Below are 72,089 nucleotides of genomic sequence, written 5' to 3' on the forward strand. Positions count from 1 at the left end.
TAAATACTTAATAATCATACACTTATACAATTTATTTTAATTCCACATGTATTTCAGTATTACCACAGACTTGTCACCTTATGGTCTAATTCCTATTTTAGTCCCTTAGCTTTTCTTTAGTCTATAACTAGACTTTTACTCTTTATGCAATCTAGTCCTTTCTCCTAATTAATCTTAATTCAAACTAATTCACTAAATTAAACTCTAATTAGTCACTCAACTATCATCCGTAAATATTTCTAATAAATATTTACGAATTCGTTTTACGAAAATAATAACTTAAACCTTCAGTTTTCGGTGACCATAATTGTCGGGTCATTACAAATTTTACAATAATAATTGAATTTCTATTCAATTTATACCCTAATTCCAATTTAATCCTAATTAACTCATTTATTTTTCTAACTTAATTCATACTTTATTTCTATTCAATTTCCTTCCATATTCTACTTAATTATCTAATGTTCATAATAAAACCCTAATTTAAAACTTCTTTTAATTTAATCCCTACAACATAAAACTTATAGCCTAATTTATAATTTAATCTTTTAATCAATTCTAACTTAAAATTCATTCAATTAAATCCCTAATTCATTATTTTGCTCAACATGAACTATGTTCAAAAACCTAAAAACTTCCAAAACCTCAACTTAATTTCAACAAAAATTTGTTCTAAAGCTTCTAAAACATCAAAATTAAGAGAAAGGGACTTAATTGACTTACCAATTAAAATTTTAAGCTTCCAAACCCTAGTTTTTCCTTTAATTTTTCTTTTCTTCTTCCTTCCTGTAGCTTTCGAATGCTTCTCTGCTTTCTTTCCTTTTTCTTTTGTTTTGTTTCTATTTATTTTAGGCTTTATTTCTTTTTACTTTATTTAATTTATATTATATTTAATTAATAAATATCTATTTAATAGCAAATATATATATATATATAACAATTGTACACACACATGTTTTACATTTGTCCAGTATCATCACCCTACATTTGTCACAATTTTATTTAATTATCACATAAAATGTTATTTTATAATTATTTAATTAATAAATATCTCTTAATTTTAATAATAATAAATAATAAATATCTACCAATTTAAATAAAATATTACAATTGTATAAATATTATCATTACATATGTATATTTTTATCACCTTACACTTGTCATAATCATACTTTATTTAACATATAAAAATCTTATGATATAATTATCTTAAATTAATTAATATAATTTTATAATTAAAATAATTTATTTACATAATTATATTCCAACAAAAAATCTTAGATTTTTGTTTAATCTTTACTACCTCTCCTTTTACTTATGGCATAATTTCCATTTCGATCCTTTATATTTTCTTTTAATCTATAATTCAACTTTTACCCCTTATTCAGTTTAACGCTTTTCATTAATTACTCTAAATTAAGCTAATTTTACATAATTAAAGCCTAATTAAACACACTACTAGACTCACAAATATTCCTAATAATTATTTACGAACTCGGTTTACTAAAACGGAGATCCTATAACTCACTTTTTCGGTGCTCGTGAATTTTGGGTCATTACAAAACACTTCCATGTGGTCCTCAATATGTTGTTCCAAAGTATTGCTCTTTACTAACATATCATCAATGTAGAGACCAATCTACTCCCTGAAAATCTTATTCACTAAATGCTGGTAAGTCACCCCTGATTCTTCAACCCAAAAGGTATGACTCGATAGTAAAAAAGACCCACATCTATTATAAAAGTATTTTTTTGTTGATCTTCCTTTGCCAAAAAAATCTGGTTATAGCCAGAAAATGCATCCATGAAACTCATAAACTTATGCCCTGATGACGCATCTACTAATTTGTCAATCTTAGTAGAGGAAAATTGTCCTTAAGACATGCCTTATTGAGTTTAGTAAAGTTAATGTTCATTCTCCACTTGTTGTTAGATTTTTTCACCATGACTACATTCAAAAGCCATGCAAGGTACTTTACTTCTCCGATAAATCTTGATAACAACAACTTGTCCACCTCTTGCCTTATAGCTCCTAACACTGGTAAAAAGAACTTTATCTTTTCTATGGACAATGACCTTAGGATCCACTCTTGGCATATCTTTCGCAGACCATGCGAAGGTATCTAAGTTTCTTTATAAACACCTTCCTAAACTTTCCTTTTCCTTTCTCATTAACACCTCCAATATTCTAGCAAACTTTCAACATCATCATATAACAAGTGAAGAGTCTCCATGGCTTCTATCGTCTCCAGTTTGCAAGAAGCTTTGCAATTTCTTGTATCCAAATCCTCTAACCCCATCACCTAGTCAGCTTCATTGCATTGTTGCGAACCTTGACCTCTTGATTTTTGTTTGTGGGTCTATTTCATAGACATGTGGCATTGTTTGGCCAAATGCTTATCAGACTTCATGAATCTCACCCCCATCCTGGTAGGAAATTTAATATTTATGCAGAAAGTAACGATCATCAATTTAGTCGTCCTCATAATAGGACGACCAAAAATAGTATTATAAGCTATAGGATAGTCTATTACGAAAAACTAAACACACTCTAGGGTAACAAGCAAAGTAATACATCCTTTAACATCCATCGGATAATTGGTGAAGCAATACAAAGGGCTCGCCCTCTTTAAAGCCTATTCTTTCAACCCCATCTTTTGATAGGCTTCCCAAGTCAAAACTTCAACGACACCTTACTACCCACCAAATTATTTTTAACCTCGAAACTTGCAATCTTTATTATAAACATCACAAACTAAATCTTTATCTTTTATGCTGAATTCTACCTACCATTTTTCCTGTTGATGTGACTTCTTGACTATTCCAATAGACATTATGCTTCTCAAATGAGCTTTTTTTTTTCATATTAGATGTAGCCTATTCTTCATCAATACCAATAATGGCATATATTGTGCCATTAATCTACTATTTTCCCTTATCTTAACATCATGAACCTTATCCGAACACTGAAGCATCATGTGCTATAAATTCCTTTAACTCACCATTCCAAAGAGCCTCCTCAATAGCACCATTCAAAGAAAAGTAGTCTTCCATTTTGTGCCTTTTATCGTTATGGAAATTGCACCTATCCTTCAAATTATTTCTCATTTGACTAGGTTGTATAGGCGCGGGAGGGGGGTTGACAAGATGCCCAAATTCTTAAACTGACTAAGGATATAAACACAAGGAGATATAAGTTTTGAATCTACCTTGGGGAATCTATCTTCTCATATATTTCGCTTGTACCATCTAAAAACCTCTACGAGATCCTCATTAAGAATAACTTTTATGTTATCCCTCACCTTGGACTAGCAAGCCCTGTGGGTCAGAACCCTACTAACTGTAAACATTTTGATGACCTTTATATTGCCTATCCTCTTTTTGAAAAGTATTATGAGCTACTCTTTTTATCTCCTCAGCTTTGGTGAACTTGTGTGCTATCCCATATAAATCCACCAGGCTTTACGAGCTATTGTTTATGAATCAGTACTAGACATACTCATTTTGGACCCCCATGATGAAGGAGGCATCAATGGCCCACTGATCCTCTAAATTTTTCATGTTTAAATTCGCTGCATGAAATTGCTTTACATTGTCCTATAAGGACTCCCCTTCCCTCTACTTCACTGACATTAATTCTATTGATGTGTTCATTATCATTCTGTGAGCACGAAATCTTCCCAAAAAAATTTGACCCAATTGTGTGAAACTTCTAATAGAATTTTGTGGCAAAGACAATTACCAATCCTTCGCTCTTCCCTTGAGAGTCATCGAAAAAGCTTTGCACTTCATTACATCTGAAGCTCCCAACACATTTATGTAATTGGTGTATTGCATGAGATGTTGCCATGGGTCCATTCTTCCTTCAAACATCTCCTCCGGTACCTTGAACTCTGATGGCAATCCCACAGCTGCAACCTCCAGAGCCAAGGGATTGTTAGAGCAAAAAAGCAAGTCTATATCTTGGACATCAGGATGTAATGCTTGCACATCCCTACATAAACCAACCTTCTTTTGTTACCACGGCCTTGCATACATTCCAAAATCTTCCTCCTGTAGAGGCATGACATTACCCTAGAGATCGGAATGATCTAACTATAGTTTCCTCCTCATCTCCTTATTTTTCCTCAGCAACTCCTAATGATATAATTGTTGTTGCTCAAGCCTTATATTTTGATGCGACATCTTCTCCTTCATTAGTCGTATCTATTTCTGCAAACTTACTAGTTGTTATTGTAGTGCCTCCTGATCAGAAAGAAAATTAAAATAAAAAAATTAGAGGTACCTCAATATCTTGAGCTACCTAAGTTCTCTAGTTGGTCTGCAAACCATCTAGCAAAAAGATCCATCTCTTGGGGTTGACTACCAACGTCAAATATTCAACCTCAGTTTGACGATAAATTGGTCGGTAAATTCTCATTTAGGTGAGCCATTTTCATTTTTTGGTTTTTCTGATGGTCGAAAGTATGTCCACACCTACTGCACTAAATTATTGAGTGTTTATTTTCTTGTGTCCATTTTAGAGTAGCTTAATTGAATAATATATAAGACACGGTTCTATGATGTGATGTGCTAGGGGTAGCTAGGTGCCATGCATGGTGACAATTACCCCTTTAGGGGTTACACGTATTCCAGATGCCCCAAAGGATATAAGCGAATAGTGTAAAACCATGTAAGTGGCGAACACTCGTACCCCAAAAGATATGGACGAGTAAGATAGAACTATGTAACTGGTGAGCTATAACACATGACGTGTTCTGTATTCATTGTATAACAAATATATTACTTTTTTTCACCATTAAAATATATTACTTTTGATCATCTATAACATCAGTCATAAATTTTTTAAAAAGTTTTTTTATGTAACACGTAATTAAAAGGTGTAATCATTTTTAACATATCAAGTCAATCTATGTCTTAACTAGTTATTATTGATGTAACACCCTTTAACTAGTTATTCTTGATGTAACACCCCTAACCCATATCTGTCATCGGAATAGAGTTACAGGAATGCTACATCAAATTAACAGAAATAAACAAGTAAAATCATAATCATTACATTATAATTTCCCAAATACCATAAAGTAATTGAATTACTATGATAACTTACATCCGTGAGGCTTAAATCGAGCTTTAAGGACTAATTTGAGACAAATCAAGAAATTTCAAGAAAATATGAAAAATTTCAAAAACAAGGGACACACGACCATATCCCAGCCCGTGTCTCTACCCGTGTAACTCACTGAGTTGGGTCACACGATCGTGTCGCAGGCCGTGTGCCAGACCGTGTAACTCTCTAACTTGTGACACACGGCTGTGTTGCAGGCTATGTGCTGGGTCGTTTAACACACTAACATAATACACACGATTGTGTCTCCAATCGTGTGTGGCACACGATCGTGTGGCAGCCCGTGGTCCAAGCCGTGTGCACCTAAATGAACCTTAAACATCAAGTTTATCATTTCAAGATTTCTTGGACACTAAGTAACCTATTTACCAGCCATTGGACATATTCAAAATGCCATTAAACAAAGTCAAATCATGCTAATTCAATCAACTTAAGTGCCTAACCTATATACCATCAATGGTACCACAAGTATACATACTTATACAACAATACAAATAATCAACCAAAACATGTCAGTTCACACAACTTAAACTTCTAACCACTCTGCCTATCATAGGCACCTTAATTCACAACAATTCAATATAATCTATTAGTCATACATATGCTAAAAATTTGTACCAAATACATCTTCCATCATTCAGAACTCATCATAAGTTATCAACTAAACATTTACCAAATGAACATCAAGATCATTACAGTGGTGTTCATGTTATCAACTTGCACTTAAGCACACTATTTATATTTACATACCAAAACAAAAGTAATGACATAACAAGCCTATTACATGCCATATAATCCAAAACAAACATTCAAAAACTACCGAAAACGGATGGATAGTGTGACTCGATTGATGATCCGATTGTCCAACCTTCAAAAGTATCTACAAGAAATAGAAATTAACACAAGTAAACTTATTGAAGCTTAGTAAGTTCAATGGACAGAAACAATAAATCTTATCGAAGAAAATATAACAATTTAACCAATATAATACAAACAACAAATGTTTCTTGTCATCCATAATACATACAGATGACTTACATATTTCAATTCAAAGCTCAAATAATAATCTCTGGGAAAACATACATGTCTACAATAGTGTCAATTCAATATGTCAAGTACATGTCATGCCTTTCAAAGTTATTAAACAAGTTATAATACCATAGTAGTCCAACCGAAACATGTCAAATGCTTATAAGAGCTAATCCAACCGATAACACGCCAAACGCTCCTAAGAGCTAATCCAACCGATAACACGCCTCAACAATAAGTGCCTAGCCTATAGGCTATACATCCTCCTCCATAACACGCCATAATAGGATAGTATAACACAAGGGTTTGCAAAAATTGTTGAACCTCATTATACTCTGGAAAAATATATAATAAGCACACCACATCAATCTCCAATCCAATCCCCGCATTACACGCTGTCATTCAATTGTACTCTATCTCGCGTTCATTCGGCCTAAATATCGAAATTTAATAACATTTTCCCAAACAACTTTACATCATCAATTGAACAATTAATATCCACTATTTCATATCATATCATCATACAATTCATATAAATATTAAATTACAAACCGAATGAACTTACCTGGACTAAGTTGTAATAGTTGCAAAAGTTCAGGGACTATTCCGTAATTTTTTCTTTTCCATGTAAGTCAACAGGGTCTTGATCTAAAATGTAAGATTTCTCAATTATTAGTTTACATTTCATATTTCAATTGATTCTATATATTATACCCTTTTATTTTTAAAATTTACACAATTACCCTAAACTTTTATAATTAATGTAATTTAGTCTCTTAACCCAAAAATCATCAAATTAACCCTTTCTAAAGACTCAGCATACTAGCGAAATGTTCAAAACTTCCAAACATTCCATAAAACACCTTTTATTCACCAATTAACTATGTGATTTTAACATTTTAATCCTTTAATTAAAACCAACTAAAATAACTTTATAAAACAACCAAAAATCACATCAAAGCTTCAAACACATAGTTATCATCAAGAAATTCAAGATTCATCAATGGAAACTTCTAAAAATTTTAACAGGTTTGAAAACAGAGGTACGGAGTAGCTGGACCTAATTGCAACGATCTCAAAAACATAAAATTTATTAAAAATAGGCTCAAAAAATTATTGGGAGTGAACTAGCGGAACCTCCAAACTTAACCTTTCATGATTGCTTTTTGAAAAACTATGAAAAATGAATAAGATGATGACATTTTCTTCAATCATGTTTTGTTTTAATTTTAACTTATTTACAAAATTGACATTTCAACATATTTTACTCAATTTTAGTTCTAATTACCATCCATTATCAATTAATAAAGGTATAATTGCTTTATAAACCCTCCTTCCTTTATTAATTAATCTAATAAATCACCTAATTCCAATAATTGTTAAATTTTGTACCTTTTACAAATTAGTCCTTTTCTTTAACTATTTATCTAAACGTTAAAATTTTTAACAAAATTTTAATAAGACCCTAATGACTCTATAAATATTCTATAAATAATATTTACGAGCAGTCACAACAAAAAATTTTGGTTCTGAAACTACTATTCCGTCACCACTGAAAAACGGGTTATTACACTTGAAATTAGTTATGCACTCATAATCAATTTCAATTTGAAATATTGAAATTATTATGTTATATAAGTAATTCTCATAAACAAATCTCATTTAGCAATTGGCAGGCCCGACCCTAGGGTCGTCTAGAGGTAGGGGTGAGTATTCGATCGAGTCGAGTCGAATCGAGTCAAAAATTTTCGAGTTAGTCGAGTTGACAAATCCTATTTTAGCAACCGAACTCAATTTGAAATTTTTTCGAATCAAATCAAATCGAGTCAAAAAATTTCGAGTCAAATCAAGTCGAGTTAACGAATCCTATTATTTATACTTAATGTTCTGTTTAGATGGATAGATTATTTAACTAGTAGATGAAGTACAAGATTATTTAACTACATGAATAATATAATAATTTAGTCTTTTAACTTAATGAGTAAACATTTATCAAAACGACGTAGTTTTACCTTTTAACTTAATTATTTTGAATTTTAACTTTTAATAAAGTAAACATTTATCAAAACTATGTAGTTTTGTCTTTTCTTATTCGGATTTTCGGATAACTCGAATTGTGTAATTTATATTCGAGTTAAACCGAAAAATTTAATTTTTTATTCGAGTTGATCCGAATAACTTGATTAACTCAAATAACTCGAACTATTTAATTCAAAATTTGAATTTTTTATCGAGTTTTTCGAATCGAATCGGATTTTGCTCACCCCTATCTAGAGGTGCGGCTGCCCAGGGCCCAAGGTTGAAAGGAGTCTAAAGTATTATTTCCTAGTTTTTAAGGGGCCTAAAAACTTTTTTGAACTTTTAAATTAAAAAAAAAATTTTACCAACTTTTAAGGGGTCAAAAATTTTTTTATACCAACTTTTAAGGAATTTAAAATCCCATTTTATTGTTTTACCTAGGACCCAAAAATATCAAGAACCGAACTGTCAATTGGACACGTCAAAAATTCTTTTTTTAGGTTGGTAGAGTTGTTTGTTAATCAAATTAGTGGCTGGTAATACATTTCATATATATATTCTAAAACAATTAATAAATAAGCACAATAAAATATATATTCGAAAAAATCGGGCAATTTACTAAAAAAAGCCCTTTTATTTTGTTATTTATCGAAATGGTCTGACTTTTTCATTATTTACAGGAAAGGACTATTTTCCCTAAAAGCACGTCCACGTTAGCGCGAAGTCAGGGTAACGCTTCCCTAAGGGAACGTTTTGCCCCTTTTTTTAGGGTTAGGTTTTTTTATTATTTTAGGGTTGGGTTTAGTGGTTTAGGGTTTTAATGGTTTAGGGTTTTAGCATTTTTAAGGGGAAAATTAATTTAATTAGAGTCGAGGGTTAATTAATTAAATTAACTATGAAATTAAAAAAATCAATTAAATTAGGGTTTAAGGTTTTTTAAGGTTAGGGTTTTTGATTATTTTAGGATTAGGATTTTAGTGGTTTAAGGTTTTAATGTTTTAATGTTTTTAAGGAAAAATTAATTTAATTAGAGGTGAGGGTTAGTTAATTAAATTAAATATGAAATTAAAAAATCAATTAAATTAGGGTTTAGGGTTTTTAAGGTTAGGGTTTTTGATTATTTTAAGAGTAGGGTTTTAATGGTTTAGGATTTTAGTATTTTTTAATGGAAAAATTAATTTAATTAGAGTTGAGGGTTAATTAATTAAATTAACTATGAAATTAAAAAATCAATTAAATTAGGGTTTAAAGTTTTTTAGGGTTGAGGTTTTTGATTATTTTAGGATTAGGGTTTTAGTGGTTTAAGGTTTTAGTATTTTTAAGGAAAAATTAATTTAATTAAAGTTGAGGGTTAATTAATTAAATTAACTATGAAATTAAAAAAATCAATTAAATTAGGTTTTAGGTTTTTTAGGGTTAGGGTTTTTGATTATTTTAGGGTTAAGGTTTAGTGTTTTTCCAATTGCGTTTGCAATAACACCGGGAGAGTCAGCTGATGACTGGGATTTCTTTCTTTCTAGATTAAGGAGGCATGTCTGCCCCCAACCTGATATATGCGTTATATCGGATCGTGGCACTAGAATACTAGCCACAATTGAGCGACAAGGAAGCCAATGGCATCGCACACACCATCAGTATTGCCTAAGGCATGTTGCGTCCAACTACTATGGACAATATCGATCTACAACTGAACGACAACAAGTGACCAACATGGGTATTTAATCTCTATTAATATAATTTCATTTGTAATATTCAATTTATTCTGAATGGATAAGTGGTATGTAATTTTCGTTATCAACTTATATTGGCTGGATATGAGATAAGTAATGACTGTTTTCATGAGATGTTAGTGGTTTTGCGTTCAGTTAACGAATAAGGCGCAGACTACCTTTGTAACATACCTTTTGAACAGTGGACACAAGCATACAACGGCAGCCTATGATATGGTCATATGACCTCAAACCTGGCTGAATGTATAAATTTTGTTCTAAAAGGAAAGCGTCATTTGCCAATAACAATTTTTGTACGAAAGACATATTTTCATTTAGCGACACTATTTCCAAAGCGAGCAGCCAGTTATAAAGGCCAAATGCAGGAGGCCATGTATGGTGCGCGAAGGTATTGCGAGAGATTAACAAGGCGAAGGCACGAGCCAACACTATGCACACAGTGTGTCATGATCGCGACAACCTATTGTTTCGTGTAACGGAGTTTGACAGACCGAACCAAGGTATTATTGGCAGGCAATATCATGTACACTTGAGAAATAGGACATGCGACTATGGGGTGTTTGACGCACTACCTTATCCATGCGCTCATGTAATTGCATCTTGTTAGAATCTTCGTCTGAATCCCATGACGTATGTCGACCAAGTGTACAAAATAGAATACATGTACAACGGAGACACGTATTCCCACCGATCCCAGATGAACGTAAGTGGCCGTCTGTATCACTTGCTCCGTTTAAGCTGTTACCGGATAGAGAATTACGTCGCAAACCAAAGCGTCAACCTTTCTCGACTAGAATACGTAACAATATGAATATACGAGAAAGAACGAACCAACAGAGGTTGTGCAGATGGTGTAGGAACCCAGGTCATATAACTCGATCATGTCCAAATCGGAATAGCTGATAGTTGTCGTAATAAAATTATGTTGTATTATTTATATTTTATTAAAAATATTGCCGTAGTCAAAATAACATTTATTTTAATAAAAATTCTTGGCTAATTTAAAAGAACATTTATTGTATTAAAATTAAAAAAGTAAAGTACAATTAAAATATTAAAACAACTTTTATTTTATTATATGAAACTATATAAAAAAAAGTTTCTATAAATATATTAAAAAAATCAATGTTGGTGCCGGTCGAAATCTGTGCCACATGGGGGTCGTCGACAGTTACGCTCTCGATTTCTCCTTGGTTCAGCTTCCGGCGAGGGTTGTAGTTGCTCTAGTGAGGATTGTGGTTCCTCCGGAAGGGGATCTGGTTGTGGGTGTTGGGGGGATGACCCACCTTGATAGAATAATGAATACGGAGGTGTTTGCATCACCCATGGTGGAGGTGTTTGAATCTCATAAGGTGATGGGGAATGGTAAAAAGTGAATCTCATAAGGTGATGGGGAATGGTAAAAAAAAGAGCTCCCCGACGACGCCTCGTGCGATCCCTCATGCGACGGTGGCCTATTGATCAGCGGTTGACTTGGAGTAATTAGGAACGGAGATGAACCGGACCATGCATTCCAACCTGCTATAAGACTGGGAAAAGGAAACATAAAAGGGTTAGGATACATATAAGGGTTAGGATACGCACCTGGCATAATCTGAAAAGGCTGTGATATGGGTGTCGTCAGTTGAAGTGTTGGCCTAGGTGGCTGTGTGGGCACTGTTGATGGGCCCGCGCCGTCATCCCTTCTTCTTGGATTTAAAAGGCCCCGCCGTTCCCTTTGCACACGAATTTGTCATCGCCTCTCCTCTTCCAACAGTAAATATGGCTTGCCATAGATCCTAAATCATGGCATGTATTCTAGCACGCATGCTAACTCAGGAACAATGATCGGTTCCTGAGTAGGTATATAGTCATAACGATTTTCCCACATTTCGATATATTCTGACCAGTGTCTTGGCCAATCCGTATTCAATAGCCGTAATTTGACTTTGTGCTCATCATTGAGCACCTCAGGTTCCACGGGAATCGGTTGTCGGAATCCAAATTACCGCAATACCCTATCTGACTAGTGCATCTCCACGATAGCATAGTTTACCAATGGGACTTTCACATGCCAAATGTTCGGATTTTGAAAAAAATCATCCGGATTTACTGCCCGAATTGTCGGATCCTCGTATGTTGTCCATTGAAACTATATGAACATGATAAAAATATTAGTTATATAGGTAATACTAAATAATAAATACTAAATACGAAACGATTATTTTATTATGTATATATATTTTATTTAATACTTATTTGTGCTTCCAACTGTTGGTCTAATAGAACCCGTATATCTTCAAAAGATGTGGGTATTCCAACATAACTCGCTGAATGGTTCCTCCTAATTAAATAATTTTTTAGCATACAATTATATTTTAAATCTACGTAATAATTGTAAAATCTAATATAAAATTTACCTCGTTATTAGTGGGAATGTATATGGGTGGTTCACCCGAGGACGTAAAAATGGAAAGCGAAACCGTGCCCATGATTGCAGTAGTGATAGACATCCTCCGATTTTGGCTTTATTCGGTCGCATCGCCCCGCACATCTCCCTATACAGTATTGCTAACACGACAGACCCCCAACTTAATTCACATGTTGCTCTAAAATCAATAAGTTTCAGCAGCCATCTCATATGTACGCGGTTTTGTGACAAGTCTGGCATCAAATAATCTCCAATCATCTCAAGAATATATGCCCGAGCATATCGTATTCTTTATAATTTAGTCAAATCATTATCCGGCTCCAGAAATGTGTCTTGTAACTAGCCCATCTTGATCCGACCTCCGTTAATATTATCCGGAATAGCACCCAAAAGCTTGTAGCATACGGCCCCCCAATCAGCAGATTGAGAGGACCCGGTGACTGCGTACCCATCTACCGGCAACCCCAATTGCAATTGCACGTCTTCTGGAGTGATAGTACACTCTCTGCATGGAAGATGGAAAGTGTGCGTCTCGGGTCTCCACCTCTCTATCAATGCACTAATTAGTTTCGGGTCCAACTTGCACCCCCGACCTATCGTGGCCACGTGCCAAAAACCCGCTTCTCACAGGTAATTCTCTATCAATGGCAATGGAGGACCAGACATATTACAGATATAGCATTGCAACACCTGATCTACAGACTGTTATAAAAAGATTATAAAATAAATATTAATTAAAATTGCATAAATGAAAAAAAATTAAATACTATTCAACAATTAAATAAACTTGTCACTTACAGTTGTCATTTGATCGACGGAGATGTGTTTCGTATCGAGACAAATTAATTATCCGGCCATTACTAACACGATCGAATATTTTTGTAATTTAAAAAATAAAACTAATTCAAAAAAAATTAAACACAGTTTTTTTTTACAAAAATTAGAGACAACTTTGACAAAAATTGAGAGAAGTTTGAGAGAATTTTGAAAGAATTTAGAGAGAATTGTGAGAGAACTATTGTGTGAAAAAATGAAAGGGGGAGGGGCCTTTTATAGTTTTTTTTTTTTACCGTTGGAGTTCAAACGGTCATATGACCGTTTGGGGCAAAACACTCCCCTAAGGAAGCGTTTTGCTGACACGTACCCTGACTTCGTCTTGACGTGGACGCTCTTTCAGAGAAAATGGTCATTTCCTATAAATAATGAAAAAGTCGGACCATTTCCATAAAAAACAAAATAAAAGGGCTTTTTTAGTAAATTACCCAAAAAAATCTCTTAAAAAGTAAAAGGCAAAAGCGTGGTTTCTTTGAAATAAAAAATAAAAAATAAAAATAAAAATAAAAACCGAAAGCAAGAGATGGAGACGATGAAAATATATATGTGTGTGTGTGTGTTGATTGGCGGTCGGTGTAGTTTTACTGTCCTTATACATAACAAGAGAACTGAGAGAGAAAGAGAAGGCAGGAAATGTTGAAGCTCGTTCCGGGTCTAACAGTCGCTCTAATATTTATCAAGAAGGTGTGGGAGCGTTGGAATATCGTAGGGGCTCTTCTCTTTAGCCTCATGTTGCAGAGCTTCCTCACATTGGTGGCCCCATTCAGAAGATCCACAAGGGACAGAGGCTTGATTCTGATCATCTGGTGTGCTTACTTGATCGCTGATGCAACTGCTAATTTTGCTATCGGTCTCATAAGCAACAACGTACGCAGCCCATGTGATTCTTCCGGTAAGGAAGAAAATGATCTTTTGGCATTTTGGGCTCCATTTCTCTTACTGCACCTTGGCTGTCCTGATCCCATCACAGCCTTTTCTCTTGAAGATAATGAACTCTGGCAAAGGCACATGCTTAGCCTCATTCTCCAAGCCGTAGCTTCTACCTATGTCTTCTTTCAATCCCTTTCCCACAACAAGCTGCAGTTGCCCACATTCCTCATGTTTATTGCCGGAGTCATCAAGTATTCTGAGCGGATTTGGGCTTTGTACCGGGCAAGCACCGACAGCTTCCGCAACTCCTTGCTCCAAAAAGAAGATCCGGGCCCCGATTATGCACTGCTTATGGACAAATTTGCTTGTATGAGGGATGGCCACCTTCCCACGAAAACCATAACACTAGAACAGCCTGAGAAAGAAGCCGAAGATGTGAAGCAAGACAACTTGAGTGATTTAGAAGTGTTGCATTACGCTTATCACTTTTTTGAAACCTTCAAGGGCCTTGTTGTGGATCTCATGTTTAGCATACACGCGCGGAAAGAGAGCCGAGAATTCTTCGAGGTGAGGACTCTGGAAGATGCACTAAGAGTCATAGAGGTTGAACTCAACTTCTTGTATGGGGTTTTCTATACCAAGATGATGATAATGCATTCCAGGGTAGGCTATGTTTTCCGAATCATAGCCTGTGGGTCAATTTTAGTGGCTCTTGCGCTCTTCCATTTCCATACCAACCAAAGTAAATACGACCCATTTAATGTGAAAATCACCTACAGCTTGCTCCTGGGTGCCCTTGCCATGGAATTTGTAGCCTTCCTAATGCTCTTTTTCTCTGATTGGACTTTTGCTTCCCCTGTTCATCCTGCTTTAAAGCCTTCGGAGCTTATCTACCGCTGCTTTCTTGCTCTCACCAAGTCTAGTTGGTACAGGAGTCCAGGAAATGAAGTATTAGTCTTGGCTACACCCTTGTTTCGCAGATGGTCTGGGTCTGTCTCAGGACACAATTTCTTAAGGTATTGCCGGAAAAGTAGTCCAACCACAATGCTGAAATTCACCAGTTGGTGGGACCCAATTTCGGACTTGAAGGTAGTGCGAGGGCTGCCTGAATCTAGTTGCCAACTTGGTGGGAAAGCTGAAGCTAATACTCTTGCCCCTCTCTTTTGTCAGCAAACTTTGCCACATTCCAGAACCCATCGCTAAAAAGATGGGCTTTCAGGAGTTTTTGGATGAAATGGCTTATGTGTCACATGAGCCGCTCGCTAAAGATTTATGGGACATCATCTTTAAGGAGATCAAAGAAAAATCTAAAGAAGCACTACTTTCTAAACATGTTGCTAAGCGAATATCTTCAAGTAGAGGGGAACGGGTTCTAATGTCAGGTGAGTACAGCCACATTGACTGGAGTGAATTTATGAGCCATGAGGCAGAACTCGATGAGAGGATTATTTTGTGGCACATTGCCACTGACCTTTGCTACCACAATGACTCGCCATCACAATCAGCATCATCGTCACCGTCATCGTCATTGCCATCGCCATCGTCACCGGCACCGCATAAGATCACTAGTAAGCTTCTGTCAGATTACATGTTATATCTTCTGGTCATGCGCCCATCTATGATGCCCACCGTGGTAGGTCTTGCCAAAATAAGATTCCAAGACACTCTTGCTGAGGCTCACAGGTTGTTTGAAAGAAACGAGTTAGGAGCAGGAGAAAATGATAAAAGGGCCTGTGAAATAATTTATGGCGTGAACACAGACATTAAACCTGTGCATCTCAAGGGAGATCGAAGTAAGTCGGTGCTGTTTGATGCATGCAGACTGGCCAGAGAGCTGGATAAATTTGAAAACGGAAAGTGGCTGTTAATAAGCAAGGTATGGGTGGATTTACTCTCCTATGCTGCAACCCAATGCAGACCAAGTGCACACGTTGAGCAAATAGGTAAAGGTGGGGAGCTTATTACCTTTGTTTGGTTACTCGTCGCTCACTTTGGTCTCGGCCATTGCTTCCAAACCACTACCATCGCCAAACTCATTGCCGGAAAGTAATTTAACTCTTTTTTTTTTAAATTTAAATATATAAATAAATTTAATACTTGAGGCAGTATTTGTATTCACCTTCTTCTTAATTTGTACAATTTACTAATCTTATCAATGTTTTAGATATTGTACCTTCCGTTGCCGTCATAAAATAAATGGGTTTATTTGAATTTTTGTATTTATCCATATTAACATTTTTTTTTAAAATGTTTATTTAATTTCACCTGATGGTTCATAAAGTTTTGTCCAAAGTGTAGACTGCTGTTACCAAAACTGTAAACACATTTGATAAAATCTCAAGTGACAAATTTGTTGTAACAAAGTAAAAATAGTTAAAAAGGGTTATAACCACAGCTAACTATCATATATATCACAGTTGTACATCAACTGCTTTAATATGGCAATCCAGCAATACGAAGTTGAGTGGTGTTACCATGTTACCATAATAAATGCAACAATCATCAAGGACAGTCTGGAAACCAAATAAAGAGCTATAAATTTAAATGATTAATCAACAACCAAAACACTGAAATAGCCCCCGCTACCAATATTGAAAAAAATGAAAACAAAATCAATTAGGTTGGATTTTACAAATAAAGAAAGAGGAAAACTTAGGTTTTGTTCTCTGCCTGGTTTCCTCACAATCCTTTCTTTGGGTTTTTCCGATGCTAGGAAGGCGAGTTTAGTCAGAGAATAGGGACCGATAAAAGACATAACTAGTCCCCGCATGACGCAACTTGCGGAGTTCGCTAAATCGGATTATAACAAGGTGCTTTCGCCATCAGGTTTGAAGTTAAGGAGAGTGATGACGGGCGAGTTGAAGGTAGTTCATGGAGTAAAGTACAAGCTTGATTGTAACAAAATTGTTTGTCCCATGCCTAGCGCAATGGTCCTTCAAATCAACTGGTTGAGAGAGATCATGACTCTCAGCTGTAAGTCTCAGAACAAATTTTATACATGCTCTATTGCTCATTTTTCTCCCATGCCATGCGAGCACCAGCCCTGCTGGAACTCATAGGAAGAGGATATTCCGATACATAATGGTGCAACATGAGGATTGCCAATCACCAGCATCCCCCACTTGTACCACTCTTCGAACGCCCGGCAAAGGCACCCTGGAAAAATCAAAAAGTTTTTTTTCCATCAAGATATTCTTCTTCTCACGTCTGGCTTCCAAAACGATCGGTCCCTTTGCTTTCTTAGGACCAGAGGGTTTGTTCTCAGGCTGCTTTGGCCTTAGAAGCTTCGATACAATTTGATTTGAACCCTTCATAGAAGGCTTCTGTTTCCTCATCTTTGCGGCATATTTGAGTTTTGTTGCATAGAACTTGAACCAGGTTCGGATGTGGAGTTGTAATTATAAAACCAAGAAAAAGCTAAAAAGAAGGATGATCCAACATCAGCTCCAGCCATCATGTTTTCACTGCAGCATAATATCAACAAAAACAAATTCCTAATTGGCATTAAAATTCCTGGTACATGAACATTTTCTATATCCGTCAATTTATCTTGAGATACTAAATGGTTTTCGAGCATTCAAGAAGCGAAAAATCCAAGTACTTATTAGGTCTGTCACACTTAGTAGTAGAAAGATAAAAAGAAAGAAGAAAACAGTTATTACCAACAAGTTTATGCTTAGGACAATATTTGAGAGGAAAACGAAAGAAGAAACTAGAAATGCGTTAATTGAATTACTACATATAAGATTTCCAGATTATTTCTATATTAAAAACAGATTATGATTCAAGGCTTTCTGGCTGTAAGATAAATCAATCTTGTAGGACAAATTTAGAGTTGTGCCCCACGTGCAAATGTACAGAACTGTTACAAACTGATTGTGTCAGCCGACAACAATGAGCAAGCTTTGCCTGCTTGCAGGGGATGAGTGAAAAAATTCAGCCAAATATACAACGCTGCCTGTTCCAATCTATGGGCACGGGAAAAAACAAGACTAAAGAACTAGTTTTAACAAAGAATGCATAATCAAGATTGGGAACAATATAAAGAGTATGAAAATTGAGAATTTTGAGAGGCAAAACACAAATGCATAATCAGGCATAGTAATACTGGTCAGCTTTTACGGAATTCATAAATCCTGTTGAAGACGTACATACCTTGATGCAGTAGCTATTCCTCAGGCTAATAGGATCACAAAAAAGTAATTTTTTCAATGTCCCGCACAAAATTTGCACTACTCAGAACCAGTCACTACAACTGCAGCAGCTGTGAGGGATGAATAGGCACATACAAGCAATATAGACAAGCTCTCATACACAGCATGAAACTGAAATTAGTCGAAATGATATATTCAGGTATCAAACGAAACATCATCACCATTTTTGTCCTATGAACAGATTGAGGACATTGCTAAACCACATTAAAAATGGTGAACGATCAAAATTCATTGAAAAGTGTGACCCATCAATAACAGCCATGAGACTTGACCCATCAATAATAGCTATCAGACTTTTAAGCTCAAAGATTTGATTGGTTTCTGCAGATGTATGTGTTGCACGAAGTTCTCAAACTTCAGAAGTCCATTCAAGGTTTCCTTAGCTACTGATATGGAAATATACGGCAATTTTACATAATAATTTCTTTATATAGAGAGGGACTGCATGATTTGAAGAGCTGAATTAAGACAATTTTAACTAACTTGAACTTAAAAATAATGACAAAGACAAGGTAGCAAAAAGTATCTTATACATGATGCTGAAATCCCACATAGGTCTTTTGGACCCTATGAACCATTAAACTGTACTATCCCTTCAAGACTAATACAAGTAGCTGCAGATTGCTGCTGTTTACCTAGACAAACAGAATTATAATTGTCTTTGTAGCTGAATGTCCTACCTTGTCAGAATTAAATCTGCGAAAAAATCAGCTCTACCAGAACAAAAATCTTAAAGTCTAGAACTTATGAAACTCTTAAGTTCTTTTCGAAGAATTTTTCCTGCAGCAGACTTTGGAATTGATTCTGTAAACACCACCCTTCTTACTTTCTTATAAGGTGCAACCTAATATAAATAAAGATGAAAGTATAAGATAAGTGCTTGATAAACAGGACAGTAAAAGAGCTTCGAAGAGTATTAGGCTTGTATTATGTTGGGTATGATTTGTAAATGTAAATACTTGAAAGGAAGGGATATTATATGACATCCAAAAACGGCAAGAACTTATGCACCTGATTAGCCACGAAGTCTATGACAGCTCCTTTGGTCAGTGTACAACCGTGCCTCCTCACCACAAATGCCACAGGAATCTCACCGCATACTTCATCAGCGGCTCTAAAGCACCCAAAAAAAATGGATGCTGTTTAATTCTATTTTTCATCGCTAAAAGTGAATAAAGGCTAAAAAGAAGCATTACCAAGCTCAGAGGTTTTGTGATGTTGTGATGGCTGCAAATTGCAATTACTCATTCCATAGACAATTTAATTGACCTTGATCTATAATATAACATTCACCTAGGTTTTAGTCTTGAACTTTGGACTTCATAGTTTATTGTTCCTCGTACACATAGTGGTCTAATGGCTTCATTGTCTTTTGAGAAATCAGATGCATATGCTTGCAATTTGAGATTCATTTTAGGAAGGAGGACAACAAACAATTCTCTCCAGAACATGTCAATGTCGGATAAAAATGTGAAAGTTAATACTTACGAAGTTACAGCAGCATCTAGTATCTCGGGATGGGAAATCAATACAGCCTCTAAATCAGCAGGGGCGATCTGGTACAACAATAACATTATAAATATCATGTTAAATTGATTTCAGAGCACTAGCTTATATTTGTTCATCAAGTATATTAAATTGAAAGGGAAAAGAAGTTATGCCTGATAGCCCTTGTATTTTATAATCTCTTTCAAGCGGTCAGATAAATACAAATACCCGTCTTCATCAAAACAAACAATGTCACCAGTACGCAGCCAACCATCTTTGTCAATTGTCATATTGGTGGCCTCAACATTATTTATGTATCCTGGAAAATCAAGAGAAGCCTAATAAATAAGCTACCCAAGAATTTGTTTGGAAGTTTCTAGCTTTTATATCATTAAGTGAACAAATTGCCTTTTCCTGCAACATGGACTGCTTTAAACAAAATGCAGGCATATTTGCATCGTTTTATGACTGACTGGACCACTGATCATGTAGAAAACATAAAGGTGAGAATAAGAATACAAGAATAGAAAGAACCGGTTTTATGTCATTCTCATATTAAAACAAATAGGACAAACCATATTCAAAGATGGGCTAATTAATTACGTTGCATAATTGCAGGTCCTCTTAGCCAAAGCTCGCCATGAAAGCCAGGAGGCAAAGAAGAATCAGAATTCCAATCTACCACTTTAGCTTGCATGTTTGGTGCTAGAAGTCCTATTGAAGAATAATTGTGATGTTTTTCATTGTTGAAGCCACGAGTTCCTACTGCAGTTGATTCAGTCATGCCATAGCCCTATAAAGAGACAAAATTGAAGCAAGCTAAGTAATTTAACCTCCCAAATATTAGTTACAAATTGTAAGAGCATGACAACTTAAGAGGGATGTATTAAACTTAAGCCTTAGTACCTGAACGAAATCAACATGAGGAAGAGCCTGAACAAAGTCCAATATGGTTTTCCTGCTCAAAGGAGCAGCACCACAGGAAACCTGTTTTAAACTCTGCAAGCTATTTTCACAAACATGCTTGGCTCTCATTGTCAATGTTGTCAGTATAGGTGGAACAACTGGAAAGTGAGTAACTCCATAGTCATCAATTACTTTCACCAGTTCACTGGCATCAAATCTCCTCATGATAACAATGCTAGAACCCAATGACAATAATCCAACCACGAAAAGTGATAATCCATATATATGGAACATTGGAAGAACAGCTAAATACACATTCTTTGAACTTGAATATTCGTACTGTGAAGCTTCAAATCTTACAAAAAGCTCAGTCATTGCTATAAAATTCCCATGTGTTAATACAACTCCCTTGCTAACGCCTGTAGTACCTGATGAATACATTATTGCCGCCGTGTCCTGCTGCCTAATCACAGGCCTTGGCGCCTTACCAAATTGGCCCCCAATAAGCTTACGAAAAGATAAAAAACCAGTCTTTTCTGAATCCAGGTCCATGTTTTCTGGTACCCCAATTGCATGAACACCCAATTTCTGAAGTTTGTCAACATTTTCAAGTAGAGTAAATGCAAAACGCACACCACAATCAACAATTTGTTTCTTGACCTCCATCATATTACTTAGTGGATTCATGGTGGTAACAATTGCACCCAAATATAAAACGCTGAAGAAAATAATGGGGAAATGAACAGAATTTGGCAACAAAAGCAAGACCACATCCCCTTGGGAAACACCGAGGTGGTGGAGACCTGAGGCCATTGATTGGACCAAAGGTAATAGCTTTGAGTAAGATATTGAATACCCAGATGAGGAATCAATCAAAGCAGTAACCCCATCATGTTGGTGAGAGAAAATGAAGGAAACAACGTCAAGAAATGGATCAGTTGGGAGAGATATAGAGGAATACGTGCTGGAATAGATTCTTGTTTCTGGTGAATACCAGTCAGGAAGATGAGTAGTTTTGGGTTCTGAGGTCTCGGGGAAGAAGTTCAAGCTTGTTGCCATTGATGCAGGGTGTAACAGAAAAAAAAAAAAAAAAGAAAGAAAGAATAGAGGCAGAACAGAGGAGAGAAGAAAAATGGTATTGCAGCTTAGTTTGCACTTTTAGGTCCGGTGCAGCGAAAGCACCGTATTATAGTTTGGCAAGAAATTGAAAAAAAGGACAAAACCCCTAAACCCATAAAAAAATGATACGATTATATACGGTTTCTTTTTATGAAAATAATATAAAAATAAATTAATTAGTAGACGGTGGGTTGAAAATTATTTATGAAAATAGTACAATTGTTATAGTAAGTCATGATGTATCGTTACTCTGTTGTCACACTATCTTAAAAAAATTTGACATTATAAATAAATGTTATAGTGTCCCACTAAATTAAATCTACACCAAAATTATATCATATTTTCTCATAATTTTTCAAATCGTATATGACCAAAACGGTAAAGTGATATCGTTGCATTGTAACACGACACCACTTTTATATTATATCAAGATTTGAAGAGAAAATATAGAGAATTAAGGAAAATCAAGAAGTAATGACAAAAGTTAATTCCCTATTTTATTTATTTTTTTCCCCTAATTCTCACCATTTTTTTATATTTTCTCCTCCAATTCCTGACATGCTGTAGAAAATGGTGTAGCAACACCACTTTATCGTATTAACTATATATAATTTTAAAAATTACCAAAAAATATAGTATAATTTTAATGTTGTAGGTGATGCCATGGCATAGTAACATAACACCGTGAGTTATATAACAAATATACTATTTTTGTAAATATCCTTCCACTCATACTACTTAATTTATTTTTATATTATTTTCATTAAAAGAAAAACCCACTATATACGTTAAACTTGCTTATAAACTTAACTTTATTTTTGGTTATGGCTGAATTCAGCCCCTTTTTCCATCTGCGTAAACATGCTTGTTATTTCAGAAATGCTTGCGCCGACCTATGATTTTGAAACTTTCACGCATACCTTTTCTTTTAAAATTTATTTCAAGATTTCATTAATCAAAGAAGTAATTAGGTTGACCTTGTAAATTGTTTCTTTATAGTAGCCAAGATTGAATAGCAGATTTCTCGGCCACCCTAATCGATGACAGACATTTTATTTTTCCATATGTACTAAAAGATTGAATTTTTGTTATTGAAATTAAAAATTCATCATCATTTTACCAGCAAGTTACGTTGATCATAATTCAGAACACATCAATCATGTCTTCTCGAGTGCAATGTTCTAAAAGAGGAAAATTCTAGTATTCAACATTACGACGTGTGGAAAATTTCAGTCTAAGTTCTAAAATTCAAGCCTTTCAAGATTTTTAGATTAATGTGCTATTTGATACTTTAATTTAACTTTAAAGTTTAATTTGATATACAAATCAAATAAAATATTATCGATCAATGTTTCACACAAGTATTTTAGTAAAAAAAATATAAGCCCTTAATTGAAAAAAAAGAAAAAAAATTTAAATACCAAATTAAATATTAAAGCCAAACTTAAGTACCAAATTTAGACAAAAAACCATAAAATATCAAATTAAAAAATTCAAATACCTAAATGAACATTGAAACTAAATTCAAGTACCTAAATGAACATTGAAGCCAAACTCAAATACTAAATAGAATATTAACCCAAGATCCCCCCAACAATTACTTAGCATGGTGGAACATCAAACCATAATTTACTGAAAAATGCCTTGATTGACAAGGTGATATGAATAGTAGCTAAAAATAATTTACAGAAATGGAAAAGGACTTCAACATCAATGCCTGGTTAGTGACAAATTGGTTAAGACTTCTTAGTTCTAAGCATACATATATTAGTCCCTTGAATTGCCCGGCTCTGCTTCATAATGATAGCCATAATGGGTAGGGGAGGAAAAGTTATAGGCATATTGGGGTGGGAACCATGGTGATAAACATCTTGGGGCGCAGAGGTGGTGGGATGATGAGGTGGGGAAGGGGAACTGTGATCATCACTAGTTTGACTTTGAGCATTGTCGCCATAACTTTGGTTCTTACCAACTCGAACTTTATCGACTCTCACTTCTTCCAATTCCTCTTCTTCAAAGGAACGGAAAATCGGGTGCAAGTACGCATCAGCTAAGAAGGTTGTTAACATCAGGTTCTGTGGTTTGATCCATTATGTCCTTTTTCATTGCTTCCTGCATGATAACAATGAAAAAGGAACCTTAGCTATAGCTTGGACAAATTTTCACATATGAAATAAAAAGAACCTTTTGGCCCTTGTTACCTATTTGCAAAGTATGGAACTTACCTCGAGTGGATATCTTCGGAATGCAGGCTCAAAACGGTGCTTGCAGTACTGTTTGAAGGATAATGTCAATATGGGTAAGATAGCAAGCAGAGGAGTTGAATTAGCAGCTTCTTTTGTATTGAGAAGACCCAATAATTGAAGTTGAGAGATCACTAAGCTTGCTATTATGCGGCTGTGAACATGCGGCCAGAATGCGGCACCACTCTCATACTGTTGATTGTAGACGTTAATTATCTGCATGATTAAATGGAAAATGAGATCACAAGCAGAATGACATGATCTGCAAAAGCATCTTTCAAATATTAGTAGACTTTCCATCTCTATGACCGATGAGCTTCCTAGTGAGAGTTGTAGAGAAAGCATACAAATTCAGCAGCATTGCAAAGAACTAACCTGATGACGGTAAACCAGGTACGCAAAGGCAAAGAAGTTCAATATAAAAGGAAGAAGGATGGGAGTAACCACTGCATACACAATTCCCAGAAGGAAGTACAGTTGGAGACTTGGGAGAGTTTCTGGATAGTCCACACTGCCAGGGTCCATGGCTTGTTCTCTGTCCCTTTCGGACTTAACCATAAACATGTTCTTAAGATGAAAAATAACCAACGGTTTCAGTCGGAGAATCTCACCAGCTATACGAGCCCATCCGTCAACCATTATATATGTAATAAAGAGAGTGGCCTTCATCGGTATTGACACTCCTATGGTTCTAGGAATCCTGCATTAGAATGGAATATTCAGAACATATGATAATAAGATATATTCACAGCTGCAGATTAAACATAGGCATTCCACCTAGACATCACTAAGCCATTTAAAAGAAAGGAAAATCTAAAAAAATTTCAATGTCAGATTAATTCAGATCAAGTAAAAGAAACTAGAATTTTAAGACAATTCTATAACATCTTTAAAATAATAGTACGAGTGGATCGAGGATTACTGAGTTCGTGATTGGTGAAGGAAAGAGTGCAATTGCTCGAAAGCTGTTCCAGTCACTATACTCCCCAAGAACACATTCACCAACATAAAATAATAGTACTTTGCTGATGCTCGTCGTTCAAGAGTTGATAAAGCTATATGTCCCTCAATCTTTGACATGATCATCAAAATTGTAGGCAGTATATACAAAAGGATTTTAAGAGCGAGACCAGGAAGGAAACCTTGCAAGAAAGATTTGATGAACTTCCTGCACATTATTTTCAAGTAACACTTTGTGAGGGTGCTAAAACAATTCAAAAAGTTTCAAAATACTTGTATATATTCTTTGATCAAATAATATTAATAGTTCGAGACCTGCTATAATGGTGATTATGTTCTCATAGTAAAGTGTCCTAAGTTGCAGACAAGACATATTACAGAAGACGTCCTACAATTCTTAGCTAATAATCAAAAAATTAGTCGTATATAGTTTAATGGCTTCCCACTTTCATTTTATAAGTTATCTAAAGAGACAAGTCTAAAATGTAAGCAATAGATTCTAAGGATGAATTTTAGCACAAAAAAATTAATACAAGTAAATCACAATCCTAGTATCTATAAGCTAAGAAATTTAAGCTAACTTACAGTTCTATAACCGGCCTAAGGAAAGGAGCAACTCTTTCAAGACCCTCTAAATTTGCAAGAGATTGCACAAAAGTAATAGGTATCATGTAGAAAAATACCAATGCAAATACTGATAATGATATTATTAGTTTCCGAATGGTCAACGAGAGGAATGGTATAGGCAGATTTTGCCAATAAATATCACGGGGTTCTGGAGCCCAATTTGTTAACCACAGTGTGGGATTTTTGCTTTGTTGTGTCTGTGCACAAACAGCAGCCCCCCAACGCGATTTAAATGATACAAAAGCAACTGGCAGGATAGATTTTGTGTCTTTGAGAACTTTCTGGCGCTCTAGTGCCATCTGAGACGATTAAAGACAATGAAATAAATAGAATATAAGAGCCATCCAATGGTCCAGAATAATGCAGAAGGAAAACAGGTTCAACCATATATTGAACGCCTTGGAATGAAACATCAGCAGCAGCTTACATTTTTATCGAATTCTTTTATTTGTTGTTTGTAGAAATCAATGGAATCAACTCTTTTACCCCATAGCCCGAGAAATCCAGTCTGAAAGTTGAAAGCATTCACCAGGTCCGTAAACTATTTGATGAACTGCTAAATTGATATAAAGCTCGAAGGATAACTATAAAGCTAACACAGCTTATGCTACTATCATGAAAGCTTATAAGCACAAACTACCTTTTTAGTTGGTCTCTTCTCAGAATGTCTTTCGAACTTCAGTTGGTTATAGTCTAGCCAATTTTGAAGCCTATCTCTTTTCCTCACCAATTTAGCGAATTTGTTTGCATTATAAACAGCCTGAGTACAAAAATAATGGCAGGAATTATAAAGCCGCCTAAAGAGCCACCGAGGATATGCTAGATGTTTATTATGCATCTACTGCTCTCATTATAATTGAAAACATATAAAATCCTTAAGCAAAATAAGTGTACTACCTGGTGACAAAGATAAGTATCAGGGTGATTTGTTTTAAAGAATTGGTCCAGGGAATCTGATACGGAGTGACCCGAAATCTGTGGCACATTCCTCACAACAACCTGCAAAGTTCACCAATTTCTACCAGATGAAAGGTTGAATAAACCACTGAATAGTGAATTATATATAAGTGGGAGTGATATGCGTTCTAGGGTCATTCAAGAAAGTAAAATAGGATGTTTTGACTAACAGTGAACTGTTCTGCACGCCTACGTTGTGAAGCCAAGAAACGCGGCCTCATTGTTGCCACATTATCATATTCCTTGTAGAGCATGTAACAAATCCAAATTGTGAACAAGTATTCCAATCCTATATGAACAAAAAACCTGAAATAGTCCCACCATAACTCATTAGAAAAGCTAGAAAATTTTGCAAGGAGATATTCATTAAAGATTTTATACTGAACAGGGGGGACATTTGATTTTGAGAGCTTATCAATGTCACTCACAACCAATTCTTTCCTCAAGAAAAATAATGTTCCACTTGACACATTCACTGGAATAAGGATAAGAAGTGCCACGACAGTTATGGGTACAAAAATCTTAAAGCCGTAAGAGAGGAAACAACTCTGTCAAAAAATGGTCAAATATATTAAAGCTTCTTTCTCTTACGCTAAAACAAGGAGAAAGAACATGGAAGAATAAGCCAAGAAAATTGACAAACCGCAGAGTAGGAATTCTCAACAGAAAAGAAAAAGGTCAAGCTTTTTACCACAATGTGCATAAGTTTAATGCAAATTATAGTACAAAATTCAAGCTTTGTGTCAAAAGAAACAACATATTAACCAGAAGCAACGAGCAGATAAACGCAAGAAAAGAAAAGAAAAGAGTACCCGAGAGAGTAAATTCTGAGGAAAATAGCAGAGTCAAGGCCAGCATGGTTGATGAGCTCGCTCTCACTCATCTTCAAAGCTTGAGGCATCCAATTCAAGAAAGTAAGATAAGTCTTGAAATCGAGGTTGACAAACTTGGCCACAAAGTTCCCACCACTTCTTGGGCTTGACCTTCCTCCATTGATATACCATTTTGGGAGGTAAACTCTATCATTGACCGGTTGAATTCTCAGCACAGCAAAAGCCAACAAGAAGGCAAATGCAGTGAGAATATTGATTAAGGCAGACACCCCAATATCACTAAGAGTAGCCATTGGAGCAAATGAAAGGAAAGAGAAAGGCTAGGCTAGGCTATAGGGAAAAACAAAATGCCCAAACCAAATATGTGAGTGAGTGTTTTTTTTTTTTTTTTTTTAAAAAAAAAAGAGAGATAGAGAGATAGACACAAAGGAGGATATGCAAAGAAGCAACCAAATTGTCCAAACTATGTGACTGCTGATGTAAGGAACAGAATGAGAGCTCCCGAGTTCCAGAGAGGAAAAGTAATTTTTTTTTAAACATACAAAACTTAATTTCTTTTTCTTGTTTAAGTGGGAATTAATGGAAAATTGATCTATCAGGACTGAGGCTGCTGCTCTGTCTTTGATTCTATCATAGTCAAGTTGTATAATTTAATCAAAAGGGTATTACTTAAATTTGACTAGGAAAAGCTTTCATGTCCATGTACATGTGAATGTGAGAGCATGACTTGTTTATTGAATTTAATGAGAAGAGAAAAGTTGGGGGTGTAAATAACAATAATGGGGTTTGCTTATGGGATTGATTAATGTGTTGATTTATTGTTGTTCATGTTTTGTTTTCTTGTCAAAGCCTGTTGATGGGTTAAAGAAATGTGAAAAGGGGTATCTTATATTTCAGGTATTCGTGTTTTCCTTGTGCTTGCGGTGGAAAGGGAAGCTCCATGGAGTCGTAGTTGGGATGAAACGACGACAAAGTTGCCCCCATCAACGCCTCAAATTCTGGCAATAATTTATTACTCTACTTAACATTGCTTTCACAAATACTTAAGATTAAAGAACATGATTCTTCATCGTCTGCTGCCTTTACCATTTCGTCTTATTTTCTCTGAAAACCTAACCTGGATTATTCCCTTCATAAATTCATGAATTAACAGTGAGTGGACAAATAAAAATATGAAAAAGTAAAAAATTAAGTAATTTTTAATGTGTTTTGTAAGAATGAAAGTTTATTTTTCATCAGATTTTTTATTTTTCAACACTATCACATAATTTAATTTTTTATTTTATTTTTCATTTTCAACATCACCAAATAATAAATAGAATTCTTTTAATTTTTCCTACCAAGTGCTTCAATGAAATATATATGATTATCATAAAATCTAGTTCTATCAATCAAATAACGAAAGATCTGTGTTTAAGTTTTCCATTAAATATTATACTCGAATTCGATAAAATGAAACCAGAATTTGATATTTTAAATTAAATTTTATTTTTTAAAATAAAAATTTTATTTTAATTATTTAAATAAAGGACGGAAAAAACTCACTGCTGTCCCTTTGAATTCATTTTACAATTCTTATCTTTTATTTCTCTCTTGTTAAAAAATATATAAATTATACTGTAATCTTTTTTATTTAAAATTTATTTTATATTTTTATTTTTGGGTATTTTACTTTTGGGATAATTATTAATACCGTTAAATTATTTTTATTAAATTTAACTTTTTTATAATATCATTTTTAATTATATTAGTACCAAATGAGTTTTTTTTATTTGTTATTTCAAAATATTACACCAAAGTGTTAATAATTGAATTTAATTTTAAAATATAAAAAGTAGATAGACTAAATTTTTGAATCCAAGTACTAAATTTTCAATTGATAAAGAGTACAAAGACTTATAAAGCATGTTTCAACTATTAGCATGCTCCTATTTTGGTCACTTAAGTTTAAAAAATTTATTTTAATTACTAATGTTATCTACATTTAAAACTTTGGTCACTCCTCCTTACATCATTAACGGGTTTCTAACATGGTATTTTTTTTATTAGCATAATAACAATTTTATCTCTCTAATATTTATAAATTCTATCAAATTAGTCTAATTCTAAAAAATTAACAAATTTAACTCTCAACTTTAAATATTTTTATTAATTTAATCATTACTCTAACAAATTTTAAAAAACTTATATAACAATCTCACTCTGGTTTTCTTTTGAAGGGATTTGGAGACTAGTTTCGAACTAAAAAGTTACAGTGAGGAAATGGATTGTTAATCTTTCCAAGAATATGAATACACATAAGAGTCCAAAAGACATGGCCAAGTATAAATATATTTTGCTTTAATTAGCATTTACATTTACTGTTTATTTGATTTTGTTACCCCTTGGAGTAGGACTATTTTCCCTTTCTTACCAGAGGACTCGTGTATGTTTTACCTCTCATTTTACTTTTTTCTTGAAATTAATCTTTGGCAGCATGGAGTTTGGCTATGTTTATCCGCCATATGAATGCTATAAAATTGCGCTTTTTGTGCCACTACTGGTTCTTTTCATTTAGGATTTTGGTAATTTTTAGAATAAGAATTAAATTGATAAAATGTGTAAAGTTAAAAGTTAAATTTATTGAATTTTAAAATTAAGACTAAATTAATTGAATCTATAAATATTGAAGGATTAAATTTATTATTATACTAATAAAAAAAGTGACATGAATATTTTGTTACTGATTTAATACATAAATTATCAAAATATATAACATTAGTAATTAAAATGAATTTACTTTTTATATTTTGGTCACCTTATATACAATTTACCTGTAACAATATTAGGGTTAAGAAAGATAAACTTTTTAATTCAAATGAAATATTAACTTTTTTTTAAAGGGTAAACTACTTATTTAATTACTTGAGATTACTCACATTTTTATTTTTGTTACTCAAATCAGTTATTTTAGTCACTACATTAGACAAATTGTTAACTTAGTCACTCCCGTTAAATAAATTGTCAATTTTATTCACTCTATCATTAAATACCTTAGGTTACCAAATGAAATGCTGACGCGACAGTCTTTTAGTTGGTATAGTAATAAATTTAGTAACACTTTACACATTTTATCAATTTAGTCCTAATTTTAAAAAATTCAACAATTTAACCATTAATGTTTGCACATTTTGTCAATTTAGTCCAAATTCTAAAATTCAAAAAAAATTAAAAACTTGAAAATATATATTATTTATTATAAAAATACATAAATATATAAAATATATAAAAATAATTCTTAACTTGAAATGTATGTTTAATTGAATAAGAACTATTTTTAGAAAAAGCAAAAAAAAAAAAATTCTTATATTTTCAGATGAGGAACAAAAATCCCTTTTCATTCTCTTCTCTGTTTTAAACCCAAAACCTTCAATTGCCCTGAACTTATTTCTTAAGTTGTAGAACTTTTCAATTTCTTCGATTGGCAAATAATGGGTAAATTAAATATTATTTTAACCCTTTTTATAGTCTGAAACTTTCAATTTCTTCTAAAAAAAAAAAACCCTTTTCGTTTAACATGTTTCATAGCTTCAAAATATTTTTGAAGACATGAGTTTCAAACAAAATAGTTCTTGGGTTTTCTACTTTGTTCAACTATGGGTTTTAAAACCTTCAAAAAAAACTATGGGTTTTAATATATAGGTTAAATTTTAAGATAAAAATATCGAGAAATCTATGAGTTTAGAAATTTTGACTTCAAAGAGAGGAGAGGTTGAAAAAAAAATATCCATACACTTTGAGTAAAATAACAAAAAACAACTTACATCTATTCAACTAATCAAGAGAGGAGAAGGGTTTCAAAACCATTTTTCTGTTATTTTAATTTTAAAATATTTTAATATTAAAATATATTTACGTAATTTAACACGTGTCAAGCCTAAAATTTTAATGGGGAAAGATGATTTAAAAGTTATAATGTAATTTTATTTTTTAATATTTTTATTTTTATGTCTTTTCATAATAAATAATATAAATTTTAAGTTTTAAAATGAATTTGAACTAAATTAAAAAAATGTACAAATATTGAGAGTTAATTTTGTTAAAATTTTTAGAATTATGGCTAATTTGACTTAGTATGAAAAGTGTTAAGAGCAAAATGTGTAATTTTAACAATAAAAAACTGTCAAGTCAAGATTTTATATGATGTCCAAGATTTAACAAGAGAATGACTAAAATTGATAAATTGTCTAACAGGAATGACTAAAATAACAAATTTGAATAATTAAAATAGGAACATAGGTAAAATCAGGTGACTAAATACATAATTGAATAATTAAAATTGGAACATAGGTAAAATCAGGTGACTAAATACATAATTTACCCTTTTTCTAATGCAATTTAATAATATTTTAATATTCCCATTAACTTCGCACAGAAATATATATTTCATTAACAAAAAAGCTTTTTACGGGGTGTAGTTAAATTATGGGTAAATTACACCAACAGTCACCCAACTTTAGGGTAACTGACAAAACAGTCACCTAGGTTTCATTTCAGTTACTCAACTTTTGAAAAGTTACAGAATAGTTCTTTTTGCCGTTTTCTGTCACAGACATCACAACAAAGTGACATGGCAAGTGACGGCGTAATTGGTGTCAAAAAACCATCCAGCTAGCCGGTTACTCTCACTTTAACAGCCCTACCAGCACCATTTTAGGGTCAGAGAAAAAAAAAAGAAGAAAAAGAAGAAGAGGAGGAGGAGAAGAATGAGGAGGAAGAGGAGGAAAAATGGCGATGCCCTGTACGTAGACCAACAGAAGCCATCAGCAAGGAAAAAGGAAAAGTACCTGCAAGAAAACCCCAGGAGAATGCTTAGAAATGATGCCATCTTTTCCAGCTAAATCAACCATCTGCAAAACACTTATTGCAGCAGGATGCACCTGACAAGCAACAAGTCAGGTATTGGTAACCAATATCTTTGTTAGCAAGCAAAATGCTAGATGGATGAGAAAAAAAAATAAAAAGTTATCCAGCAACTCATAATCAATAGAATGCTAACAGTAAAATTAAGGTTATAAATAAAAGACAAGTATACATATGTTCCAGTTTACTAGATGAAGAAATACAGTGGTAAAATTATTGTAAAATGCTTGTTGTTCTTACTTTTCCAGTAGCTATCACAATTTTTAAGCCTCTCGATGATGCCTCTTTCAAAGCTCTTGCATTGGTCAAAGAAACTTGATTTTTGCTGTTCAGCAGTGTGCCTAGCGTTAAAGTTACAAAAGCATTAGATATGGTACTGGAATTAATAAGAAATAGAATTACAGTGGGAATAATCTCACCATCCATATCATAAAAGATGTATTTGAACTTTGGTTTGTAGAATCGAAGACTACCTTCTTTCTTCTTATCTTTTAACAAACTACCTGTAAGATTATCTCACTGGAAACAATATATTACTATAATTTATTGTTTAGCTTCAAAATCACTACAGAAATTGCACATACAAAAAGAATATAAACCTCACAGGATAAGAAAAAAAAGCTTAAAAGGGTCCAACTATTAACAAACAGACAAAATAGGATATTACCGTTTGAATTTTCCATATGAAGGTTTGCAGTACTTTCAACATCATATGCACTGCTATTAGTCCTTTTCCCTTCCATCCAAGACTCTTCAAAACAAATTCCTCCTCTTCCTCCATTTCTTCCTCAGCATTTTCACTGATAACAAAGAGACAAAGACATTAAAAAAAACAGAATCTAATAAAAAATTTTCTCCAAAGCAGTTCAAACAAAGATTATAACATTTTTTGCCATATATGCTCGTTGGAAATTTAGATTATAGCAACAAAAAGCCAATGACACAATTCTTCAATTTTTTGGGTAATTTACCCTATAATAAATTATCCGCAAACAAAAAAGACCAATCTTATACCCTGTTAATTGATTGTTGAATCGATTTCTAACCTTAAACCCTTCTTAATCTATTTCGAATCAGTTTCAACACTAAACCAACCCAAATCACAATCGAAATTTCCCCAAATCAATTTTTTTCCCCAAATCCCCTTAATCCTAATCTGGTTCTAATTTTTTACCTCTAAACCCATAACCCTTAAATTTTTTTCCCTAACCCACCCCAAACCAAGACCCATCAGCCTCTTCACTAACGTGGCAAGTTAACTTTCCATATCAGCTAGTTAACTTGCCACGTCAGCATCATGTTAACACCCTGATGGAAACTGTTAATCAGTGACTATTTTGTCACTTTTTTATAACGTTAGTGACTGTTTTGTAACTTTTTGAAAGTTGAGTGACTGAAATGAAACCTAGGTGAATGTTTTGTCAGCTACCCCAAAGTTGGGTGACTGTTGGTGTAATTTACCCTTAAATTATTTAGATATTTGGTGAGGTCGGTTGAGTGAGTGCACTACTCTTCTACAAAGGGATAAAAGTTTATTTCATGCAACGCATGTGACGCAATAACAAAACAAAAACAATAGCTTCAAATTAGCTAGTTAGGTTACAAGTCACTTTTTAGTTACCCTTATTGGCAGCGGTGCCTTTATAAACATTCCCTATCCCTCTCTTCTTTTGCAGTTTTTTAACTTCGGAGGTGCTGAGGTTTAGTTTAATTTTAACTTTTTATGGATAAATTATACTTATATTCTTTCAATTATTAGTAAATAATTTTGTCACTTAATTATAAAAATTTACAAAATAATCATTTAATTATTTTATTTTTCTTTTTTAGTCAACAAGAAGTGAGATTGCTAATTAAAAAAGATGTATTAACTTTTAAAATTAACATAATAATAACATCAATCCTCAAATATTTATACATTGTGTCAATTTAGTTTTGATTCTGAAAAAGTTAACCCTCAATATCTACCCAGTGTGTATATTTATCTTTTTTTACAGTTTTGGTTTACTTCGTGACTCTTTCACCTAAAAAACTAAAAAACAAATTTATTTGCTAAATTTGAATTTTTAAAAATACCGAAAATGGAATCATCCAAAAACCCAAAATAATGATTTTCACTTTTTCTCATTCTTTTCTCTTGATACATTGATTCTTCATCATTCGATTGAACACTAAAGGTTGAGATGACTCAATCTCTGCCAATTCACTCTTCACTGATTTCATAAGATTTGTGCTTGAATAATTCGGCCTCAGTTCAGCTAAGATGTTTTTGTTATTGTTATTGTCATTATTACCATCTCTACTGAGTACAGAGAGCCTCACCACTCATTCAATTAACCTACCATTTTTTTAAAATTAATATTAAATTGACATAATATGTAAATGATAAGGGTTAAAACCACTCATTCAATTAACCTACCATTTTTTTAAAATTAAGATTAAATTGATATAATATGTAAATGATAAGGGTTAAAGTTGTTGTTATGCCAATTTTAAAAGCTAACACATCATATTTTCATTACCCATTTAATGATTGTTGACCCAAAAAAAAAAAGAAATCGAGTAGTTGGATGATCATTTTGTAACTTTTCATAGTTTAATGACGAAAAAAGAAACTAATAATCAGGTGACTCTTTGTGTAGTTTACCCTTTTTTATTTAGTACACCATTTGGTATCTAATCATAAAAGGAAAAAAAAAAACACCTCTGAAGTTAAAAACACTACATCCAATAAAATGATACTTATTAAACTACCTGGGTGGTCACCCAATGTTTGGGTAGGTTCTATTTTGGTCATTTAACTTTAAAAACTTTCAATTTCATCATCAATATTTTCAAATTTTAAAATTTTAGTCACCCACCCTTAAATACTTACCAAAAATATTATTCTGGCTTTTTTAATTAGGTAAACTACACCAATTATCCCTAAACTTTTATTAAGATTACGTTTCGGTCACCCAACTTTCAAAAGTTACATAACAATTATGTCCGTGGCAAAACAATATTTCTGTAAAGTATTTAACTATGAGTGGCTAAAATTTAAAATTTTGAAAATTTGAAAATGTGGGTGATGAAATTGAAAGTTCTTAAAGTTGGGTAACCAAATAGAACCTGCCTAAAAGTTGGGTGACCACCTTGGTAGTTTACCCTATTTATTACATGATACCGAACTAGATCCCAGGTTTCATCACACAATGAGAAATAAGGGCAAAACTACGTTCAAGGATGAACGTTCGTCCTTGAAGTGTTAAGAAAAATTGTTTCACCTCTTTCGATGTAAATTTACTCGAAACGTACTGCGGGGGAGGAGGAGATTCTAGTTGGAATTTGGTTCATTTTTGTTTTCTCAGTGGCATTATAACAAGATTTTCCTTAATTTTTAATCAAAAATTCAATAAAGATGCTAACCAACTAGCCTCAATCAGTCAACAATCCTATAGGCAAACTAACAAATTATCAAACTGCTCTTACATGCAACAAATGGTTTTTGCAAAAATAGAAACAAATCAAAATAACAAGAGAGCAGAAATTTTAAACCGTGAGTGATTGTCGTTGTTGAAAACTACTTGGCGTGCTCTGTTCCCAAGCCAATTGATAAAACTACTTGGTGTGCTCTGTTCCCAGGCCAATTGATCAAACCTAAAAAATGAAAGGAAAAACAAGCAAGAACCAAAAACATAAAAGCAAAAAACGAAAAGATTAAAGAGAGAATTTGAGAGAAAATGTAACAGCCCAATTTTTAGTGGTGTCAGAAATAGTGATTCGAGATCACTAAATCCAACAAATGAGTTTGAAAATTTTATTATTATTTAATAATTATTAGTCAAGTGTGATTTTAGAATTATTCTTGAATTCGTGAATTTTGTGATTTAAAAGAATTATTAGGTTAATTAGTCTCGAAAACGAGGTATCGAGACCTCAATTTCATAAATAGAGCTGTAAATATTTTTATAAATATTTACGGAGTTTTAATAAGTTAGTATTAAAGTTTCATTAGAAAATTTTAACGTTTTGATAGTTAATTAATTAAAAAGGACTAAACTAAAAAAGGTCCAAAACTTGCTAAAGTGATTAAATAGCTCAAGTGTTAAATGAGGGAGGATTAAAAGAGTAAATTAGCCCAAATGGTATGGCTGGGGTGGCATTAACAAGAAAAAAAAATCTGAAATTAGGAGAAACAGGGATAAAATTGGAAGTTTTACAAAATTAAGTAAATAAAACAACAAAGTAAAATAATCTAGACATTTCTTCACAATTCCTCAGCCAAAAACGAAATTGAAGAGGCCCTCTAAGCTAATTTTTCAGATATTTGCACCATATCAAGAGCCTGTAGATCAACGAGAAAAAGAGAAATTAGAAGAACAGTTCTCGAATTACTACGAATTCTACAATTTAGCCCAGGTAAGTTCGTATGGTTAAATTTTAATGTTATATGTTAATTGATAAATGGTATTTTGTATTTATTTGTAACATTTGTTGAAAATAAAATTATTATTAAATTTACGAAATTGAATCAAGTGTTCGAGGTGAACGGAACATAGGATTGAGTACAATCAGTTAGTACAAAAGGGGAATTGATGGCAAAATTACCCAAGTAAACTGAGGTTCAACATTTATTGCGAACACTATTGTTTGCTTTCCATTTAGCTCTCGTGAGCTTCAGTTAACTCATATGAGTTTCAGTTAACCCTAATGGGTTTCATTTCAACTCTTATGAGTTTCAGTTTAACCCTACTGGGTTTTCGCTCAGCTCTTATGAGCTTATGTTCAACCCTTATGGGTTTCTGTTAGCACTTATGTGCTTCTGTTTAGCCCTCGGGCTTCCGTCTACGATGTACTCAAGTCCGTAAGACATTCATTATTCTGATAAAGGTTGATAATTCAGTAAGTGATATTTGATATTAATGGTTGAAGACTCAATGATATTGTTGATTCTGAGATGAAATAAGTGAATTCATCAACTAAAATTGTGGTTGGCAGGAAATGTGAAATGAATGATTTACTTAAATGAATTGTTTTAGTTTGTTCGGTAAGATTCATGTTTAAAGCCAACAAACTTACTAAGCTTCATTAAGCTTACTTGTGTTGTTCAATGTTCTTTGTAAATTTTCAAGAAGTTCGGAGGATCGGATCAACACATCGGGTCACACTATCCAGATTACTCCGGTAGATTTTGTTGTACATTTTATGGTTTATATGGCATATATAAGGATGCATTGAAAAGGGCTAAACTTGAAGTATAATTATGAATGACAAATATATATATATATATATATATGTATGTATGTGTGTGCATGTTTGTGTGTGTGTGTTTGTATGTATGTATGTATGTATATAATTAGGAATAGGTTTTGGTAAATCAATGAATGAAGTTAGTTTGACAAATTTAGACAAATGATTTTTGTGTTAACAGATTATCTTAAATTCATGTTTTGGCTTGAATTGATTGCTTGGTTGAGATATATTAGTGTATTTCAATGTTGTGTGCAGGTGGATAATAAAAGGTGAGAAAAGTGGCATTAAAATGGCCAATTTTTGTCCACACAGGCAGATACGCGGGCGTGTGTCTCAACCGTATGTAACACACGGCCTAATGCATGGGCGTGTAGTCTAGCCGTGTATCCTCTGCACCTTAAAATTTCAAAATAGAATGCCCAGGTTTTTACACACGACTTATCACACGGGTGTGTGACTTGGCCGTGTGACCCCTGCACTTCGCACATGGCCTAGCACATGAGCTTGTGGTTAATCGTGTGACCCAAGTTAGTAGCTACCCTAATTTGAAAACAGGCTGGGACACGGCCGTGTGTCACACATCGAATGCTCACACAGCCTAAGATACGGGCGTGTCACCTGGTTGTGTGATCCATACGAGCGTGTGTCCCCTGTTCCTAAGAAAAATTTTAAGATTTTGGGAAAAATTCCTTGAGTGTCCAGTATAGTCTCGATTCACTTCTAAAGTATATTTTGGGCCTCGAAGGCCCATCTAAGGAAAAATATGAATATTATATGAATGATTCTTGATTTGTATAATAAAGGTAATGAAATATTTGTAAATCAGTCTGTAAAGTCCAGTAATGCTTCGTAACCCTGTTCCGACGACAAATAAGGGTTAGGGGTGTTACAGAAAAAGGTGAAAGGGAGGTGTTTAGAGGGAGTTAGGCTTTGAAATGGGAGAATATTTGGGGATTTTGAGGTGTTTATGGGGGTTTAAAGTTAAAAACACGTGGATCGCGGTACCAACCCGAGTATTTTGCACTAGGTATCGCAATATCTCTAAAAAAATTTTCCCTTAAAATTTGAAACTGACGTGGGTATCTCGATACCAAAGTCCCGGTATTGCGAAACACTGTGTGTTTGGCCAAAATTTTAATTTTGAAATTGCTCAGGATATCGCGATACCAGGAGATCGATATTGTGATAGCCATCAGAGTTTTGGCCTCCTCCCGAAACTGCCTGGATTATCGCAATGCCCACCCTTAGGTATCGCGATTCCACTGTATGGTACCCAAAAAATGTCCCGAATTTCATTTTAACTCTTATCTATACAAAATTAATCCCTACTGGAATGGAAAAAATGTGCAAGTGTACACAATCGTTGACAAGTAATAAAGTGATAAGTATAGAGTATCATCTCTATAAGGATTGTATAAACAATTCTTTGTGAAAAATTAAAACTTAAACAAATTGGTGGTGAAAAATATTGTTGTTTAAAATGTGATGCAAACAAATAAGAGTGAATTAAGTAATTGAATTAACTACAAATTACTTAAGTATTTAAATTAAAATAAACACAAAAAAAATGCAAGTTCTAAAGAGTTGTCATAATTAGCATTCTTGTGTTAGAATAGTTTCCTTTCCTAGCTTAGATTTATTTCAACACTGTTAAAAGTTTTTACGGAGATTCCGTGACAAATTGATCATTTACTTACTTTAATTTAAAGGGTAAATATATTAAAGTTATTTAATTATTGTCTACCTAACATATTTCTATGGTTGATAAACTTATAATTTCATAAACAAACATTTTACAATGTTGTGTAATAATAGTTTTGGTACTATTAAAAATTGAATCTCTAATTGGTTAAACATACACCATATAAGTATTTTGTCAATTAATTAAAACCTTTTTATATTAATTAATTAATTCAACCATTTCTTTATATCCATAATGTTTAAGAAACATAGTAGTAATTTTACTTGCATGAGTAAATTGATCGAAAGCATAAAACACTTTTAACAAAATTAAATAAATTAAATTATGAAAATCAAATTATTCTAACACCAATAGATTTAAGCAATCATAATCTTATTGAAAACAAAACACTTAGTTGCAATCATGTTAATGAAATTGAGCAAAAATAAAATATTAATGAAAAAAGAAACTTTAAGCCAATTTTGGTAAGTTACCGAAGCACAGCTTGTTTGCTCCTTCCTTTGTTCTTCCTTCCTTTCTGAAACAACCAAGCCAAGTGCTCTCAATGTAGCCGTATGGAGATGATCTCAAACCTTGCAAACACTCTTTTTAGAGGGGGAAAAATAGGGAATGGAAAAGAAAGAAAAAAAGAGAACAAATAGAGAGGAAATGAAGGGAGAAAGAAGAGTAAATTGAGTGATGAAGAATGGCAAGGTGAGGCCCTATTTAAACTAGTAAAGAGTGGCCAAAAATAGAATTTAGAAGCCTTGATTTTCTCTCCATATGTGATCGTCCCTTAAATGAAGGAAGAAGAGTTTATGACTTGTTATTTTAGTTTGGGGCATGAAAGAAAAAACTAGAAAAAAAGAGGTGTAGACACTCAATTTTGCCCGGGCCCAGAAATAAGTCCAAAAACAAAACCCCCCCCAAAAAAAAAGAAGTCCAAGTTCAGTCCAGAATTACAGATATAATTTGGCCCGATCGGAATGGCCCATTACTTGAAAAGATTTAAGGTCCATCTACAAGTTTGAATCATATGGAAATATAATCTTCAATGATATGCAATCTTAGATGTGATATGCAATCTTAGATATGATACAATCTTAGATATGATTGCAATCTTAGATATGATACAATCTTAGATATGATTGCAATCTTAGATATGATATACAATCTTAGAAGATATGATTTTGTAATCTTGGATATTTAATTTGTAGATATCCTTTAATCTTAACTGTTGATGTAATTGATCTGTACCGTTGGATTTGGGGAGGCTCAACTATAAATAGAGGCCTCTCCCCTCATTGTAAAACAACTTGACTTCACTTGAGTTTTGGGAAGCAATAAGAATTCTTGAGAGCATTCACTCAAATTTCTCTCCCTCTTGCGTTCTTATTTTCTACGGTTTGTTCTTATTTATTCTTTGTTCATCTTCGTTTTCAACCTTTTTATTTAATCCCTATCTCCTTAATTTTTTTAATTCTCTTTTATATTTTATTTTTTAATAATTTTAGTATTTATATCAAATTATTTTTTATTTAAATTCTATATTATTCATTATTTTAAAAAATATATTTCATTTAATTGAAAAAGTTTTTTCTTAAATAAGGCAATGTTTGGTGTTTAGAAATTCGAAAAATAGTGCCCTAACATGCTGGGTTGCGATTTTTTTCGTTTGATTAAATAACCAAATATCCTTTTAATAAATTTTCAAAATCATGAGATAATTTTAGTTACGAGGATTTAAAACATCGTGTCCTAACATGCTGGATGTGATGTTTGTATACTTTCGGAACAAAGGAATCTCAAGTTTCAACTTTAAATTGTTCAAGTTTTAAAATCTTTTCAAATTTTCTGACATTAAGACAAAAAATTATTGAATTTGGTACCAATTTTGGGCATTACGAGGGTGCTAATCCTTCTTTGTACGTAACCGACTCCCGAACCTATTTTTCTCATAATTTTGTAGACCAAAATTAATGTTTTAAAACAAAACATTTCATAAGGTGATCCAATCACACCTAAAAAGATTGGTGGCGACTCCCGTTTTTGTTTTTCAAAAGTCGATCCCCGTTTTTAAAACATCCCTTTAAAAAAATAGTTTCGACGGCTTGGTGACTCTGTTGGGGACGTATAAGAGAGTCAAGCCGAAAATTGATTATTTTCTGTCTTAATGTCAGAAATTTGGAAAATTTTTAAAATGTCATTTTTACATGTGTTAATTGCATATGTTTGTTATTGTTTACGCACACATTGCATTTGCATGACCGTTGTGGTCACACCCTTAAGTGGGAGTGAGAAGCTATGCTTTTGTGAGATTTTCACCTCCGCATGGGCTAGTGGATTGCTTCCGGGATACATCCGTACCTATGTCTTCGTGAGATTTTCATCTCCTCATGGCCATAGGGAAATGTGTCCCCCTGAACCGAACTTGGTCCAAATGAGCCTATAATTGGTGAGGATCGAGGAATCTGCTGGTTCAGGTACCCTTGCTTTAGAACCGAACTACATATAGTGAACTTTAAGTGCTTGCCCCAAGTAGTATGATGATGACCTTTAGTGCCTATCTTTATAAGTTCTTATTTATTATATTTTTTTTATATATGTGACACTGACTTGTTTTTCTTATTTTGCTATCATTGCATGTCATTTATCATTAAAAGGTGTCGATTCAAGGTTGGATTTCTGAGTTAGAAAGTTTTGTATAGGGAACGAATATCTTAATAAAGTGGAGGACAATTCTTTCGTTTGTGCTTGGTCAGAGAAAACCCAAATAGAAAAAGGAAATAGTGTCATCGAAGGATACACATCAGAATTATGAACTACACTCTCATTAGTGTGATGCAAAATAGCCTCCAAGAGCTAAAGGAAATATGGTATTAATGGAGTAACGAAGCCAAGCAGTTGTTTTACAACAGTTATGGGGAATTGCAGTATTTGCTTGACATGAAGATAGATGAACAATTTAAGGTGAGCGTGGGGAGTACTGATGGACACTTCTACCATTACAGATGAAGATAGTCACCTCGTGGATGGTAAGGGTTTAAGACTTACAAAATTGAATTGGATGGAAAGAATTTTACTTATGATGATAGAAAGGCTCACTTACTATAGGACCGCTACCAAACAACAAGTTGGAATTTACTGTGGTACTTTAGGATGTTGTACTTATTAGAAATAATGGAAATGCAAGCCCTGATGGCCGGGACAACCCAAATGAGCATGAAAGAAAGAGATTAAAGAAGATCGTATCGTTTAAAGACCTTTAAAGTGGAGATTAGCTATGCTGCGAAGATACCCATGCAAGCAATTCGAAATGTTCTATGGAGGCAGAAATTTAAAGACTCTCAAGAAGCACTGAGGATGTTTGATATCATTTTAAGGTAGTATGCTGCGAAGCTGGAATGCCTACTTGTTCGCTAATCTTTCTTTCAAGGTAATCAAAGCAACTTCACAGACATTAGAGGAGGTGTCTTTGGCTGTAGAGCTTACTTCATAGGTGAAGCCGTAATTCAAATTCAAGAGATAGCTGATCATTTACAGATATTGGTAGAAAGGGCAAGCACGTTGAGCACCAATATGAGCTACAGTTCAGATAGAGGTCGAGAGTTAGCTTTGTTATTAGATAGGGTTAAGACTCTGGGCATACGATCGAAAGCGTATTTGTAATCCATTTTATGAATAGACTTTTGTTCCTTAAATAATGTTTTCTAAAATGAAACTGAATCGAGATCGATATCTTTTTGCATTCATGCATTTGCATTACATTAAATCAAAGAAAAGAAGGTGTTGATTCGAAATTCGATTCCTAAATAGAATAGTTTGTCATAAGGAAACAAATTTCTTGATAAAGTAGATTATAGTGCGGTCGTCTGAATATAGTCCAAGTAAACACGACGAGAGAAAGCTAGTAGTCCACGGAGGAATACTTGATGTAATTGCCAGAGATTCAAGCCAACAAAGGTTATCCAAGAGCATGACGAGAGAAAGCCGGAAGTCCACGAAGGAATACATGACTTGATTTAATTGCCAACGAAGATTATCCAAGAGCCGGCACTTTTTGATGAGTATCATAAAGATAAGCGAGCAAGAGATCGAGGCTCAGATTAAGCAGCAAGGAGCTAGCAAAGGCATCTTTTGGAGAATTTACAGGATTCGACCATAAAGAAAAGATCAGCGTTTACTTGGACTATGAAGGGCAAGATCGCATATGTAATCTATTTTTATGTAAAGAAATCTGTTTTCTAGAAAAGTTATTCTAATGGAATTGAATTCAAGATCAACATCTCCTTTTCTTTTGCATTCATCCATTTGCATTGCATCACATCAAATGCATTTAAATCTATAAAAAGACCCTAATTAGTTAAAGTTATTAAAAAGAGAAAGAAAGAGAGAGAGAGAGAAGAGGGTCACGGCTGAGTAAAAAAGAAGTTAAGTGGGAATTAACGACGTTCCCTTACATATCCTCGACTTTTGTGTCAGGAGGGATAGCTTACCCGGAGAAGGGGGTGTTTGGAAATGAAAATCACCCCATCAATGTCATACATGAGGAAGGGATTGAACAAAGAAACCTTGAGGGCATTCGCCCTTACGAACCGGGAATTTCTTTAAACAATTGGACTGCAGAAGAACTTCCTGTAATCTTTAGGAATTTTACGGAGTAATATTCAGAACACTCTTGTTGCTCTAAAGCCTAGGAGTAATGAGATTCCTTTTGATAAGTGGGCTCATGTTCAGACATTTTTATTTTCAATAAAACATACTTTTATTATTCATCCGAGTAAATATTCTTTCATTTTGATTCTTTTGACCTTTGACATTTTTTATAAATTTTCATTTCATGTAAATAGTCATTTTTGAATTCATTTATTCCTTGTATATTCTTTTGTGTGCCTATCATAGATCCCTAGATATCAATGACACGAGCAACGATACAACAGATTCAGAGTTCCTTTTGAGTGCGATATGTGTTTAAAGGAATCTCAGTACTTTGAAGGTGACAGAAATTGTGACTTGTTTCTGAATTTGTTGAAAATGGTTTTTACCCCATGAAGTGGTGGTAGGAAATATAGCCTTAGAGGAAGGAAACATTACGAAATTGGAATTAGCTGAGGAGACAAAACAAGACCTTGTTGAGACTATTATGGGAATTCAAAAATGTGGTCCAAAGACGCATGCAGGATGATTTGCAATTGCCAGGATAAACATGAGGTTTTGGGACACTGTTGGTCCACCATAAAAAGGGATCGCATCAGTTGTACAATGAATGCCAAATTTAAGGGAGTCAAGACTTATGGGGCATGTATGTTATGGGCCCGAGCTCGTCAAAAGTTTTAAGCTGACAATGACTCATTTTTGTGGACGTCAACTGCTCCATTAAGAGGGGAGATAGCTTCATATGCCAATATTACAAAGTCAAAAGTCATCCATTTCAAAAAAAAAAAAAGATTATATATAACTGCACAATGCCAAAAGTTTGCAGTCTTTTCAAAAATAATGCGCCATACCACAGTACAACAAAGGTTGCCAAAAGAAAAGAAAAAGAAAAAAATAAATTACAAAAGATGACCGAGACTGGTAAAAATTGGCATAAGAAACTACCGCCTACTCTCTATGCTTACGCTGGGGCAAACACCTTTAATTCCAGTTGTTCCAAAGGTTCCAACTATCATCTTTCGAATGGGTGCACTATTTGGCTTTCCTGAGCATTCTGATGTGCCGTTAATAGCTATGATGGTTAGCTCTAGGCGGTGGCCATTGATTTCCAGCTATGGAGCATCAGGCCATACACAGTCTCTGAAGCTTAAAATGATAGATTCTTTCTTCAAAACTAGTTTCTGACAAAGTGGATGACGGTATCATGAAGGAAGCTCTCTTAGACTTCTATACAAGTTCAGGGAAGAGGAAACCTGATCAAATCATTATTTTCAAGGATGGGGTTAGCGAGTCTCAATTGAAACAAGTTTTGATCAAGTTATTGAGGCTTGCAAGTTCCTTGACGAGAAGTGGAACCCTAAAGATTGTGGTTATTGTTGTACGAAAAACCATCATACCAAGTTTTTTCAGCAGGGATCTCCTGACAATATGCTACATGGTACTGTCATTGACAACAAAGTATGCCATTCAAAGAACAATGATTTTTACCTTGGTACCCATGCTGAAATGATTGGAATTACGAGGCAAACCCACTATCATGTTCTCTTAGACCAGGTTGAGTTTTCGGCTGATGATCTGCAAGGGTTTGTTCATTCTCTATCCTATATGTATCGAAAGAGCACCACAGCCATATTTTTTGTGGCTCCTATTTGCTACGCTCATTTGGCAGCTTCACAGTTGGGGGCAATTTATGAAGATTAGGGATGCTTCAGAAACATCATCGAGTCATGGTGGGATGTATGCTTCGGGAGTAATCTCTGTACCTCAGCTTTTCAGATTGAAGGATAAAGTCAGCAACATCATTCTTGTCTGCTGAGAATCATTGAACCATCTTTTTGTAGGGTTTGACAAACAACAGCCAGGACTGCTCCTAGGGCAATCCTTTTCTCATGGGTTTATGAATCAAGATTTTTCCTCCAAGCTTTGATGGAGTCAAGAATTGAATATCTCTAGTAAACTTAACTTGAAAGTATTCATCCTAAGCAAATGAACCAAGAATGGATGACACAGACTTATGACAAAGAAGGTTCGTCCAAAAGAATTTCATAAAGGAAACCTTGTGCTGAAAGAGATCCTTCCCATGTAAAAGGATGCCGAATTGGGAATGGTCATATGTTGCGAAGAGGGCTTTCTTTAGAGGTGCACTGATTTTGACAAGAAATGGATAGGAAGAATTTATCTGATCCAGTGAATTCGGACTCGATCAAGGAGTACTTTGTATGAAGGAGAAGGGAAGCCAAGGTGAAAACCTGCAAAGGGCACTTTGGGACTTCTATTTAAAAAAAAGGCAAAAAAATAAAAGAAAAAGAGAAAAAAAATAAAAAGAAAAAAGAGAAAAAAGAAAAAATGGAGAGGCCAAGGTGAAAACCCGCAAATGGCGCCTTGAGACCAAAGGGGTTTTGAGTTGAAAACCCGAAAGGGCAGCTCAAATTTGGAAAGTCATGCAGTGACCTTGCTATACCGGATTCGATGAGAAGTGAAGTATGTTACATATCGAGGCATCAACGAATTACTTTGGATCTTTTAAACACATGTTGAACTCAAGAAAGTCTTCATGGAGCTGGTGTATAGACGCTCAAGCGGCGATATCTGGGGCATCTAATTTCTGTCCTATTTACTATCTTTGGATTCTTTTTCTTCGCAAAGATATGTTCTCAGGTTAATCTTTTTGCATTCCTTCCAATAATTTTTTGAAATCTAATTATCCTCAGGATCAATTTATTTGTCTCCCATTATTCATAAAGCATGTTGCATTGAAATAATGATAGATGAACCAAAATATCTTCACAAACGAAGTTTTGCATATTACTCTGAAAATTTCTACATAATACAAGAAACTGAAACAAGACAATTATTTAAGGAATTCCCATATGTATGGGTTGAAGATACTCGAGAGATTTTCTTCTTCAGTCCAAAAGGTGGTTGGACGTTTTAAGCAATATTGATCTTAAGAAATGATCATTTTATAAACATTTTCAGTGGGTTGTAACATTCGGGGAGTGGTACGGTAGACCAAATTGATGGAGAAGATTCGAGGCATATGAGCAGAGTATGATTGATATGTCGAGAAGAATGAGGTGGGAAGCTCGATAGATGAATGAGTGATGACGTCCAAAATAGGAGTTATTTTCATAAACATTTTGCATCATAATATGTCTAATTAGGAGCATTTGACTTATTTCGATCATGACATCTTAATTATTTGGCATAAGCATAAATTCCATGAAATCAATTCTACAAGTGGATTCCCCAGTGGACAATGTAGCAAGATTTATTAAAAATTACAAAATTCAACGCCTTAATCCCCTAAGCAGTAGGGTAACAGGTTAAATTTGTAGATCTTATCTCCCTAAGTAGTAGTAGAGCAGATCGAAGACTCGCCTTAACCCCTAAGCAGTAGGGTAACAGGCTAAAATTACAGATCTTATCTCCCTAAGCAGTAGTGGAACAGATTAATGACGACTCACCTTAATCCCCTAAGCAGTAGGGTAACAGGTCAAAATTGCGGATCTTATCTCCATAAGAAGTAGTGGAGCAGATCGAAGATGCGCCTTAACCCCCTAAGCAGTAGGGTAACAGGTTAAAGTATAACACATCTGGCCTTCAGGTGTTCACGCTGAAGCAGATCCAAGATGATTTGGCGTCTCTGTATTGTTAGAAAACAAATCGAAGAAAAAGATTTGACATCTCCATATTCGACGGAGAGTAGATTGAAGACATAGCTGATTTGGCTTTCACGTGCTTATGATGAAGCAAATCTAAGACAATTTGGCATCTCTGTATTGTCAAAGAACAAATCGAAGTTTCGCGTCTCCATATTCGACGGAGGGCAGACACATAGCAGATCTGGCCTTCAGATGTTTATACTGAAGCAAGATCTAAGATGGTTTGGCATCCTTGTGCTTACAAGGAACAAATCGAAGACATAGTTGATTGGGCTTTCACGTGTTTACGTTGAAGCAAGTCTAAGATGATTTGGCATCTCAGTATTGTCAGAGAACAAATTGAAGTTTGGCGTCTCCATATTCGACGGAGGGCAGACACATAGCAGATCTGACCTTCAGATGTTTATACTGAAGCAAGATCCAAGATGGTTTGGCATCCTTGTCCTTACAAGGAACAAATCGAAGACATAGCTGATTTGGTTTTCACGTGTTTATGTTGAAGCAAGTCTAAGATAATTTGGCATCTCTGTATTGTCAGAGAACAAATCGAAGTTTGGCGTCTCCATATTCGACGGAGGACAGACATATAGTAGATCTAACCTTCAGATGATTAGACTGAAGCAGATCCAAGATGGTTTGGTATCCTTGTGCTTATAAAGAGCAAATCGAAGACATAGCTGATTTGGCTTTCGCGTGTTTACGCTGAAGCAAATCTAAGATGATTTGGCATCTCTGTATTGTCAGGGAACAAATTGAAGAAGCAGATTTGGCGTCTCTATGTTCGATGGAGAGCAGATCGAAGATATCAACATGACAATCATGAGTTTGCAAGAAGCAGATTGAAGCCGTCAAGAGGCTATTTAAAAAAGATCAAGAACTCAAGACTCAGCAAATTGGTATTTTTATAGTCTTTGCTTTATTCCTGTTACAGAGCAATGAGCAAAGAGGGGTAGCTATAGACACTCAATTTTGCCCGGGCCCAGAATAAGTCCAAAAATAATAAACCCCCCCAAAAAAAAACGAAGTCCAAGTTCAGTCGAGAATTACAAATATAATTTGGCCCGATCGGAATGACCCATTACTTGAAAAGATTTAAGGCCCATCTACAAGTTTGACTCATATGGAAATATAATCTTCAATGATATGCAATCTTAGATGTGATATGCAATCTTAGATATGATACAATCTTAGATATGATTGCAATCTTAGATATGATACAATCTTAGATATGATTGCAATCTTAGATATGATATACAATCTTAGAAGATATGATTTTATCTTGGAGATTTAATTTGTAGATATCCTTTAATCTTAATCGTTGATGTAATAGATCTGTACCGTTGGATTTGGGGAGGCTCAACTATAAATAGAGGCCTCTCCCCTCATTGTAAAACAACTTGACTACACTTGAGTTTTGGGAAGCAATAAGAATTTTTGAGAGCATTCATTCAAATTTCTCTCCCTCTTGCGTTCTTATTTTCTACGGTTTGTTCTTATTTATTCTTTGTTCATCTTCGTTTTCAACCTTTTTTATTTAATCCCTATCTCTTTGATTTTTTTAATTCTCTTTTATATTTTATTAGTATTATATCAAATTATTTTTTTATTAAATTCTATATTATTCATTGTTTTAAAAAATATATTTCATTTAATTGAAAAAGTTTTTTTCTTAAATAAGGCAATGTTTGGTGTTTAGAAATTCGGAATATAGTGCCCTAACATGCTGAGTTGCGATTTTTTCGTTTGACTAAATAACCAAATATCCTTTTAATAAATTTTCAAAATCATGAGATAATTTTAGTTACGAGGATTTAAAACATCGTGTCCTAACATGCTGGATGTGATGTTTGTATACTTTTGGAACAAAGGAATCTCAAGTTTCAATTTTAAATTGTTCAAGTTTTAAAATCTTTTTAAATTTTCGACATTAGGATAATAAATAATCAATTCGGTACCAATTTTGGACATTACGAGGGTGATAATCCTTCCTTGTGCGTAACCGACTCCCGACCCTGTTTTCTTGAATTTCGTAGACCAAAATGTTTTATAAAGGTGATCCAATCACACCTAAAAAGGTTGGTGGCGACTCCCATTTTCATTTTTCAAAAAGCCGAACCCCTTTTTTAAAACATCCCTTTAAAAAATGGTTTCGACAGCTGTAGACACTCAATTTTGCCCGGGCCCAGAAATAAGTCCAAAAACAAAAATAATAAACCTCAAAAAAAAGTCCAAGTTCAGTCCAGAATTACAAATATAATTTGGCCCGATCGGAATGGTCCATTACTTGAAAAGATTTAAGGTCCATCTACAAGTTTGACTCATATGGAAATATAATCTTCAATGATATGCAATCTTAGATATGATACAATCTTAGATATGATTGCAATCTTAGATATGATACAATCTTAGATATAATTGCAATCTTAGATATGATATACAATCTTAGAAGATATGATTTTATCTTCGAGATTTAATTTGTAGATATCCTTTAATCTTAACCGTTGATGTAATTGATCTGTACCGTTGGATTTGGGGAGGCTCAACTATAACTAGAGGCTTCTCCCCTCATGGTAAAACAACTTGACTACACTTGAGTTTTGGGAAGCAATAAGAATTCTTGAGAGCATTCACTCAAATTTCTCTCCTTCTTGCGTTCTTATTTTCTACGGTTTGTTCTTATTTTCTACGGTTTGTTCTTATTTATTCTTTGTTCATCTTCATTTTCAACCTTTTTTATTTAATCCTTATCTCCTTGATTTTTAATTCTCTTTTATATTTTATTAGTATTATATCAAATTATTTTTTATTAAATTCTATATTATTCATTGTTTTAAAAAATATATTTCATTTAATTGAAAAAGTTTTTTTCTTAAATAAGGCAATGTTTGGTGTTTAGAAATTCGGAATATAGTGCCCTAACATGCTGGGTTGTGATATTTTCGTTTGACTAAATAACCAAATATCCTTTGAGACAGCCCTAATTTGACCCTAGTCGAAAAGTGGTTTCGGGACCACAAAAATCGAGTTATAAAAATAATTAATTGTTAAATTCTGTGTTTATTATATGTGTAAATGCATGTGTGAAAGTTTCATGCTTTGATCTGGTCATTTATATGTGAAATTTATAAGATAGGACTCATGTGATAAAACTTGAAAGTGTGATAGGTAAATTTTAAAGTATCAAATAATGCATGAAATGATGACATGAGGGATTTGCATGTTAAATGGACCAATTTTGTTTAGTGGCCGGCCATAAATGATGGTTGATGTATAATATATGTTTTATTATACTATTATAATAAGTGATGGCTTTATTTTTTTAAAGAAATTAATTAGTAAAACAATAAAAGTTGAAAAAAAAATAGATGTTCATCTTTCTTCTTGATTGCCGAATTTGGGAAAGAAAATTTTGAAGAAAGAAAAGGAGGAAGACTTTCGGTCATTTGAATGCTTAAGAAGGTTAGTATATTGTGTTAAAGTTGTGAAATTTTAGCTTGTTTTAGGTTAATTATCATGGTTCTTACTTAGCCCATGCTAAATTTTTAAATTTTGATGGATGGATGGAGCATTCGGCTATGGTTATTAAAGAAGGAATTTGATTATTTCCTTTAATTTTTGATGAAGAATGTGTTGAGGAAAGAAATTGATCTTGCTAAAAATATGAATTTTTAATGCTCATATATGTAATAGCCGAAAATAAAAAATGCTTGATGTCTTGAACAAATGTTGTTCCGATATGTTGAATTGAGTAAATTAGATGTTTGAACACTTAAGGATTCGGCATTGTTCATGATTTTTTTTTAGAATGTGATTTTGAATGATATGAGTAATGTTATGCATAGGTTTCGGCTTTGATAAGTAAAAATATAATGGTGGCTTAAGTTGAATTACACTCGGCTAAGGATTATAAATGTTAGCTAATTCGGCATAAGAGTATAGGTGACAACTACTTTGTATTTGAAGTTTTGAAGAATAGGTAGGGTTTAATTAAGTGATGAAGGTTAAATTTTTAAATTTGGTTAAATTGGGAATTCAGCATTACTTATGACATCGGATATGAGTGTATGAAAGATTAAATTTGAGTAGTTAAGTACATTAAAATAGTTGATGATTTGAGTACTACCTATGGTTGATTCGATTATGGTCTTTGCATGAGTAAAGTGTTATTATGTGCATATATGCTAAGGAATATTCAACTATGTTATAAATTTTATAAAATGAAATGATGTATATGGAATTATGAGAAGAGATATATTTTGATTTTGTTACAAATTATAATCCAGCACTTACTCCATGATAAAATACATGAAATTGTATGCAAATTTAGTTTATGAAATTTGAATATGCAAGGTAATAAGTTAGTAAAATGTTCCTTGATAGTTTAGTTTATTAATTGGGAATAAATGTGATTGTCGATTGTAGCCTAGTAATATGTTCGATTATGCATGAGTAGGGCATATGAATGATGTTTAAATAGCTAGTTTAGTAAGGTCATTTGTACCTTAAATATATTATATATATATATATGTATTAAATTAAATTGATTAATTGATAAGTAATTGAACAAAATTCATTTGTTTAAATTAAGTTCAAGAGCAAAGAGGAACTAATTTAGATAGGGGAAAGGAGAAAGCAATTGAGTAGCCTATGCAACTATTCAAAACATCCGAGGTAAGTTTTTGAGTAATGGAACTTAGCTTATGATTTGATAAAATCATGATATATAAGCTTAATATATAAATTGTAATCTAATGTTTCTACTTGAATTAAGTAGTGAGATAAATAATTTGTACATATGACTTGTATCCGGATGCTTATAGAGATCATGTTGAATATTGAAATGAAATCGGGTTCTTTTTATGTGGCTATTGAGCCAAAAGTGAAATTATTGATAAGCATGTTGTGCTTGTGTTCTAGTAAGGTAAATGAAATGCTACTGTATTAAGATATATATATGTGCACTATATTTGAGGATTTTAACCGGGCTAAGATCCCAAGGCCTTGTGTGAGATTTATTTCCGGGCTAAGTCCCGAAGGCATTCGTGCTGATATTATATCCGGGTTAAGTCCCGAAGGCATTCGTGCTGGTATTATATCCGGGCTAAGTCCCGAAGGCATTCGTGCTGATGTTATATCCGGGCTAAGTTTCGAAGTCATTTGGGTTGGAAATGTGTGATCTTGCTATAATAATTCAAATAAATGGGCTCACAAACCTAAGATGGTCAGGTATGTACCATATATATGTTATGTTATAAAATTGATTCGGTTTAAATTGTGATTATTCATTTGGATAGTGTTTTTTTGCCATTGCATATGGTTGTATGAAGTATATATATAACTTATTCAGGATATATGAATTTTGATTCAAGTGAAAATATGTTAAGATTGGCTCTGAGTATGTAAGTATATTGGTTGAAGTATGAAGTAACATGAACATGTGAATATGCGTATATGTTTTTATTTAGCCTTGAAATTGGATGAGATGTATTCGGCTAAATAATGAAGTTAGTTGAATAAAAAGAAGTTATCTATATGATATGAATTGATGTTTAAGGAATAAATTAAAATGACAGGCATGAACAATAGTAGTATATTTAGACATGTTTATATTAGGTCAAAGAAAAGATGATAAGTATTATGAATGCTATGCCTTAATTTTTTTTTAATGATTTCATTACTTAAAACTTACTAAGCATAGAAATGCTTACTATGTTGCTTTAATCCTCTGTTTTATAGATCTTTTTCGTTAGCTACGGTCTCGGGGATCCCAAAGTCGAAGTCGTCCACACTATCTAAGCCCATTCGGTACTCTAGTAGTTAAACTTTGATAATGGCATGTATAGGCTTGTCTTTTTGTTGTTAAACAAGTATATTTTTGATGATGTGTATATGTATAGCCATGCGAAAATGGCTAGTTAAGCTGCTATATGTATTCCATATAGTTAATGTGAATGTGTGTTTGATATTTGATTAATGTTTTCAACGTTTTGATGTGAATTGAACTTAAGAATGAATCAATATGCCCATTATCTTGAGATGACTCTTTTGTATATTGTATAATTGAAAATAATAATAATAATAATAATAATAATAATAATAATAATAATAATAATAATAATTTGGAATTCGGTTTTATAAGTGTGACATCGGAAGTTATTCAAATATAGTTAAATGAAATTTCGTGCTTGTTTTGTAATACTCTTTAACCCTCCGGCGACAGGTACGGGTTAGGGGTGTTACATCCTTTTAATAAATTTTCAAAATCATGAGATAATTTTAGTTACGAGGATTTAAAACATCGTGTCCTAACATGCTGGATGTGATATTTGTATACTTTCGGAACAAAGGAATCTCAAGTTTCAACTTTAAATTGTTCAAGTTTTAAAATCTTTTTAAATTTTCGACATTAGGACAATAAATAATCAATTCGGTACCAATTTTGGGCGTTACAAGGGTGCTAATCCTTCCTTGTGCGTAACCGACTCCCGAACCTATTTTCTTGAATTTCGTAGACCAAAATGTTTTATAAAGGTGATCCAATCACACCTAAAAAGGTTGGTGGTGACTCCCATTTTCATTTTTCAAAAAGTCGAACCCCGTTTTTAAAACAAATTACAGAAGATGACCGAGACTGGTAAAAATTGGCATAAGAAACTACCGCCTACTCTCTATGCTTACGCTGGGGCAAACACCTTCAATTCCAGTTGTTTCAAAGGTTCAAACCATCATCCTTGGAATGGGTGCATTGTTTGGCTTTTCCTGAGCAGTCTGATGTGCCGTCAATAGCTACGATGGTTGGCTACAGGCGGTGGCCATTGATTTCCAGCTATGGAGCATCAGGTCGTACACAGTCTCTAAAGCTTAAAATGATAGATTCTTTTTTCAAAACTAGTTTATGACAAAGTGGATGATGGTATCATGAAAGAAGCTCTCTTAGACTTCTATACAAGTTCAGGGAAGAGGAAACCTGATCAAATCATTATTTTCAGGGATGGGGTTAGCGAGTCTTAATTCAATCAAGTTTTGATCAAGTTATTGAGGCTTCTAAGTTCCTTGACGAGAAGTAGAACCCTAAAGATTGTGGTTATCGTTGTACAAAAAACCATCATACCAAGTTTTTTCAGCAGGGATGTCCTGACTATATGCTACATGGTACTGTCATTGACAACAAAGTATGACATTCAAAGAACAATGATTTTTACCTTGGTACCCATGCTGGAATGATTAGAATCACGAGGCAAACCCACTATCATGTTCTCTTAGACCAGGCTGGGTTTTCGGTGGATGATCTGCAAGAGTTTATTCATTCTCTATCCTATATGTATCAAAGGAGCACCACAGCCATATTTTTTGTGGCTCCTATTTGCTACACTCATTTGGCAGCTTCACAGTTGGGGGCAATTTATAAAGATTAGGGATGCTTCAGAAACATCATCGAGTCATGGTGGGATGTATGCTTCGGGAGTAATCTCTGTACCTCAACTTTCCAGGTTGAAGGATAAAGTCAGAAACTTCATTCTTGTTTGCTGAGAATCATTCAACCATCTTTTTGTAGGGTTTGACAAACAACAGCCAGGACTGCTGCTGGGGCAATCCCTTTCATGGGTTTATGAATCAAGATTTTTCCTCCAAGCTTTGATGGAGTCAAGAATTGAATACCTCTAGTAAACTTAACTTGAAAGTATTCATCCTAAGCAAATGTACCAAGAATGGATGACACAGACTTATGACAAAGAAGGTTCGTCCAAAAGAATTTCATAAATGAAACTTTGTGCTGAAAGAGATCCTTCCCATGCAAAAGGATGCCGAATTGGGAATGGTCATATGTTGCGAAGAGGGCTTTCTCTAGAGGTGCACTGATTTTGACAAGAAATGGATAGGAAGAAATTATCAAATCCAGTGAATTCGAACTCGGTCAAGGAGTACTTTGTATGAAGGAGAAGGGAAGCCAAGGTGAAAACCCACAAAGGGCACTTTGGGACTTCTATTTAAAAAAAAAAGGCAAAAACATAATAGAAAAAGAGAAAAAAATAAAAAAAGAGAAAAAAGAAAAAATGGAGAGGCCAAGGTGAAAACCCGCAAAGGGCGCCTTGAGACCAAATGGGTTTTGAGTTGAAAACCCGAAAGGGCAGCTCAAATTTGGAAAGTCATGCAGTGACCTTGCTATACCGGATTAGACGAGAAATGAAGTATGTTACATATCGAGGCATCAACGAATTACTTTGGATCTTTTAAACACATGTTGAACTCAAGAAAGTCTTCATGGGCCCGGGTATAGACGCTCAGCGGCGATATCTGAACATCGATTTACATCCTATTTACTATCTTTGGATTCTTTTCTTCACAAAGATATGTTCTCAGGTTAATCTTTTTGCATTCCTTCCAATAATTTGTCCAAATCTAATTATCCTCAGGATCAATTTATTTGTCTCCCATTATTTATAAAGCATGTTGCATTGAAATAATGATAGATGAATTAAAATATCTTCACAAACGAAGTTTTGCATATTACTTTGGAAATTTCTAGATAATACAAGAAACTGAAACAAGACAATTGTTTAAGGAATTCCCATATGTATGGGTTAGAGATACTCGAGAGATTTTCTTCTTCAGTCCAAAAGGTGGGTGGACATTTTAAGCAATATTGATATTAAGAAAGAATCATTTTATAAACATCTTCAGTGGGTCGTAACATTCAGGGAATGGTACGGTAGACCAAATTGATGGAGAAGATTCGAGGCATACAAGCAGAGTATGATTGATATGTCGAGAAGAATGAGGTGGGAAGCTCGATAGATGAATGAGTGATGACGTCCGAAATAGGAGTTATTTTCATAAACATTTTGCATCATAATATGTCTAATTAGGAGCATTTGACTCATTTCGATCATGGCATCTTAATTATTTGGCATAAACATAAATTCCAGGAAATCAATTCTACAAGTGGATTCCCCAGTGGACAATGTAGCAAGATTTATTGAAAATTACAAAATTTAACGCCTTAACCCCTAAGTAGTAGGGTAACAGGCTAAAATTACAGATCTTATCTCCTAGCGATGAGTGGAACAGATCAACTACGACTCGCCTTAATCCCCTAGCGGTAGGGTAACAGTCAAAATTATGGATCTTATCTCCTTAGCGGTAGTGGAGCGGATCGAAGATGCGCCTTAACCCCTAGCGGTAGGGTAACGAGGTTAAAGTATAGCGGTCGGCCTTGGATGTTTATACTGAAGTAAGATCCAATATGGTTTGGCATCCTTGTGCTTACAAGGAACAAATCAAAGACATAGCTGATTTGGCTTTCACGTGTTTACGTTGAAGCAAGTCTAAGATGATTTGGCATCTCTGTATTGTCAGAGAAAAAATCGAAGTTTGGCGTCTCCATATTCGACAGAGGACAGACACATAGCAGATCTGGCCTTCAGATGTTTATACTGAAGCAAGATCCAAGATGGTTTGGCATCCTTGTGCTTACAAGGAATAAATCGAAGACATAGCTGATTTGACTTTCACGTGTTTACGTTGAAGCAAGTCTAAGATGATTTGGCATCTCTGTATTGTCAGAGAACAAATCAAAGTTTGGCGTCTCCATATTCGACGGAGGGCAGACACATAGCAGATCTGGCCTTTAGATGTTTATACTGAAGCAAGATCCAAGATGGTTTGGCATCCTTGTGCTTATAAGGAACAAATCGAAGACATAGCTGATTTGGCTTTCACGTGTTTACGTTGAAGCAAGTCTAAGATGATTTGGCATCTCTGTATTGTCAGAGAACAAATCGAAGTTTGGCGTCTCCATATTCGACGGAGGCGGACATATAGCGGTCGGCCTTGGATGTTTATACTGAAGCAAGATCCAAGATGGTTTGGCATCCTTGCGCTTACAAGGAGCAAATCGAAGACATAGCTGATTTGGCTTTCACGTGTTTACGTTGAAGCAAGTCTAAGATGATTTGGCATCTTTGTATTGTCAGAGAACAAATCGAAGTTTGGCGTCTCCATATTTGACAGAAGACAGACTTTTAGCAGATTTAACCTTCAGATGATTAGACTGAAGCAGATCCAAGATGGTTTGGTATCCTTGCGCTTACAAGGAGTAAATCGAAGACATACCTAATTTGGCTTTCGCATGTTTACGCTGAAGCAAATCTAAGATGATTTGGCATCTCTGTATTGTCAGGGAATAAATTGAAGAAGCAGATTTGGCGTCTCTGTGTTCGATGGAGAGCAGATCGAAGATATCAACATGACAGTCATGAGTTTGCAAGAAGTAGATTGAAGCCGTCAAGTGGCCATTTAAAGAAGATCAAGAACTCAAGACTAGGCAAGACTGGGCAAAATTGGTCTTTTTATAGTCTTTGCTCTATTCCTGTTACACAACAATGAGCAAAGAGGGGCAGCTGTAGACACTCAATTTTTCCCGGGCCCAAAAATAAGTCCAAAAACAAAACCCCCCCCAAAAAAAAGAAGTCCAAGTTCAGTCCAGAATTACAGATATAATTTGGCCCGATCGGAATGGCCCATTACTTGAAAAGATTTAAGGTCCATCTACAAGTTTGACTCATATGGAAATATAATCTTCAATGATATGCAATCTTAGATGTGATATGCAATCTTAGATATGATACAATCTTAGATATGATTGCAATCTTAGATATGATACAATCTTAGATATGATTGCAATCTTAGATATGATATACAATCTTAGAAGATATGATTTTGTAGTCTTGGAGATTTAATTTGTAGATATCTTTTAATCTTAACTGTTGATGTAATTGATCTGTACCGTTGGATTTGGGGAGGCTCAACTATAAATAGAGGCCTCTCCCCTCATTGTAAAACAACTTGACTTCACTTGAGTTTTGGGAAGCAATAAGAATTCTTGAGAGCATTCACTCAAATTTCTCTCCCTCTTGCGTTCTTATTTTCTACGGTTTGTTCTTATTTATTCTTTGTTCATCTTCGTTTTCAACCTTTTTATTTAATCTCTATCTCCTTAATTTTTTAATTCTCTTTTATATTTTATTTTTAATAATTTTAGTATTTATATCAAATAATTTTTTATTTAAATTCTATATTATTCATTATTTTAAAAATATATTTTATTTAATTGAAAAAGTTTTTCTTAAATAAGACAATGTTTGGTGTTTAAAAATTAGGAAAATAGTGCCCTAACATGCTGGGTTGCGATTTTTTTCGTTTGACTAAATAACTAAATATCCTTTTAATAAATTTTCAAAATCATGAGATAATTTTAGTTACGAGGATTTAAAACACCGTGTCCTAACATGCTGGATGTGATGTTTGTATACTTTCGGAACAAAGGAATCTCAAGTTTCAACTTTAAATTGTTCAAGTTTTAAAATCTTTTCAAATTTTCTGACATTAAGACAAAAAATTATTCAATTTGGTACCAATTTTGGGCATTATGAGGGTGCTAATCCTTCCTCGTACGTAACCGACTCCCAAACCTATTTTTCTCATAATTTCATAGACCAAAATTAATGTTTTAAAACAAAATATTTTATAAGGTGATCCAATCACACCTAAAAAGATTGGTGGCGACTCCCGTTTTCGTTTTTCAAAAGTCGATCCCCGTTTTTAAAACATCCCTTTAAAAAAATGGTTTCGACAGGAGGGGTTTGAACAATTATGTGAAGGAGTCTTGGGGATTAATTTTAATTATTTAAAATCAGATTTAGATGGATGATTTTGGTTGTAACATGAACAGTTTGGGCCTCTCTTCTTATTGAATAATTTCAGGCTCTTTTTACCTTAGTAGTTTGTCTAATTTCCCTACTCAATTTCTAATCTGGGTCGAACATATCCATGATCCGATAATCTTTCACTTGGGATGTCCAAGTCTGATTATTAATCAACTCTCCTCTATATGGCTTGTTCTTTAGCATTTTGAGCTCCACAAAGGTGACTTTTAAAACTGCCTTTTCTTTAGATGCACCAAACTGCTTCAAATTGGCAAAATTTTGTAAGTTTAGCATAGATTTAGTTAAAAATAGATATTTGTCTTTAATTTTGTCTAACTTAGATATTTTGTAATAAAATTACAAGAATATGCTAAAAAGAACTTGTAATTGGCAAGAATTATCAATCAAAAAGTACTGAAAAAGTCTATATATTTTCGAGTTTCTACCTACCAAGTCTAAAAATTAAACATGCAACAAATCTAAACCTAAACAAAGTAAAAGAATTAAAAGGAGTCTATGCTCAAATCATTCAATTATTTACAATTTTAGTTTAAATTGCCCTTATGGAAATTACAAGTGCATTTCGAGGCAATCAGTTACACCCCCGAAATGGTACTTCCAAGGTGTTCTTTTTTGGGCTAGCCTCTCTGTAAGCTCAGCCGATTTTGGGTTATTCTCTTTTTCAATATTTTCACTCACCCTATCTCTAACACTAAGAATATGAGTGTTTGTGTCCTTCTCTTCTTCATCCCTACTTACTGGTCTCATCGGATCTTTTATCACCACTCCAGACTAAAGAGTTACAACCTTTGCATGTTCTTTCCCCTCTGTTTTCGGGTTTGGCTCAGTGTTGCTTGGGATACTCGATGCAGCATTAGATTGAAACATATGAAAATTTTGGTCTAGCTGACCATGCATTTGGCGCATATTTGCTTGCATTAAATACATACCTTCCTGGAGCTTGCTAACACGAATAAGCATTGGAGGGTCACTACTAAAAGCAAGTTTCCTCTCGACCTCTTGGGATGGCCTATAAGGTTGTGAAGGTTGATACAGAGGGTTAGGTCGAGGTCGATTGTAGTCCATTACTCCTTGATTGGAGGGTCTCCTTTGGTTCCCTCCCCACCTAAGGTTAGGGAGATCTCGTCACCTTAGATTGTAGACATTGGAGTAAGGATTATACTCTCTATTCCTTAAGTGATTTACCTCAGCATGAGCACTTTCTTGGTAGCTCCCCTAATCAGTGTCATCGTGATCGTGCCTTACACTGGAATTCATTAAAATAGGCTGGTTAGGACTTTGTAATCTAGTCTAACTAACTTCGAGGTTGTTCAACCTCTCGAGGAATTTTTGGAACTTATCCTCATTACCAACCACATTCACGGTTGGTTGTTTAACTCTATACGTGAACCATTTAGCTGGCCACATCTAGTAGTTCACCACCATGTCTTCAATCAATTAGCATCCCTCCATGTAAGTCTTCAACATGAATGCCACCGCAGATGTTCTGTTGAGACTCAACCGTAAGTTCCCATCGATCCCATTATAAAAAAAATTGTAATTGAAACCAATCCTGCAAACTATGGTAGGGGCACTTACGTAGCATTAATGTGAAGCGCTCCCACACTTCGTAGAGTAACTCTCCCTCGAGTTGGCGAAAGTTTGTGATATCCATCTGAAGCTTCATAGTCTTGCTCGGGGGAAATATTTGGAGAGGAATCTACTGGCTAGCGTATCCCACATATTGGTCAAATAAACATGCTATAAATCTAACCATATAAAAGCATCACCAATCAAAGAAAAAGGGAATAACCGAAAACGTATGGCGTCATCGGTTACCCCAATTTACTTAAATGTATCGCAAAGGGTTAGAAAGCGCTTAAGGCGTTGATTTAGGTCTTCATTCATAAACCCCCGAAATTGAAGATTTTCTTGTATCATTTGGATCATGGTCAACTTTATCTCGAAGTTGTTAGCATTAATCAAGGGACAATTAATGCTACATCGGACAACCTTTAGGTTTGGGCATGACGTAGTCTTGCAATGTACGTTACTCCATCGGTCTCTCAAAAAGTTGTTCTTCTCTCCTAGGATCACCGATTGGAGGCTCGACAAGCGGTGGATTTATCGATGAAAGTAGGGCTCATTTAGGTGGTTAATCCTTTCGAGCGTGTGTTAACTCACCCAAAGTGGTGCCAACCTAAACTCAACAATGCGCATACAACCTTGGCATAAATAGACACTTTAAGTCAACCAATATCAAGTTTATATCATACAAAAACCACATATTTCACATAGAATCCACAAGCACCTTCATTGGACTACTTTAACACATATCAAAATATACTCTCAAAGTCTATCTAAATGGTCAAGTACATTTATGAAACATTGTGCCTAACTTAGCATGTATACACATTCTCCATTTCAACCATTTGGTACCTTAAGTACCAATCCACAAAACATACATTCACATAGCAATTATACATATTATATCATAAGGCCATTTACAATTATTTACATGTCCAAATATACTAAAATAAGCCAAACCACATGGCTAATTTCATAACTAAGACAAAATGAAACATATAAGCCAATTTAGCCAAAACACCTATACATGCCATTTAACCTAAAATGTAAAGTCCAAAGTACCAAAATAAAGTTTGATAATGCGACGCGATCTCCGGCGGCTTCCGAATCGAGCGAGCTTCTGAAATATTATAAAACACGGAAACATAAACCGAGTAAGCAATTAAGCTTAGTAAGTTCGTATAATTAATCAATATAACTTACCAATTCATCCACAATTTAAATAAGCATAAATAAACATAGTCAAATTCCAATTCAGCCAATAGCCTATCACGTAAACACGAGTAGGTTAGCCATACATGAATTTAATCACTATATATTATTTTCTATATTTCTCACAAATACTTATACTAATTCGTATTAACTCGGATCACCTTGTTTTATCACTGAGCTCATTGAATTCTTTAAATATTGATAAATATACTTACCTTATTTTTTTCCAAATTTAAGAACGGCTTATGGATATGAGTAAATCTTTTTCTTTGTACCATAGTCCAACTATAGTCTTACACGTGAATTGCCATGGCACTACCATGGTCTCACACTCGTAGTGCCATAACCCAGTTATAGTATTATCATTTGAATGCCATAGCCCGGCTATGGTCTTACATACAAATAATGCCATGGTCCAACCATGGTCTTATCAGTTAATTCATTAATTGCATAAGACGATTGTACTCAATCCTACGATGTACTCATTTGAACATTTAATTTTCATTTCAAAATTCAAGAATAAATATGAATAATTCCATGATATCATTCATAAATCAAATAAATAAACATTTAATGTTTAACTATACGAACTTACCTCGAATTTGTACGGATTAAATCGACTGATCAATCTACCACTTTATCTTTTCCCTGATCTAATTCCGAACATGGCTTTTCTTGATCTAAATCATAAAATTTAACTAATTCAATACTTATTTTATTCAATTCGATCAAATTTCAGGTTATGGTAAAATTATCATTTTGCCCTTATACTTTTGACCTTTTTTACAATTTAGTCCCTAAGCTCATAAAATGAAATTCATGCCATTTCTTCCCTATACAAGCCTAGCTGAATTCTATATAAGCCTACAACAGCCCATACAATTCAAAATTTCACACATTTAACACAACATTTTTCACATTTATCAATTTAGCCCCTATTTAACAATTTCCTCCAAAGTCCCTTAACAAAAGTTGTTAGTTAGCAACAAGGACTCATATTCGTCCATTAAACTTAAAAATCCTATTATAAACATCAATGGAAAATCTCAAACCATTCAATAGTTTTGCAATTTAATCCCTTAGTTAGCTAGTTTAAGCTACAACGATCCCGAAAACATAAAAATCAACAAAAACGGGATGAGTTTTCACTTACATGCAAAGGAAAAAGCTTGAAAAAAAACTTTCTCCTCTCTAATGGTGATATTAAGCCAGCACAAAGAGAATGGGAGAAAGATGATAGCTTATTTTTGTTTATTTTACCTTTAATTGCCTTTTTACCAAATTATCCTTACCTAACTATAAAAATTACTCAATTACCAAGCCATGCACGTCCACTAACTCAATTAGTGGTCTAATTACCACATAATGACCTCCACTTTAAAGTTATATATCTATGTAACACCTTTATCTAATAGAACACAAATTTCGCATTTTATACGATTTAGTCCTTTTTTACAAATTGAGCATGCAAACGATAAAATTTTTTATACCATAATTTTAACATGCTTTAGACCACCAAATAATATTAAAATAAATTTACCACATCGAATTTGTGGTCCCAAAACCACTATTTCGATTCCACTAAAAACGGGCTGTTACATTTACTAACTAATCACTAAAAAGGACTAAATCGTAAATAAAAAACTAATAAATTAACTAATTAATAACAAGAAATGGTTGGTTGACCTCCATGTTGCTAATTAACCCTCGAATTAGGGAACTAAATCGCTTAAACTCCTAAAATGGCTCAATTTTACCAAATTAGACAAATTAGTCTGATTTATCTCTCGACCTCACCTAATAACTTATCAAATTGGTTCCCAATAAGATCTCCTCTCGATCTAACTTATCTTGATTTTCCCTTATGGGTATCAATGCTAAGTTTTGAAGTCTATTCAATTTAGTCCAATTTTTATAATTAGTCATTGACCCAAAAGTTAACTAGATAACATTTCCATCAACTTCTCACTTAAAATTTAGTTACCCATTATCATGCTTAAGCAAACAAAAACAAAGTAACCACACACAAGAGGCATAAATGGAAAACACAATAAAAAAGAGGCTTTTCTTGAAAAAGCTTGAAAACAATAACAATGGCATCAAAGGGAATGTAAAAGAACACTTAAAAATCTAATTTTCAATGATGAAACTAAAAGAAAATTGAGTTGCATCGAAACTAGGATTAAACTGAAAAATACAAGAAGTTTAAGGTACTAAACAAGTAAATAAATCTAGCTACAGCGTTAACTAGCTTAACTAAGAACTATGGAAACTAAGAAAAACTAGAGAAAACATAAACCTAAACCCTAAAACCATGGAGAAGAAGATTAAACCTTAAAAGATGAATAGAAAAATTCTAAAAAAAAAACATGAAAAAGAGTTAAGTGTCTAGTGTATATTTGTTTAGCCAATTTTTTTGGCATTTTTTTTAACAGATTACAGACCCAAAAAAAGAGTGACCAAATTGCCCCTGATCATCTAATTTTGGTTGGGGGACATGTTGGACAAGGACTACCCCTACGATCATTTTTTCTCCCCTTGACAGTGATATCACGGCACCTATGGTTCGGTATCACGATATCCTTGACAATCTTGAAATGGGGGTCCTTTGAGAGTTTTGGGTATCGTGATAACCTATGGCCGGTATTGTGATACCACTATTGATGGCTCAATCTCCCTTGTTTTCAACATTGTCAGAGGTATCATGACTTCCATGCTTTGATAGCACAATACCCCCTTCTAGGTGATGTTCTTGTGTCGTTAGATTCCCCAGGTGCCAATTGGTCATCTCAAGGCTCAAAACAACACAAAACTCACACTTGCCACTTATTAATGCAAAGAATTAAAACTAACTAAAATCACGACAAAAACCTTTAAATTACTTGAAAACAAGCTCATTAAGTATAATAGGGAACTTAATTTAACACATTAAATTAAAGCAGATCACTAAGCTTACCAAAGTTTATGCGATCCATGAAGCTCATTTTTTGTTATGAATGATATAATGATTGAGAGTGATTGCCTCAGTGATTTTGGCTTTGCAAAGGGTTGACGACAATGTTTTGATTTTTACAAATTAATTTTAGACGGTCTTGCTCTTGCGTCTCTATTTCATAAATTATCTTTTTGTTGAATGCGACAAGAAACTAGTAGGATAACTTATTTATTTACGAGTTTGGCCTTATTTTATATGATCCACTCGTAAAGTCGTCCTAATATTTTCTCCATTTTAAACCATACTGTGGGATGAGTATATGAAGTAAGAATGTTGGTTGAATTTTAGTTTTATCCTCTATATTATTGGTTTGCGTTTTGGTCTTGAAGTAATGAAATTATTTTTTTTCCTTTTGATTTGTTTTGTAATGGAATTATTATTTATTTCAAAAGAGAATATCTAGTTTAGGATAAAATATGAATTCTACAATAGTTGTATTATGATCAAAATATATCAACTTTGCATAACTTAAATATTATAATTACTTGGAAAACCAAATGTTATTAATTCGAATTTCCAACATATCCTAATTATTAATCTTTTCACTTAATTGAATCTAATACTATAAATTTATGTTAATAAATATTCTTTAATTAAAAGATTAAGAAAATTGAAAATTAATTTTCAATTAAACGCTATAAATACTCTTTACTTAATTTTTCAGATAATTGAAAGCACTTTTCAGTTTTATAACATATCTTAATTAATTTAATTAAAAATAAATACTTGTATCTTTTAAAATTTCACTTTTGTAAGGTATAATAATAAATTTAACACTTATTTTTATATATATATTTTGTCAATTTAGTTTTTTAGTTAAATTTGGCTACTAACATTTTAAAAGAGCCAAATCATTTTTCTTTAATGGAAATGTTGACTAAAATATTTGCGTGATAGTCCACGTGCACTTTATCTTTGGAATGACACTATTTGTATTATATGTCACGTCAATAAATAATTATAAAATTATAAAATTATTCAAAAACTAAAAAATTAATAAGTTCATAAAAAATCAAAATAATTAGTATGAAGTACAAGTGCATTGCCATATTTAAAAATTTTAATGTTTTACTCAATATTTCTATTAAAAATCAATTTAACTTTTTTAAAAATTGATGATCAAATTTAACTTTTCTTTTTAAAATTTAAGAGCTAAATTCAAAAATAAAAATAAAATACAACTTATAAAAATTATAAACATTAAGAGACTAAGTTTACATTTTTTCAAACTCTTTATCGAACTTCTAAAATTTCATGTTTATTCACTTATTATATTTTTTTAAAAATCTTGAATTTTTCAAATTTATTTTATATAATTTCTCACTTTTAAAAAGAATTTATAATTAGAAATATTGTATATTCATAAGTAATTGAATTTAATAAATACAGAGCACAAGATAACAAAAATTCACCTATTACTATAAATGTGCATTGTAGGATTTAAAGATTCATACACACAACAATTATGCAGCGAACCTAGAAATATGAAAGGATAAACTTATATTAGTATTGTTGACTACGAATTTTTTATTATTAATTTTCATGTATAATTATTCAAGAATTAAAGTATATATATATATATATATATATAATTTAAAATATGAATAAAATTAAAATTTAACTTTTAAGTTTAATAATTGTATTGTGCTTCTAATTTCTAATAAATAATACCAACATATCAAAATAAAAAACTATTATGATCTTTTACCATTTGAAAAAAGAAACCAAAATTAAAATATAATTTTGCATATAGAAATCATATGATCTAAAATATAAATATATATATATATATATAGAGAGAGAGAGAGAGAGAAATCACTCACTTATTTGAACAAGTTGGACATTTTAAATTGCAATATCATTTCTTTCATGTCACAGAAATATCTAAAGGTCTGTGCAATTCCTTTTTCAATGTATATGATCAAGTGACTCTCCAAATAATCATATTCTATTTTATTTCGAAGTTTCGACTTTACAATCTTCATAACAAAAAATGTGCATTTAGTAATAATTGTTGGTGTACTGAATAATTCCAAATTGGTGAGAGCTTCTCAAGATCACATTCCAAAGAATTTATATCATCTTCTTTTTCATCCAATATTCGGGAGGGCTTTAGTTCAGGATTATTCATGTACAAAATTTTTATTGTCTATTATCAATGGCTTAATTAAGTATGTATAAGTTAGAGAGCTTTTTTTTAAAAAGAACCAATTGTTCAATTTTTCATTAAAACAATCCAAATCGAAATTTGATATAAAAATATTAAAATTAAAATTATATAGCTAAATAGCTCATTGTAGTGTAGTCATTCACTTTTAGTGGAAACAATGATTATTTAACTAAGAAAATATCAAATACTATATATAGTAAAATAATTAAGAAATACTTTTGACTTTACATGTTCATATATAAAAATTAAGCTAAAACATATAAATTAAATAAAATAATATTCTAACAAAATTATAAACCCCAAACCTTAAAAATTTGAGAATTTTCTTTTTCTTTTGGGTACTTATGGAAGTATAGGACTATAAAAGAAATAAAGAAAGTAAGTCAAAATATTTAAGGAATACCTTAAAAATTTTTCTTGTTCGTCTTCTTCTTTGGTGATAATATCTTTTTCTTTCTCTTGTAATTTGTTAATAGCTTTTTTCGACCAATTGACTAGAAAATGTCCATTTCTAAAAATAAAAAAAAATAGAAATAGGCCTTTTTTTTCAAAAATAACGGGAATGGTCCAGTTTTACTAAAATGCGTTGAGCTAAAAATTTTTATTTTAATTGGTGACACTAAAAAAATTTTAAAAAAATTGTGCTACAACTTTGAGTCTGTATAAAGGCCATTCTTATAAATTTTTAAAAAATTAGTCTATTTTTTGTAATTTTTTTAAAAAATTATCCTTTTTGAAAATTTAGTCGTTGGAACATGAGTAAAAAAGTGCTGATTTGGAAGCGCTTTAATAAAATGCACCGACCTGGACGCATTTTACAGGTCAAAGGAGAAAAAAGCGCTGAGGGATGCACTTTTCTGACTTCCTCCTTAAAACAACGTTAATTCAATACATTTTAATAAAATCGGACTATTCCTATTATTTTTGGGAAAAACGATCCATTCTCATAATCTTTTTTAGAAATAGCCATTTTCTAGTCTATTGGTCGCTTTCTTTCACTACTACTTTTTTTTTTTAGATTGTTCTAGGTTGTTTTTTTTTTCAGAATTATGGGTAATTTTTTCTTTAGTTTTTTACATATATATTTTAAAAATTGATGATTTATTGTAGCTTTTTTGAAATTTTTCAGAGAAATTATTTTATAAGAGATGAATATATTTTTAAACTTTAAAGGGTTAGTTTTTTTTTTGGGAGGGGTTTGAAGGTAAAATTTAAATTTTAGAGGTTTAATATAATAAAATTTATTTTAAAGAATTTGGTATGTAAATTTTTAAAAAGCTGAGGCAATGCGCCTACCTACCCCACTGCCGCTTGCGTCTGCCAATGACTGAATAATAAAACTTAAATCTAAGTATTCCAAAACTCAAAGATTGAATTTTTGCCAATAATATCACAACCTCATTTACTCATTTACGTGGTTGGAGCATGATATAATATTCCATAATTTATATTCATGTTCGTGGCCTTGCATGTGCTACAAGGTGGTGGTTCTCTTGTATTAACTCGGCCAGTCTAGCCGAAAGAAAACTTAATTGGGCTAAAATCTTGGACATCTCGACCATATTCTCAACTTTAGAGCAAATGACAGTTGAAGCCCAAACTATTAAACAACAAACCATTTCTTTTAAATAAATATTTTGTTGGACTCGGGGTAAAGACCAAGTCAGTAACTGAGTCAAACAATGATGCTTACTATATATCCCTTTTTATTTTATTTCGTCACTGAACATAACGAGGTTTGTGTCTTGCCAAAAGAACAAAAGCCGGTACTCTCGAAAATTTCACAAAACAATGCACATATTCTATTAATCTCTCAACATCGTTCAATTTCATCCTTTATCAACTTTTTTATTTACCCTTTGCTTAATTACTTGTTCCTTCTTCAAAGCAGAATCAATAGAACAAGTAGACATGGCAGAAGAGAGTTCTGAAATTCAAAGCAATCAAGAAATAGTCCAGGCACATGAACCAAATAATGAGGAAATCAATAGGTCGGTCTCTAACATGGGTGATAGTTCCATGAAAATGGAGGGTACTAGGGAGACTTGCAGGCCATATTCGAGGCTTGAGCCTCAACCTACAAAAGGAGAAGTTTGGGTTTGGTATGTGTATGAACTGTGCTCTTACTTTGTTCATACAGTTCTTATACCCATAGTTTTTTCTCTCATCATCGGTCAAATAGTTAACTCACCTACTGAGCCACTTCGAGGATGGAACAAGAGTGCCAAGGGCTTGGCTTGTAAGATTGATGAAATGGAACTGTACGTGTTGATATAAAACATCTTCTAAACTAACGCGTTTAAGATCAAATTTTCATCATCTATGGTTTGAATATTACAGGTTTGAATATTACAGGTATGAGCGACTTACACACCGTTCAGTATCAATTGGCAATTCAAAAGTCTCCCCTTTAGAGTGGACTTCAATCTCTTGGGGCATAGGTCTAATTCTGGCTAGCCCCGGACTTCAATAACGAAAGAATGCTCCAATGGCTGTTGCAGCACATGGATCTTCCCTCTATATGTTGCTCCCATCGTGGTTGCCATTACCGTCTCTACTGCCTCCCACACCCGCCATCATGGCCTAATGATCCAGGGCTTCACTGGACCGTCCCTTCAAAGACATCAATTCCCTAATAGAAGAGGTGTCTCAAATCGGCTGTCGCTCAATGCCACTGGTGTTGGTTGCTTGGGGTCGGCAGTAATAGTAGCATTCGTATATTATATGCTTCGAATTCAAGATATATTTACTGGTCTGTGGGTTGTTTCCATTTTCAGTGGTCTAATATGGCTAGCTGGTATAGTTCACGTCTTTACTCTTAGGCCCGGGGCAACCATTACCTCTCCTTTACCAAAAGACCATTTTCTTTCCATTTTTAAATCACATCATGGACTTGGAACCCTCATCGTTGTTGGTCTTTCTTCATTCACGTCAATGTGCATTTTCACGGGAGGGGTACTCTTTTTGGTTGGTGAACTCTGCCTCAAGCCTGTGTTCGTGCTCTATTTCTGGTTGATTTATTTCATTTTCCCCTCTGTTTCTCTGCCAATGCTGCAACCGGTTCAACTTATTTTAAAGACAAATGCTGTGAAAATGCATCTTCTTGGCCTCATTTTATCACTAGTAACTTCGGGTATAGGGTTCCAATTCCGGAAGGACAACTGGGAGAGACATTATATACTGATCTTCGCTGCTTTGCAAAGCACGTCGACCGGAGTCATGCATGCTTTTGCGCGGGTTTTGTTGATGGATTGCTCACCGGCCGGGAAAGAAGGTGCATTTGCAACCTGGTTCTCGTGGGTGAAAATGGCGGGAACTTGTTTAGGATTCGCGGTAGCATCGGGAGCCGCTGCCGGGAACGTCGGAACTTCTTTTGGAATCGCGTTCTGCACAGGAGCTGTTGCAATGGTGATATCGATATATGGGAACATCAGTGACGTTGCAGGCGCTGTGGCCGCGGGGCTTATCAGTGAAGAAGGTGAGATGGTTTCTTCACCCATCGCCAATGGCTCAGATCATAGCAATAGCATTAACAACGATGATGATGATGAGAATGCAAAGAAAGAGGCCGCGCCTGTGGGTGAGGAAGCTGCATAGGAAGAATCATTAAAGGGTTTCGAGTCCTTTGTATGATTTGAACTTTAGAGACCAAAAAAAAACACAACTTTCTTTTTCGTATCGTAATTCTTTGGAAATAATTCTGTCTTTTTCTTAAATGTAAATGCAGTTCTGTTGAAGTAATCTCTACTTTCAGTTTCATGGCCGTCTCGTTATAGACAAGCAATTACTCTGTTAAATCCTTCAAAATCCGAATTGAAGGTGGATGTTAAAAGGATTCATATTTGAGGTGATTACTGAAAAATAAATATTTCCCATCAATAAAAATAAAAATAATAATTGAAAACTATAAAAACAAATATATATGATTAAAATATGCATTGGTGTCCTTTCGAATTTAGCCCTTTTTCTTTTATTTTAAAGAATTTAATCTATAATATTTAAAAACGCAATTTCTTTTAATTATTTTTATTTACATTTTCTACAAAACAATCAAAAAAACAAATATATTCTACACAACTAGATTATATAACACCCACGTCTTGAGTAAAAGAAATCATTTTATGTTAAAAAGTATTTTCTTTCAAATTTTATTTAACAATGATTATAGCTTAAGTGACAAAGAATTTGTATAAAATCGTTTTATTTATTTATTTAAAGATTATATAAAAAGCATGAAAAGACAAAAGTACATCATAAATATTAGTTATCATTTTTTTAAAATGGTATGTTAATTTTTCTAATTGAGTTAATATTCGATTAATCTTTTATAAATACTATAGCTGAAGGTTTTGATATCTAATCAATTTTTACTTATTTTATTGGTATTACATATCTCATGTTTTAATTACAAATATTCATGTTTATTGAGCATAAGGTCCATATTCAATAATTTAAAATATTTGCTTTGTCAATTAGAATTTTTAAATTCATAGTTGTTTATTTGTTTTGATACTTATGACAAAAACATGATTTTGTATAAGCTAAATATGAAATTCATGCTTTATGGATATGTGATTTGGTCTTAATAAACCCTGCTTATGTGTATTTATTTACTAGAATTGGATCTCTTTAATTTTTAATGCTATTAAAATAAATCTTAAGTGCTTCATTCCAGGTTATTTGTTCACAATATAAATAAATTGAATGAGTTTACTCTTGGTTATCGAAAAGATAATGAGAGATTAGTTGCCAAAGGCAAAGTTGATAACTATAACTAATTTATTAAAGAATATTAAAGTTATCTTTGCAATGATGATCAACCCATAAATCAATTTGATATTTCACCCTTAGACTAAATTCCCATTGTATTTATTTCTTAAATTTTTATTTGCAATCTTTTTTAGAAATTTTAAT

At 33.5% G+C, this 72,089-nt stretch overlaps 4 protein-coding genes and 1 pseudogene across 4 annotated transcripts; 3 read left to right on the forward strand and 2 right to left on the reverse strand.

The window, feature by feature from the left end:
* The first annotated feature begins 13,721 nt into the window (after positions 1 to 13,721).
* LOC108468788 (uncharacterized) lies at positions 13,722 to 15,223 on the forward strand. The gene has a single exon (XM_017769645.2). The coding sequence runs from the start codon at positions 13,784 to 13,786 to the stop codon at positions 15,221 to 15,223; it is 1,440 nt and encodes a 479-aa protein (XP_017625134.1). The 5' UTR covers positions 13,722 to 13,783.
* Positions 15,171 to 16,225, forward strand: LOC108469441 (uncharacterized). Its single transcript, XM_017770323.2, has one exon. The coding sequence runs from the start codon at positions 15,228 to 15,230 to the stop codon at positions 16,068 to 16,070; it is 843 nt and encodes a 280-aa protein (XP_017625812.1). The 5' UTR covers positions 15,171 to 15,227; the 3' UTR covers positions 16,071 to 16,225.
* A 2,458-nt stretch (positions 16,226 to 18,683) lies between these two features.
* LOC108467887 (4-coumarate--CoA ligase-like 6) lies at positions 18,684 to 21,857 on the reverse strand. Its single transcript, XM_017768700.2, has 6 exons — positions 20,629 to 21,857; positions 20,326 to 20,515; positions 19,896 to 20,041; positions 19,723 to 19,790; positions 19,246 to 19,348; positions 18,684 to 19,078 (listed from the first exon to the last, which is right to left on the reverse strand). The coding sequence occupies exons 1-6, from the start codon at positions 21,685 to 21,687 to the stop codon at positions 18,965 to 18,967; spliced, it is 1,680 nt and encodes a 559-aa protein (XP_017624189.1). The 5' UTR covers positions 21,688 to 21,857; the 3' UTR covers positions 18,684 to 18,964.
* Positions 21,858 to 23,290: 1,433 nt separating this feature from the next.
* LOC108468979 (CSC1-like protein At1g32090) lies at positions 23,291 to 28,502 on the reverse strand. The gene is given in 12 exon segments (XM_053018196.1): positions 23,291 to 23,808; positions 23,810 to 23,859; positions 23,973 to 24,206; positions 24,366 to 24,690; positions 24,913 to 25,158; positions 25,536 to 25,876; positions 26,005 to 26,085; positions 26,218 to 26,337; positions 26,475 to 26,576; positions 26,705 to 26,860; positions 26,930 to 27,080; positions 27,347 to 28,502. Coding segments are annotated over 12 exon segments (2,445 nt in total). The 5' UTR covers positions 27,661 to 28,502; the 3' UTR covers positions 23,291 to 23,483.
* A 25,674-nt stretch (positions 28,503 to 54,176) lies between these two features.
* LOC128296589 (protein argonaute 4A-like) lies at positions 54,177 to 55,036 on the forward strand (annotated as a pseudogene).
* The last annotated feature ends 17,053 nt before the right edge of the window (positions 55,037 to 72,089 follow it).

Source organism: Gossypium arboreum, chromosome 8, assembly GCF_025698485.1.
Source record: "Gossypium arboreum isolate Shixiya-1 chromosome 8, ASM2569848v2, whole genome shotgun sequence".
NCBI lineage: Eukaryota > Viridiplantae > Streptophyta > Magnoliopsida > Malvales > Malvaceae > Gossypium > Gossypium arboreum.

What these genes read in the sequence shown, in the direction of transcription:
- LOC108468788 (XM_017769645.2), top strand. Translation starts at nt 13,784, where the DNA reads ATGTTGAAGCTCGTTCCGGGTCTAACAGTCGCTCTAATATTTATCAAG.
- LOC108467887 (XM_017768700.2), bottom strand. Translation starts at nt 21,687, where the DNA reads ATGGCAACAAGCTTGAACTTCTTCCCCGAGACCTCAGAACCCAAAACT. An exon ending in CTCATGTTGATTTCGTTCAG is followed by an intron (nt 20,516 to 20,628) that starts GTACTAAGGCTT and finishes GTCTCTTTATAG; the next exon opens with GGCTATGGCATGACTGAATC. An exon ending in CTAGATGCTGCTGTAACTTC is followed by an intron (nt 19,349 to 19,722) that starts GTAAGTATTAAC and finishes TGGGTGCTTTAG; the next exon opens with AGCCGCTGATGAAGTATGCG.
- LOC108469441 (XM_017770323.2), top strand. Translation starts at nt 15,228, where the DNA reads ATGGGCTTTCAGGAGTTTTTGGATGAAATGGCTTATGTGTCACATGAG.